Below are 65991 nucleotides of genomic sequence, written 5' to 3'. Positions count from 1 at the left end.
TGTTACGGGTTTCTTTTCCATCCACCCTAGACTTTTAAAGCCAAAGGGTTTGTAACCAGGTGTATCAGAGACTACCTCTCTCTAGTCTAGTGGTCCTCTACAGCCTCAACACATCCTGTTCTAGAACATCATTCTATGGTCTGAAGACACTGGGAGATGAAGGACACTACTTACCCATTAGACTAGTGAGATTCTTTTCAACATCATCTGTAGACATAGATATTAAGATAGAAGTCAGGGAACATTAATGTGAAGTTTTCTACTTCTCTAGAAGTTACATGGAAGAGTCAATTGTTTCCATAATGTTAGCAGAGTGATGATCTGAAGACAGTACTTACCTCGCTGCTCGTAGAGACTATCTGTAAATATGTAGAGTAGATGGAAGACAGTGAGAACATCATTAACATTTCTTTCTCTGGGACTCCTTGTCTCATATCACTTCTCTAATGTCACAAATCCTAATTGAGTTCCACACATCTAAATGAGTCCAGCGTACCTCTGAGAGACAACTTCTCCAATGAAGATATTCCACCATACCGCCACTTCTTAATTTAATTGAATAAATGTGACTGGTCCATCAGTGATCCAGAAACTACCTACTGGGCACACTACATCATTTCAGCGTAGATCATTGGGTAATATTTTGTTGAGACGTTAATCAATGCGTTTACAACCTATATTCACCCACTCAAAAAGACAGCCAAAAGTTAGTTGAATTTCCAATGTGTTATCACTATGCTTTCAACCATCTAAAAGCACAACCAAATTCCAGTGGAAAAACAATGTTGGATTTTTGGTTTTGTTGTAACCCAAATGTCTATCACTGCGGTTTCAACAAATTTAAAGCACAGCAAAGTTCAAATGGGAATACAATGTCAGATATGTTGTTTATTTTATACGACAGATTAATGTGAATATCCCTGTTCTTCATCTAATAGCAGAACCAAATGACCTGGATTGCAGTTGAGATTACATTAAAACTATATTGTGCAAGTGATCAATGCCGTTCGAGGTTCTGACAGATTATAACAGCAATTGTGAAGATCTCCACAGACCTGCAATGACCTATGCATGCTATCTTCAACATGCTGGATATCAGAGCGGCGGTAACTCACCAGCATTACGACCAGGAATACGACTTTCCCGAAGCAGATCCTTTGTTTGCTCTCCCCAGGGCAACTGAACTGATTCCAGCATCTGAACCAAAACATCTCCGGCGGAGGAGAGGCACTCCGAGTGGCCTGCTGGTTCGACTTAGGAGGCGCGCACATCCCCCACCGCTTCCAAGCATACTACTCGCTAATGTTCAGTCTTTAGTTAACAAGGTCGACGAACTCCGGGCAAGGATTTCTTTCCAGAGAGAAATCAAGGCCTGTAACATACTTTGTTTCACAGAAACATTGCTCTCTTGGGATATTCTGTCGAAATCGGTCCAGCCAGAGGGGTTCTCAGTTCAACGCGCAGACAGGAATAAATATCTCTCTGGGAAGCAGAAGGGCGGAGGTGTGTGTTTCATGATTAACGACTCATGGTGTAACTGTAGTAACATACAGGAACTTGAGTCCTTTTGTTCACCCAACCTAGAATATCTCACAATCAAATGCCGACCGTATTATCTCACAAGATAATTTTCTTTGGTTATAGTCACGTCCGTGTATATCCCCCCTCAAGCCGATACCACGATGGCCCTCAAAGAACTTCACTGGACTTTATGCAAACTGGAAACCACATATCCTGAGGCTGCATTTATTGTAGCCGGGGATTTTAACAAAGCTAATTTGAGGACTAAGCTGCCAAAGTTCTATCAACATATTGTAGTCTCCCGAGTGACGATCCTGATTCTGATCCTGGTTCGAATCCAGGCTCTGTCGTAGGCGGCCGCGACCGGGAGACCCATGGGGCGGCGCACAATTGGCCCAGGGTAGGGGAGGGAATGGCCAGGGTTGTGGGTTCGATTCCCACGGGGGGTATGACATTTTTTTTATGTATGCACTCACTACCTGTAAGTCGCTCTGGATAAGAGCGTCTAGTAAAATATCGACTGTTGTACCATTGCTATTCGAACTTACGGGATGGTTATAAGGCCCGCCCTCCTTTCGGCAAATCTGACCACGACTCCATTTTGCTCCTCCCTTCCTATAGAAACTCAAACAGAAATACCCGTGCTAAGGACTCTTCAACGGTGGTCTGACCAATCGGAATCAACGCTTCAAGATTGTTTTGATCACGCGGACTGGGATATATTCCGGGTAGCTTCCTAAAATAATTTAGACGAATACACTGAAATGGTGACTGAGTTTATCAGGAAGTGTATAGGTGATATTGTGCCCACTGTGACTATTAAAACCTACCCTAACCAGAAACCGTGGATAGATGGCAGCATTCGCGCAAATCTGAAAGCGTGAACCACCGCATTCAACCATGGCAAGGTGACTGGGAATATGGCAGAATACAAACAGTGTAGCTACTCACTCCACAAGGCAATTAAACTGGCAAAACATCAGTATAGAGACAAAGTGGAGTCGCAATTCAACGGCTCAGACACGAGACGTATGTGGCAGGGTCTACAGACAATCACGGACTACAAAAGGAAAACCAGCCACGTCGCCGACACCGACGTCTCGCTTCCAGACAAGCTAAACACCTTCTTCGCCCGCTTTGAGGATAACACAGTGCCACTGACGAGGCCCACTACCAAGGACTGTGGCCTCTCCTTCTCCGTGGCCGACGTGATTAAGACATTTAAGCATGTTAACCCCCGCAAGGCTGCCGGCCCAGACGGCATTCCTAGCCGCATCCTCAGAGCATGCGCAGCATGTCACCCTAGACCCACTTCAATTTGCTTACCGCCCCAATAGCTCCACAGACGATGCAATCGCCATCACATTGCACACTGCCCTATCCCATCTGGACAAGAGGAATACCTATGTAAGAATGCTATTCATTGACTATAGCTCAGCATTCAACACCATAGTACCCTCCAAGCTCATCATTAAGCTCGAGGCCCTGGGTCTGTACCCTGCCCTATGCAACTGGGTCCTGGACTTCCTGACGGGCCGCCCCCAGGTGTTGAAGGTAGGAAACAACATCTCCACTTCGCTGATCCTCAACACTGGGGCCCCACAAGGGTGCGTGCTCAGCCCCCTCCTGTACTCCCTGTTCATCCATGACTGCGTGGCCAAGCACACCTCCAACTCAATCATCAAGTTTGCAGACCACACAACAGTAGTAGGCTTGATTACCAACAATGACGAGACAGCCTACAGGGAGGAGGTGAGGGCTCTGGGAGTGTGGTGCCAGTAAAAAAAAACTCCCACTCAACGTCAACAAAACAAAGGAGATGATTGTGGACTTCAGGAAACAGCAGAGGGTGCACCCCCCTATCCACACCGACGGGACCGCAGTGGAGAAGGTGGAAAGCTTCAAGTTCCTTGGCGTACACATCACTGACAAACTGAAATGGTCCACCCACGCAGACAGTGTGGTAAGGAAGGCGCAACAGAGCCTCTTCAACCTCAGGAGGCTGAAGAAATTTGGCTTGGCACCTAAAACCCTCACAAACTTTTCCAGATGCACAATTGAGAGCATCCTGTCGGGCTGTATCAGCGCCTGGTACGGCAACTGCACCGCCCGCAACCGCAGGGCTCTCTAGAGGGTGATGCGGTCTGCCGAACGCATTACCGGGGGCAAACTACCCGCCCTCCAGGACACCTACAGCACCCGATGTCACAGGAAGGCCAAAAAGATCATCAAGGACATCAACCACCCGAGCCACTGCCTATTCACCCCGCTATCATCCAGAAGTCGAGGTCAGTACAGGTGCATCAAAGCTGGGACCGAGAGAATGAAAAACAGCTTCTATCTCAAGGCCATCAGACTGTTAAATAGCCATCACTAGCACATTAGAGGCTGCTGCTGCCTATTGAAATCCCTGGCCACTCAAAGAAATGGAACACTAGTCACTTTAATAATGTTTACATATCTTGCACTACTCATCTCATATGTATATACTGTATTCTATAATATTCTACTGTATCTTAGTCCATGCCGCTCTGTCATTGCTTGTCCATATATATATATATATATATTCTTAAATTAAGATTACTTAGATTTGTGTGTATTGGAAATTGTTAGATATTACTTGTTAGATATTACTGCACTGTCAGAGCTAGAAGCACAAGCATTTCGCTACACCCACAATAACATCTGCTAAACACATGAATGTCACAAATATAATTTGATTTGATTTGAAATCAGACAAATTTTAACTTTTGTGTTTCTAATAATGTTACCAAAGTGATGATCTGAAGACACTACTTACTTTTCTGTTCCAAGTGGTTCTTGACTTTCTCTGTAAATATGTAGAGTAGATGGAAGACAGTGAGAACATCATTAACATGAACACTAGAAGATGTAGTCTCTCTCTGGGACTCCTTGGTCGGGATTCAATCCAATGTGCGCTATACCGCAGGGCACTTCACAACTGACAATGCATGTTTTAAAGACATTTTCCACTGGCATTCAGGGAGATCGCATTCATGGTAAACACTGCACATGTCGACCCAAGCGTAAAATACCTTTAAAAGTATGTTATAGTATGCTGCGTTACAAATGTGCCTTGAATTGAATCCCGGCCCTTGTCTCATACCACAGTTCTAACATCAGAAGGAGCACCTAGCACCAATCAGAAGTTGAAACATTGACAACATTGCGTGATTCCCGCCACTGTTGTTTTGGTAAAAAGCTGAGGGAGGGGCTGGAGAAATAATATCACTCTCAAATTCGTAGACAGAGCTATGGATGATCATCCATGATACTGTATCAAAATTATAGTTTTAAATATGTGTTGAGGCTATATGGTGTTTGCTTACATTTCCTTTGTTTACAAACATTGAGATAAAACAAGGTTATATGTTGGGTTCTGATGGGGTACAACAGTTAAACTAAGCTCTTTAATCATTTATAAGTTATATTCTTCAAGAATCAATGGGTACATTTATTCCTTTATAAGTCAAAAAATGAATGTAGCAACTACCGATTGCCCTTTTGTGCTCAACAACAAAAAATAAACATGAAATTATTTACGTAAATCTAGCAAAGTGATGATCTGAAGACACTACTTACCATTCTCCGTCCTGAGGTCATCTGTAAACATGTAGAGTAGATGGAAGACAGTGAGAACATCATTAACATGAACACTAGAAGATGTAGTCTCTCTCTGGGACTCCTTGTCTCATATCACTTCTCTAATGTCACACTATGGGTCAAATCTAAATTGAGTTCCACACACCTAAATGAGTCTAGCGTACCTCTGTAGGTGAGACATCCTTTCTCCAATAAAGATCTCCCACACTATCACCACCTCTTAATTTCATTCAATAAATGTGACTGGTATCAGAGACTACCTAGAACATCAACATTAATGTGACTGGTCCATCAGTGATCCAGGTGTATCAGAGACTACCTCTCTCTAGTCTAGTGGTCCTCTACAGTCTCAACACATCCTGTTCTAGAACATCAACATTAATGTGACTGGTCCATCAGTGATCCAGGTGTATCAGAGACTACCTCTCTCTAGTCTAGTGGGCCTCTACACATCCTGTTCTAGAACATCAACATTAATGTGACTGGTCCATCAGTGATCCAGGTGTATCAGAGACTACCTCTCTCTAGTCTAGTGGTCCTCTACAGCCTCAACACATCCTGTTCTAGAACATCAACATTAATGTGACTGGTCCATCAGTGATCCAGGTGTATCAGAGACTACCTCTCTCTAGTCTAGTGGGCCTCTACAGTCTCAATACATCCTGTTCTAGAACATCAACATTAATGTGTGTTCACTAGAAGTTACATATATAGAAGATAATATCCAGCGTTCCTCTGTGAGACAACTTCTCATTTACATTTACATTTTAGTCATTTAGCAGACGCTCTTATCCAGAGCGACTTACATTATTGAGTGCATACATTCTTTTTTTCATACTGGCCCCCCCCCTGGGAATCAAACCCACAACCCTGGCGTTGCAAACGCCATGCTCTACCAACTGAGCTACATCCCTGCCGGCCATTCCCTCCCTTACCCTGGACGACGCTGTGCCAATTGTGCGCCACCCCATGGGTCTCCCGGTCACGGCCGGCTACGACAGAGCCTGGAATCGAACTAGGATCTCTAGTGGCACAGCTAGCACTGCGATGCAGTGCCTTAGACCACTTATCCACCCTACCACCTCTTAAGTTAATTAAATAAATGTGACTGGTCCATCAGTGATCCAGGTGTATAAGAAACGACCTACTGGGCACACTACGTCATTTCAGTGTAGATCATTGGGTAATATTTTGTTGAGACGTTAATCAATGCATTTACAACCTATATTCACCCACTTATCCACCCTAACAGCTAACGTTAGCTAGTTAAACAATGAACCGTAGTGCCAACTCATGACGTTACTACCCTTGCATGAATCTGCTGGTAGTGGTAGCTAACCAACCAGGTTCAATGTTAGCTAGCTAACATTAGGCTCTAACTAGCCAAGCAAACGGCTCTGAGATACGAATAATAACATCATACACGTAATGTTAGCTAGCGAGCCAGCCAGCTAACATTAGCTAGCTAGCTAACAGTACACATTAACTTGAAACCACGTTCTGTCAAAATTAGAAACTGTAGCTAGCTAGACTATCTTACCCGTATACATCATCATGCATGATGGACGTGTCTCCCTGTTACGGATGCCATGGTTACCCTTAGTTTGAAGATGTAATCCCGAGACAGGGGTTTTCTCCATCTCTTTAGTTATCATACTCTAATTCCACTGATTTTAAAACTCGATCCTCCAGAAAGTGGAGAGCAACACTTATGCAGCTCCACTACACAATGAAATGTTTTTAAAGCCGCGTTAGACAGGAATACCTACACATACTGACCAGCTCAAATAGACAGAAACCTTCTATATGGCAGACCAATCCGAACTCCTCTCTCGGCATGTCCAGCCCACTCATTATCTGTGGCTTAACCAACTAGGTTCGTCATTTAAATGTTGTATTCGTATTTACAGATGGCATACACGTTTGTTATTAAGGCACATGAAAGTTCACATGTTCGAGAAGGCATTTCTGCCAAAAAACGCATTTTGATACAAAATAAAAGTTTATGTTCAAATGGCTCTCCTGTGAAGTAGTGACCCGCGACATACGGCTAGTTTCCTGAAACGAGTCACCTTTGGTCTCAAGATACTAGCACTAATAAGGCATATGGACACTTCAAGTTTGTATAGACACCACTTCAAGAGTCAAGTTTGTATGGACACCACATGGAAGACAGTGAGAACATCATAAACATGAACACTAGAAGATGTAGTCTCTCTCTGGGACTCCTTGTCTCATATCACTTCTCTAATGTCACAAATCCTAATTGAGTTCCACGCGTATAAATGAGTCCAGCGTACCTCTGTGAGACAACTTCTCCAATAAAGATCTCCTACCCTATCACCACCACCTCTTAATTTCATTCAATAAACATGGCAATTATAAGGTGTAGTCTTTTTAGTGAATCTTTACGTTCGTGTGTGTAATCTGGGTTAAGGACTGGGACACTAAAACCACTACTTACCCCGCTGCAGTCTGAGTTGATCTATAATCACACCTGCAGATTAAAGTCAGTCATCAGTGTCAACATGTTAATCACCTGCAGGTTTAGTACATTATCCTGTGTCCATAGAATAGAACCACTGTGAATGTGTTGAGGTTGAAAAAAGCATTGGAAACATTTATTTCTAACAATGAAACATTCATATAATCTCTCCATTACCTTTTTTCTTGTATATCCAGTAGATAGCCAGAGCTAACCCAATCACAGTGATGGCTCCCAGACAGCATAACACAATGAAGGACATTATCCATGGACTAGTGTGATGAAACAGCTCATCTGAAACACAACAACAGGGTTTGGTACTAATACTACCACACATGTCACGGTTTCGGCCGAGGCTGCTCCTCCTCCTGGTTCGGGCAGGCTTCGGCGGTCGTCGTCCCCGGAGTACTAGCTGCCACCGATCTATGTTTCATGTTCGTTTGGTTTTGTCTTGATGTTGTACACCTGTGTCTCGTTAGTCCTCGTTAGTGTCCTATTTAGTTCTTGTTGTGTGTGTTTGTCTTTGTGTGTGATTGCTCTTCTGTTTCGTGTGGGAGCTACGTACTTCCCTCCAGTGTTTTGGAGAGGTTTTTCGCACATGTTAGTGCGCCGTTTGTTTGACGCCTGTGTGCGCCGTTATTTCGCCTTCGGGCTTATTGTGCTTATTTTCTACGTCAATATTGCACTAAAGTATTTTGGACTGAGCTTCTGCGTCCTGCGCTTGATTCATGCACCACACCCACCTTCAGCACCCCTTGACAGAATCACACACCATAATGGAATCAGCAGGATCTGCAGTTACGCCTGAGTCGCTCGAGGAGCATGTTCGCGGCCAAGATGACCAGATACGACAACTGGGGACCGCTCTACAGGACGTCATCAACACCCTGCACCGATGGGAGGCCAGCGGGGTACCCACACCTCCACCATCCCTGCCAACCCCATCGGCCGGTCCACCAGTCCCAGGTCCGGAACCCAGGGGGATTCGGCTCTCGCTCCCGAGGGCGTATGACGGAACAGCTGCCGGGTGTCAGGGGTTCCTCCTGCAGGTGGAGCTCTACCTGGCCACTGTACACCCGGTGCCCTCGGGACACGAGAGCGTTTCCGCCCTCATCTCCTGTCTCACGGGCAAGGCGTTGGAGTGGGCTAACGTCGAGTGGAGGAAGATGGACGCCAACACCATCTCCTACATCGAGTTCTCCCGCCGCTTCAAGGCCGTGTTCGACCATCCACCTGAGGGCAAAGCGGCGGGGGAGCGTCTAGTCCACCTGAGACAGGGGAGGAGGAGTGCACAGGCGTTTGCTCTAGAGTTCCGGACTCTAGCGGCGGACGCAGGGTGGAATGAACGGGCCCTCATCGACCATTTTCGATGTAGCCTACGGGAGGACGTTCAACGTGAGTTGGCCTGCAGGGATACCCATCTCACCTTCGACCAGTTGGTCGATATGTCCATCCGTCTGGACACCCTGCTGGCCACCCGTGGACGTCCCAAGGGGGGTCCGTCCATTCCGCCCTCCGGCACCTCCGAGCCGAGCCCTATGGAGCTCGGGGGTGCCGGCGCTAGAGAAAGGAGGAGGAAGAGCCCGAGGGGGCCTGTCTCCTGCACCAAGTGCGGTCGTGGAGGGCACACTGCGGCCAGGTGCTGGGGAGGGTTCTCCGGGGGAGAAGACAACAGGCCACGCACTGGGGGGGCCTCCCAGGTGAGTAGACGTCCCACTTACCCAGAGCTTTCTGTTGCGCACTTTTGTATACCTGTGTGTTTTCCACAGGTTGCACCTCATTCCCAGCATAAGGCGCTAGTAGATTCAGGCGCAGCTGGGAATTTTGTTGATCGGAAGTTTTGCTTAGATTTAGGGATCCCTCTCCTACCTGTTGACAAACCTTTTCCCGTTCATGCCTTAGATAGCCGCCCGTTGGGGTCGGGGTTGATTAGGGAGATCACAGCACCACTTAGGATGTGTGCGCAGGGGGGTCATGAAGAGACTATACAGCTGTATCTGATCGACTCTCCTGCGTACCCAGTGGTGCTGGGAATTCCCTGGTTAAGCACCCATAACCCTGCTATTTCGTGGCAACAGAGGGCTCTCGATGGGTGGTCTGCTCAGTGCGAGGGGCGATGTCTGGGTGTTTCCGTGGGGGCGACTTCGGTGGAAAGACCTAACCAAGTGCCCGCACTGCACATTCCGCCTGAATATGGGGATTTAGCTCTCGTGTTTAGTAAAACTAGGGCGACGCAGTTGCCTCCTCATAGACAGGGGGATTGTGCGATTGATCTCCAGGCAGGAGCAGCGCTCCCACGGAGCCACGTGTATCCTTTGTCTCAAGAGGAGAGAAAAGCTATGGAGACTTACATAGCCGAATCTTTGAGACAGGGATACATTCGGCCCTCCACTTCTCCCGCCTCCTCGAGTATCTTTTTTTGTGAAGAAGAAAGATGGAGGGTTGCGCCCGTGCATTGATTACCGTGGTCTCAATCAGATTACTGTGAAATACAGTTATCCACTCCCTCTGATTGCGACCATGACGGAGTCATTGCATGGAGCGCGGTTTTTCACAAAACTGGATCTCAGGAGCGTGTATAACTTGGTGCGTATTAGGGAGGGCGACGAATGGAAGACAGCGTTTAGTACCACGTCAGGTCATTTCGAATATCTCGTCATGCCATATGGGTTGATGAATGCTCCATCAGTCTTCCAATCCTTCGTAGATGACATTTTCCGGGATATGCAGGGACAAGGGGTGGTCGTGTACATTGATGACATTCTGGTGTACTCGTCTACCCGAGCCGAGCATATAACCCTGGTGCGTCGTGTATTGAGGAGGCTGTTGGAGCACAACCTATATGTCAAGGCAGAGAAATGTCTGTTTTTCCAGGAGTCGGTCTCCTTTTTGGGTTATCGGTTGTCCGCGTCAGGGGTGAGAATGGAGGTGGATCGTGTGTCCGCTGTGCGTAATTGGCAAACTCCAACCACTGTAAAAGAGGTGCAGCAGTTCTTGGGCTTTGCGAATTACTACCGGAGGTTTATCCGGGGTTTTGGACAGGTGGCAGCTCCCATCACGTCCCTTCTGAAAGGGGGTCCGGTGCGCCTGCAGTGGTCAGCTGATGCGGACAGGGCCTTTAGGAGACTGAAGGACCTGTTTACGTCGGCTCCGGTGCTGGCGCATCCGGATCCCGCATTACCCTTTCAGGTTGAGGTAGACGCGTCTGAGGCTGGTATAGGGGCCGTTCTCTCTCAACGGTCCGGCACGCCACCTAAACTCCGCCCCTGTGCTTTTTACTCAAAAAAGCTCAGCCCGGCGGAGCGTAACTATGATGTTGGGGACAGGGAGCTGTTAGCTGTAGTTCAAGCCCTTAAGGTGTGGAGGCATTGGCTTGAGGGGGCTCAACACCCTTTCCTCATTTTGACTGACCATCGGAACCTGGAGTACATCCGGGCAGCGAGGAGACTGAACCCTCGCCAGGCTCGATGGAGTATATTTCTCACCAGGTTCGTATTTAAAATCACGTACATCCCTGGGTCCCAGAATGGTAAGGCAGATGCGCTGTCCCGGCGGTATGACACGGAGGAGAGGTCCGTTGAGCCTACTCCCATACTACCGGAGTCTTGCCTTGTGGCACCGGTGGTGTGGGAGGTCGATGCCGAAATCGAGCGAGCGTTGCGTACCGACCCCAGCCCTCCACAGTGTCCTGAGGGTCGGAAGTACGTTCCACTCGAGATTCGGGATCGACTCATTTACTGGGCTCACACGTCACCCTCCTCTGGACATCCGGGTATTGGCCGGACCGTGCATTGCCTTAGCACTAAATACTGGTGGCCCACTTTGGCTAGGGATGTGAGGGTTTATGCCTCCTCCTGCTCGGTGTGCGCCCAGTGTAAGGCGCCCCGACATCTGCCCAGGGGTAAGTTACAACCCCTGCCCGTTCCACAACGACCATGGTCCCACCTCTCGGTGGATTTTGTGACAGACCTTCCCCTCTCTCAGGGGAATACCACCATCCTGGTCGTTGTGGACCGGTTCTCTAAGGCCTGTCGTCTTCTCCCTATGTTGGGTCTTCCTACTGCCCTACAGACCGCTGAGGCCCTATTTACCCACGTCTTCCGGCATTACGGGGTACCCGAGGATATAGTGTCTGATCGAGGCCCCCAGTTTACCTCCCGTGTTTGGAGAGCGTTCATGGAGCGTTTGGGGGTCTCGGTTAGCCTTACCTCAGGGTACCACCCGGAGAGTAACGGGCAGGTAGAACGTGTCAACCAGGATGTGGGTAGGTTTCTGAGGTCGTATTGCCAGGGCCGGCCGGAGGAGTGGGCACGGTACATTCCCTGGGCCGAGATGGCCCAGAACTCTCTCCGCCACTCCTCTACCAACCTAACCCCCTTCCAATGTGTGTTAGGTTACCAGCCCGTTCTGGCACCTTGGCAGCAGAGCCAGATCGAGGCCCCTGCGGTGGATGATTGGATGAGGCGCTCGGAAGAGACGTGGAACGCTGCCCACGTCCACCTGCAGCGGGCCGTCCTTCGTCACAAGGCGAGCGCCGATCTCCACCGCAGTGAGGGGCCGGTGTACGCACCCGGAGATCGAGTCTGGCTCTCTACCAGAAACCTACCCCTCCGCCTGCCCTGCCGGAAGCTGGGTCGGCGGTTTGTGGGGCCCTTTAAAGTCCTGAGAAGATTGAACGAGGTGTGTTATAGGTTACATCTACCTGTTGAGTATAAGAATATTAACCCCTCGTTCCATGTGTCTCTTCTCAGGCCGGTGGTAGCTGGTCCACTCCAGGACAATGAGATAGGGGAGACTCCTCCGCCCCCACTGGACATCGAGGGGGCTCCGTTCGGTCCATCTTGGACTCTAGACGCCGGACGGGGGGTCTCCAGTATCTCGTGGAGTGGGAGGGGTACGGCCCGGAGGAGCGGTGTTGGGTGCCGTGGAGGGACATCCTAGACCCATCTCTCCTGTCGGAGTTCCACCGGGACCATCCCGCGCGCCCTGCTCCGCGTCCTCCTGGTCGTCCCCGAGGCCGGGGTCGGCGCACGGCTGGAGCCGCGCGTCAAGGGGGGGGCACTGTCACGGTTTCGGCCGAGGCTGCTCCTCCTCCTGGTTCGGGCAGGCTTCGGCGGTCGTCGTCCCCGGAGTACTAGCTGCCACCGATCTATGTTTCATGTTCGTTTGGTTTTGTCTTGATGTTGTACACCTGTGTCTCGTTAGTCCTCGTTAGTGTCCTATTTAGTTCTCTTTGTGTGTGTTTGTCTTTGTGTGTGATTGCTCTTCTGTTTCGTGTGGGAGCTACGTACTTCCCTCCAGTGTTTTGGAGAGGTTTTTCGCACATGTTAGTGCGCCGTTTGTTTGACGCCTGTGTGCGCCGTTATTTCGCCTTCGGGCTTATTGTGCTTATTTTCTACGTCAATATTGCACTAAAGTATTTTGGACTGAGCTTCTGCGTCCTGCGCTTGATTCATGCACCACACCCACCTTCAGCACCCCTTGACAACACATCATTACACATCAACAACAGGGTTTGGTACTAATACCACCACACACATCATTACACATCAACAACAGGGTTTGGTACTAATGCTACCACACACATCATTACACATCAACAACAGGGTTTGGTACTAATACTACCACACACATCATTAGACATCAACAACAGGGTTTGGTACTAATACTACCACACACATCATTACACAACAACAACAACAGGGTTTGGTACTAATACTACCACACATCATTACACATCAACAACAGGGTTTGGTACTAATACTACCACACATCAACAACAGGGTTTGGTACTAATGCTACCACACACATCATTACACATCAACAACAGGGTTTGGTACTAATACTACCACACACATCATTAGACATCAACAACAGGGTTTGGTACTAATACTACCACACACATCATTACACAACAACAACAGGGTTTGGTACTAATACTACCACACATCATTACACATCAACAACAGGGTTTGGTACTAATACTACCACACATCAACAACAGGGTTTGGTACTAATACTACCACACACATCATTACACATAAACAACAGGGTTTGGTACTAATACTACCACACATCATTACACATCAACAACAGGGTTTGGTACTAATGCTACCACACACATCATTACACATCAACAACAGGGTGTGGTACTAATACCACCACACACATCATTACACATCAACAACCGGGTGTGGTACTAATACTACCACACATCATTACACATCAACAACCGGGTTTGGTACTAATACTACCACACATCATTACACATCAACAACAGGGTTTGGTATTAATACTACCACACATCATTACACATCAACAACAGGGTTTGGTACTAATACTACCACACACATCATTACACATCAACAACAGGGTTTGGTACTAATACTACCACACATCATTACACATCAACGACAGGGTTTGGTACTAATACTACCACACATCATTACACATCAACAACAGGGTTTGGTACTAATACTACCACACATCCTTACACATCAACAACAGGGTTTGGTACTAATGCTACCACACACATCATTACACATCAACGACAGGGTTTGGTACTAATACTACCACACACATCATTACACATCAACAACAGGGTTTGGTACTAATACTACCACACATCATTACACATCAACAACAGGGTTTGGTATTAATACTACCACACATCATTACACATCAACAACAGGGTTTGGTACTAACACTACCACACACATCATTACACATCAACAACAGGGTTTGGTACTAATACTACCACACATCATTACACATCAACAACAGGGTTTGGTACTAATACTACCACACACATCATTACACATCAACAACAGGGTTTGGTACTAATACTACCACACATCATTACACATCAACAACAGGGTGTGGTACTAATACTACCACACACATCATTACACATCAACAACAGGGTTTGGTACTAATACTACCACACAGCAGTGGAGTGTATCATAATAAACACTATCCTTTTGTATTGTTGTCTCAAAGCCTTTGGTTAAAACATATACTATACGTTAAAACATAAATGACTCCAGTGTTTCATGTTTAAATAATATTATGTTGTGTTACTCACTAGGGACGTGAACCATTGTCTCCTTCTTCTCATTGATCCGCCTCTGTTGGACTCTGCAGGTAAAGTGGTTGGTGTCAGTCTCCTGGACAATGACATGTTGTTTGACTATGTACAATCCCTTGAAGTCTCTGTGTGTCTCAGGAGGTCCAGCAGAGAGATGGACTCCTTTACTGTCCAGCCACACCAGCTCAGGCTCAGGGTGCCAGCCTTCAGATTCACACAGCAGACCCATCCCTCCCTCTCTGTGTCCCTCAATGGACACCACTGGCTTGGATCCTATAGCTACAGACACACAGATAGACTGGATGTTAACTGGTGACAGGCTGTGAACAAATAGACCCATACTGTATCCAGTAATATGAAGGAAAGAGGTGATGTCATTGTACTGTAGATAGATTATTACATTAACATGAAAATCAACCTCACCTTTAACGCGGACTTGAATAGTGAAATCATCATACCAGCTCAGTGCCTTAATAAAGCATTTGTAAGTTCCCTCATCAGTGCCTTGTACCCTGGTCAGTTTCAAAGAGGCGTTGCCCCTCCACAGATCCTCTTTAAACAGTGAAGTTCTTTCTCTATAGGAGGGAATCTGATCCTCTTGTATGATTCTGTGGTTTTGGTAACGATAGACACGCTCGTCTTTGAAGTCGAGGTTCAGCCAGTCCACTGTCATCTCCTCAGCACTGATGTTGGGTTTGATGTAACAGGGCAGAATGATGTCATCACCAGCCACAGCCAAAATGGGATCAGTTGGACCAAGGACCTCAAACCTCTCTGAAGAGAAGACAGACATTAAGGAGCATTTAGGACATTATCCATTACTAAAGAGACACAGACAGTCAAATGGAATTCATAGAAATGTGCCATTCAAAACATCCAAAGATCTAAGTAATAATGCACACACACAAACACACACAAACACACAAACAAACACAAACACACACACACACACACACACACACACACAAAAAGGAAGCACTAGTTGCTGCATGAGTCACACACACAGAGGGAATTAGCCCTGTAGATACCAGACTCAGAGGGAATTAGCACTGTAGTTACCAGACTCAGAGGGAATTAGCCCTGTAGTTACCAGACTCAGAGGGAATTAGCACTGTAGTTACCAGACACAGAGGGAATTAGCCCTGTAGTTACCAGACACAGAGGGAATTAGCACTGTAGTTACCAGACTCAGAAGGAATTAGCACTGTAGTTACCAGACTCAGAGGGAATTAGCACTGTAGTTACCAGACACAGAGGGAATTAGCACTGTAGTTACCAGACTCAGAGTGTGAACTGTGGAGGAGAAGCAGGAGGGTCACAAACAGACTGTCTGGTCCAGTCTCCATTATTCCTGAAAGAGACAATTGGTCTAACAAATAAATATAAATTATAAAGATCAGAACCAGATATCAACCAATAGACCTTCAGTAGCTTACTATGGCTCCTTTCAGTTAAAACCAATAGACCTTCAGTAGCTTACTATGGCTCCTTTCAGTTAAAACCAATAGACCTTCAGTAGCTTACTATGGCTCCTTTCAGTTAAAACCAATAGACCTTCAGTAACTTACTATGGCTCCTTTCAGTTAAAACCAATAGACCTTCAGTAGCTTACTATGGCTCCTTTCAGTTAAAACCAATAGACCTTCAGTAGCTTACTATGGATCCTTTCAGTTAAAACCAATAGACCTTCAGTAGCTTACTATGGCTCCTTTCAGTTAAAACCAATAGACCTTCAGTAGCTTACTATGGCTCCTTTCAGTTAAAACCAATAGACCTTCAGTAGCTTACTATGGCTCCTTTCAGTTAAAACCAATAGACCTTCAGTAGCTTACTATGGCTCCTTTCAGTTAAAACCAATAGACCTTCAGTAGCTTCCTATGGCTCCTTTCAGTTAAAACCAATAGACCTTCAGTAGCTTACTATGGCTTCTTTCAGTTAAAACCAATAGATTAGACTATAGTCTGACTGAATATTGGTAGTGTAAAAACTATTGGTCGCTTAATCCGGAGAAATGACGGACCATGTAAAAAACTGTTGGTCACTAAATCCGTCTAGAAGGACCATGTAAAAACAGTTGGCTGGTATGCCCTCACCCGTATGAGCTCTCTTTTAAAACACACATTGAAAAACTGCCAAAAAAGCTGAGAATTATGATTTCTTTTATAGAAATAAATCCTGCTGGCATCCCGAGTGGCGCAGCGTTCTTAGGTACTGTATTTCAGTGCAGTACATGGCCCCGTCCATCGTCCCTTTGATGTGGTGAAGTTGTCCTGTCCCCTTAGCAGAAAAACACCCCCAAAGCATAATGTTTCCACCTCCATGTTTGACGGTGGGGATGGTGTTCTTGGGGTCATAGGCAGCATTCCTCCTCCTCTAAACACGGCGAGTTGAGTTGATGCCAAAGAGCTCGATTTTGGTCTCATCTGACCACAACACTTTCACCCAGTTCTCCTCTGAATCATTCAGATGTTCATTGGCAAACTTCAGACGGCCCTGTATATGTGCATTCTTGAGCAGGGGGACCTTGTGGGCGCTGCAGGATTTCAGTCCTTCACGGCGTAGTGTGTTACCAATTGTTTTCTTGGTGACTATGGTCCCAGCTTCCTTGAGATCATTGACAAGATCCTCCCGTGTAGTTCTGGGCTGATTCCTCACCGTTCTAATGTTCATTGCAACTCCACGAGGTGAGATCTTGCATGGAGCCCCAGGCCGAGGGAGATTGACAGTTATTTTGTGTTTCTTCCATTTGCAAATAATTGCACCAACTGTTGTCACATTCTCACCAAGCTGCTTGGCGATGGTCTTGTAGCCCATTCCAGCCTTGTGTAGGTCTACAATCTTGTCCCTGACATCCTTGGAGAGCTCTTTGGTCTTGGCCATGGTGGAGAGTTTGGAATCTGATTGATTGATTGCTTCTGTGGACAGGTGTCTTTTATTACGGTAACAAACTGAGATTAGGAGCACTCCCTTTAAGAGTGTGCTCCTAATCTCAGCTCGTTACCTGTATAAAAGACACCTGGGAGCCAGAAATCTTTCTGATTGAGAGGGGGTCAAATACTTATTTCCCTCATTAAAATGCAAATCAATTTATAACATTTTTGACATGCGTTTTTCTGGATTTTTGTGTTGTTATTCTGTCTCTCACCGTTCAAATAAACCTACCATTAAAATTATAGACTGATCATTTCTTTGTCAGTGGGCAAACGTACAAAATCAGCAGGGGATCAAATACTTTTTTCCCTCACTGTACTTATAACTGATTGGTTTGGTTCTGTCCTCTATAGTGCTGTCCGGTTAGAACATGATGATGAGGTCCATCACTGTACTCCTGATAGTCACCACCTCACAGACACAGCTGTTTCCATTTGAGGATGTTTAAATGATTTTGGTAATCTGAATGACTTGGAATCTTATTGTTGTGGTTCTATAAGACAAAGATATGCACACATATAAACAGTATTAGTTAAGGGTTATAACTATACAATATTTAAGTGATAATGCCTGAGAAGCGGTGTTATCACTTTTATACAACGGGTTACCAACATATTTAAAATAATGATTTACATATTTTCATTAAAAACGTTTTTTAAATTAATTTATTCATACTATTTCATCCTCCCACAAGATATAGTCCAGTCGTTCAGTCTTTTTGTTCTGTATCTATGGACGTGACCCAGTTGTTCAGTCTTTTTGTTCAGTATCTATGGACGCGACCCAGTCGTTCAGTCTTTTTGTTCTGTATCTATGGACGCGACCCAGTTGTTCAGTCTTTTTGTTCAGTATCTATGGACGTAACCCAGTCGTTCAGTCTTTTTGTTCTGTATCTATGGACGCGACCCAGTTGTTCAGTCTTTTTGTTCAGTATCTATGGACGCGACCCAGTCGTTCAGTCTTTTTGTTCTGTATCTATGGACGCGACCCAGTCGTTCAGTCTTTTTGTTCAGTATCTATGGACGTGACCCAGTTGTTCAGTCTTTTTGTTCAGTATCTATGGACGCGACCCAGTCGTTCAGTCTTTTTGTTCTGTATCTATGGACGCGACCCAGTCGTTCAGTCTTTTTGTTCTGTATCTATGGACGCGACCCAGTCGTTCAGTCTTTTTGTTCAGTATCTATGGACATGACCCAGTTGTTCAGTCTTTTTGTTCTGCATCTATGGACGCGACCCAGTCATTCAGTCTTTTTGTTCTGTATCTATGGACGCGACCCAGTCGTTCAGTCTTTTTGTTCTGTATCTATGGACGCGACCCAGTCGTTCAGTATTTTTGTTCTGTATCTATGGACGCGACCCAGTCGTTCAGTCTTTTTGTTCTGTATCTATGGACGCGACCCAGTCGTTCGTTCTAAATGTTCCATTGCCATACTGGCTGGCAACGTTCTTATCCCTTGCTTGCTAGCTAGCCAACTATGGCTAACTTACAGTCACGTCAAAAAGTGCATCCAGAATAACAGCAAAGGAGATGCATTTGCATTTGTTTAAGCTGTTTTCTAGTGACATTTATTTTTGAGCATCTATAACAATGAGCTAATGAGGAGCGATCTCGCCTGGCATAGAAAATGTGCTCTCTCGTCAAGACACTGTTGTTCAGAGCGGCTAGCCAAGAACACAGCTACAGTAACACAATCACTTCAAACTGAAGCTGGAAAGACTGCTAATTAGCTGGGCTTCGTTGTACCTTTTTCAAAAAAGATTTGTTGTTGTATATATCCATAAAAATGATGCCAGCTGATTTATGATTTCGACTGGCTGAGAAACGCTGCCTGCCTGTCTGTCTCGTCCCGACTCCCGACACGTTCATTACTATGGGACAGCAGGAGATCGAATGTCATTATTGGAACAATGTTGCAAATGTCGGAGAGACAGACAGCAAGGTTTATACAAATCTCCGCTGTTGAAAACAAAATGTTAGTCTAAAAGAAATGTGAGATAATGTCTAGATGCTTTTTATAGTGGAGATCAAGTTTATACGTTGCCAGGCTGGGCTGATGAGACAGTGGATTGCACAGTCAGATAGAACAGAGTAAATAGACATTTTAACATCATAGATTTAGCCTGTGGCAACTTGTGGAATAGACACCGGTTGGAATGCGGTTTTAACCAATCAGCATTCAGGATTAGACCGGTTGGAATGCGGTTTTAACCAATCAGCATTCAGGATTAGACCCACCCATTGTATAAACATGTATGTACATGAATAAATGGCAAATGGCATTACACTTATAACATGGTTATAAACACAGCATCAATATAAACATTAACTTAAACATTCACCTCTTGGAGAGAGCGAGAGAAACAAATTACTTGGATTGACAAAGTGTCAAGATCTATGGCACCCTCTCTCTCCAGCCTTGTGTGAGAATCTGCCAGGCTGAGATCTTATCAGATCTGCCCTGTCACCACAGAGATGTAAAGAAACCTCTCTCTCAACGTGATCAAGACAAAGGAGATGATTGTGAACTACAGGAAAAAGAAGAGGACCGAGCACGCCCCCATTCTCATCGACGGGGCTCTAGTGGAGCAGGTTGAGAGCTTCAAGTTCCAGTTTCAAACCGGTTACTCAACCCTGCACCTTAGAGGCTGCTGCCCCATATACATAGATATGGAATCACTGGTCACTTTAATAATGGAACACTAGTCACTTTAATAATGTTTACATACTGCTTTACTCATTTCATATGTATATACTGTATTATAAACTGGGTGGTTCGAGCCCTGAATGCTGATTGGCTGACACTGTGGTATATAAGACCCTATACCACAGGTATGACAAAACATTTATTTTTACTGTTCTAATTACGTTGTAAATCAGTTTATAATAGCAATAAGGCACCTCAGTTGCTTCATGCGTCAGAACAGCCCTTAGCCTTGGTATATCGGCCATATATCACACCTCCTCTGGCCTTATTGCTTAATTTTATTCCACTGTATTTTAGTCAATGCCACTCCGACATTGCTCGTCCTAATATTTATATATTTCTTAATTCCATTACATTTACATTTCATTTACATGTAGGTCATTTAGCAGACACTCTTATCCAGAGCGACTTACAAATTGGTGCATTCACCTTATAGCCAGTGGGATAACCACTTTACAATATGTTTTATTTATTTTGTATGTATTTTTATTTTTTATTTGGGATGGGGTAATGGGGGGTAGAAGGATTACTTTATCCTATCCCAGGTATTCCTTAAAGAGGTGGGGTTTCAAGTGTCTCCGGAAGGTGGTGAGTGACTCCACTGTCCTGGCGTCGTGAGGGAGCTTGTTCCACCATTGGGGTGCCAGAGCAGCGAACAGTTTTGACTGGGCTGAGTGGGAGCTGTGCTTCCGCAGAGGTAGGGGGGGCAGCAGGCCAGATGTGGATGAAGGCAATGCCCTCGTTTGGGTGTAGGGACTGATCAGAGCCTGAAGGTACGGAGGTGCCGTTCCCCTCACAGCTCCGTAGGCAGGGCACCATGGTCTTGTAGCAGATGCGAGCTTCAAGCCAGTGGAGTGTGCGGAGGAGCAGGGTGACGTGAGAAAACTTGGGAAGGTTGAACACCAGACGGGCTGCGGCATTCTGGATGAGTTGTAGGGGTTTAATGGCACAGGCAGGGAGCCCAGCCAACAGTGAGTTGCAGTAATCCAGACGGGAGATTATTTGACTTTTAGATTTGTGTGTATTGTTGCGAATTGTTAGATACTACTGCACTGTTGGAGCTAGGAACACAAGCACTTCGCTACACCCGCAATAACATCTGCTAAATATGTGTATGTGACCAATACAATTTGATTTGACTGAAACTTATCAAAGTAACATGAAGTAATTAGAGGTAATTATCTATTACTACACAGCATGTAAAAAAAAACAATAACCCCCCCAACTTACATTTCGATGCACGCAAAACATTCAGACATGTGACAATAAAAAGTCCTCAGAAACATGCGTCCTCTCCCTTCAGACGATGATACCACTCTGACCTGAGTGGGCGGGTGCAGCGTTCAGAGGAGCATTTCCAAGCGCTCTGATTGGTTGGGAATGGCAGGTCTCTGATGACTGAGGGATAACTTAGGTAAGACTGTGAGGGGAATTTAGGTAGAGAGGAGAAGGACGGCCTTTTTTACAGGTAGGCTACCAACTGTAACAGTATACAGTTAGAAAATAGTGTTTTTTCAAAGGTTCTTTGGTAAGGTTGATGGTTCAAAAACAGACATTAACCAGTAGACCTGATTACATTACATTAGCCCATTTCAGCTCAAATCAACAGATGAGAGTAGAGTGATTATACAGTAGCCTAAATCCAATTCTAATTATTTGTGGTTTGGTAGTACTTTTTTAAAATAATCAAATTAATAACTTGGAAAATTACATAACATGGCAATTTACAGTTTGCCATTTCACAGGATGTTTAACTTTGCATGATCAACTATGATTTGCCTAACTATGCTATAAACTCTGCTTTAGGTTGTAGTTTTTTAAGCATAGCTGACAAGGAAAGCCTTAATATAACCCACTTTAAACTGTATTTACAAATATTCTTACTGTCTTTACAGCATGTCAGAAAAGAAAAGGGTGTGGAGCGTGAAAATGAATGGAGCCTTTTAGGCCTCGAAAACGAAAGTTAGCTATAGCACCGTCTAACGTTGCCTATACGCTGCAATGGGTTTCCACTAGATAGCACAGCCACAAAGTCAAAATTGGCTATAGGCCTATCGTAAAAATGTTTTAAAAAACGAAGATTTGCTTTTTGGTCTTAAGTTAAGGTTAGTGTTAGGCATAAGGTTAGCAGTGTTGTTAAGGTTAGGTTTAAAATCACATTTAAAGAAGATCAATTGTAGAATTATGCGGGGTTTATGACTTCGTGGCTGTGGTATCTAGTAACGACCGCTCCAATGGGCCGCGTCGCTCTTTCAGCGGATATGGCAGAGAGATGGAGGCGAAGCGAGAGACCTGTCCCAAAATCTGTCCACGTTAAGCAGATCCTTCATTATTAAGGAGGTGACGAGTTTTGTATGGGGGCGATGAGAGTGTGTTGAATATAAGCTAGTCTAGATAAAACATAAATTGCTATTTTGGTACATATGAGGCTTATTTGCTCTAATAGAAGTTTCGTAATGCTTAGGTTATTATGAGTTGTACTGTAAATGAGGACTTGGTGGACTGTATGTTCTTTCGGTTTTACTTAATGTGTTCTCTCCCGTGTGCTGGTAAGGGAACAGATGACAGACAGGTAGGATTCCAGTTGAGGTGGTTTAATGACGCTGAAGATAGACAGGCACGGAACAGCACCGCACCGCACAGTGTATTTATTTTTTTCTATTTTTTTTCCACCTTCATTTAACCAGGTAAGCCAGTTGAGAACAGGTTCTCATTTACAACTGCGACCTGGCCAAGATAAAGCAAAGCAGTGCAATAAAAACAACACAGAGTTACATATGGGGTAAAAAAACATAAAGTCAAAAATACAACAGAAAATATATATACAGTGTGTGCAAATGTAGCAAGTTATGGAGGTAAGGCAATAAATAGGCTATAGTGCAAAATAATTACAATATTATTAACACTGGAATGCTAGATGTGCAAGAGATTATGTGCAAATAGAGATACTGGGGTGCAAAAGAGCAAAATAAATAACAATATAGGGATGAGGTAGTTGGGTGGGCTAATTTCAGATGGGCTGTGTACAGGTGCAGTGATCGGTAAGGTGCTCTGACAACTGATGCTTAAAGTTAGTGAGGGAGATAAGAGTCTCCAGCTTCAGAGATTTTTGCAATTCGTTCCAGTCATTGGCAGCAGAGAACTGGAAGGAATGGCGGCCAAAGGAGGTGTTGGCTTTGGGAACGACCAGTGAGATATACCTGCTGGAGTGCAGACTACGGGTGGGTACTGCTATGGTGACCAATGAGCTAAGATAAGGCGGGGATTTGCCTAGCAGTGATTTATAGATGGCCTGGAGCCAGTGGGTTTGACGACGAACATGTAGTGAGGACCAGCCAACAAGAGTATGTAGTATGGATGGGCTAAGGCACTTAGTGGCAGAGGATGTGAGTGGAGCAATTTGACTGGAGCGTGGGGCGAGTTTTAGCCCGCTCCAGTAGCGTTCCAGTAGCACTCACTTCATGAGCTCAGGGCAGTAGCACTCACTTCATGAGCTCATGCCAGTAGCACTCACTTCATGAGCTCAGGGCATAACCGGCCCAACATGCATTTGTAGTCTAGTTATGTGCCGCTATCTATAGCCTCTTGCTTTAGCTACCGTTACAGAATTCGCTAAATGTTTTCATGAAGAAACTAATAAAACACACAGGTGCTAAATCAAGGTGACTGACAAAGATGAGAACCAAGAGCAAGAGAGGAAGTGTGGTGATGTAGTGTCCACAACTAAATAATCATGATGGAATCTGAAGACACTTATCCCGAAAGCGTGATGGTGTAGGCTACTTGAGGTAGGTGACGCATCAGCCTGGGTGAGGTGATACACAAATTAGACAGCGAATTGGGTAAACGTTAAGTCATCCTGAGAAGGTGACAGCATAAATTGGATGTCGCGCTTTTCATCTCTAGTAGGTGAATGGTTGTGAACGCCACCAGGGCTTCAAAGTATAGAGAAATAATAAGATCGAGTAGGTCTGCTCATCTTGTGCGGGGGAATAATTTGTTTGAGCGGCTGTGGTTCATTCAATTGTGATTAAGTTGTCATTTTGGTCAGCTTCGTTCAATCGTCTGACACTATTGTTCGTCCTGCTTGTCATTCTGTCTGACTCATTTAAGCACGAGTGGCGGCTTATCTGTGTGGATGATCGGACAACAAAAAGAAATCCTGAAAATAATAGCCTTGTCTTTGTGGAGAAAGTGTAAGGAAAGGGACTATATTTTAGGTCGTTTGAAGCTTCTAAGGTTGGTGGAGAAAGGGAAAGCCCCAATCTTGCATTAGGGAGAGAAGAATTAATAGTATGTGGATATTCATTTACTAACGTTAGGAGAGAGAGAGAAATCCTGTTGGAGGAACAGGTCACGTGTACGGGGGTGATCATATGACGTCGACACATTGAATTTCGGTCAAGCTTTTAGGGGTTAATTAAAATTGGGAAATTTAGAAGGGATATGGGATTATGCTAAAATTGACCATAGTAAAGGAATATTCCGGTAGGTTATGCAAATAGTGATGAAGGGTGTTTGAGAACAACGTTGTGTGGATGTGGTATGATGAAGAGACAAAGTATGATAATGTTATAGAACGTGTGGCGATAAAGAATCATTATAAATACGAATGCGGTGGATGATGAATAACATTGACATATGATGTATGTTATGTGGGGTAATTGATTAATGGAGAGTGGATAAAAGTGGAATAATATATAAGTGCTGGCTTGAGCGCCCAAACACGTAGACGTACGTGGGGGGTGAGAGACAGTGCATAGAGCGTGTGGGAGAAAAGGTTTCAAGCATTATAATAGTTATCTATCATTCCAGAAGCAGAGGTGATATAGTCAAGGAATTTTTGTATATCAGGGGGGAAATATAATTAATTTGGTTAAGTCGTTATATCTGTTGCAAAATCAGTGAATGTGGGTTTGACTCGTTTGCTGCTAAGGTATTTACGTTGAGCGTGTGAGATCTGTGTCCTTCAAAGCTATTTTGTGATAAATGTGGTATGTGCAAGATACTAGAAATACAGACCATTTAGAATTGGAATAACGGAGGATTTACTTGTCATTCAGATAAAGCATAGATTCTGCATTAGATTTTCAAATTACGTTTATGGGTTGCTTAGATTGATAGAACAGTCAATGTTCATTTTGTGTTATAAGACTGAACGATTTAGCAGCTGGCTGATTTCAAATTGAACGACTCCGGTATTCAACCGGAATAAGAGACGGGGAGAAAGATAGTTAGTTATTTTCCGTGGCGCGGAATTACATTGTGGTCAGTTGGCAGACACTCTTATCCAGAGCGATTTACAGGAGCGGTTAGGGTTGGGTGCCTTGCTCGGGGGCATATCGGCAGATTTTTTCGCCTGGTCGGCTCGGCGATTAAAACGGGCGACCTTTCCGTTGCTGGCACGGCGCTCTTGACCACTAGGCTACCCGCCGCCCGAATGAGTTGATCATTTGAAAGCTACTGAGAATAAAATTAAATATGGATGTGAATTAAATGTATGCTTGTAAATTATAGCCAGTGTTTGTTTTATTAATTAGAGCGTAATCAGAAAGGACAGTTACAGAAATTGAATAGCGGCTGGCAATTGCACTGGAGCTGTGGTAACAAAGGAAAATAATTTATGGCTCTGGTTCGCGGGGAAAAGAGAGACAGTCAAGCTAGTACGAATTGAGCTGTAAGTCTAAATACTTGACTGAAAAACAGTTATTTGACAAATTATAATTGTTATTACGTTATTTGATAGGTTGCTTGACACCAGTGGTGTATGCAAATAGGTGTTGAATTCTAAAACGATAATTTGTTTTCGTTATGTGAACAAGGGGATGCAAGTAGCTTTAGCTATTATGCTGAGGGAATAGCACCAATTTATAGTGGGTTCTAGATTTGTTGAATAAACAGTATTGATAGAAGGGTAGTAGAGGAAAGGCAAGGGATAAAATCTCATTTAAGGAAAGAAGAAGAGTATGAAGATATATTATGGAGAAAAATACCATTAACTGAGGGATATAAAACGTTTAGCTGAGAAAGACAACAGGAATAATTTACCTTACACCCTAATATAGACACTGGACCACACAAGAAGTAGAGATGGCAGGAACACCAGTAGCAATCATGAAGAGAAGGTTCCCAAAAAATAGTAATATTGGTAATATCTCTGACAAATGGGGAAAAAAGGACCAGGAAAATAGTAACTAAATGGCCAAAGGAGGGAACATTTGGTGTAAGAATGGATAAGATAAGGGAACAAAGAATAACAAGAAAATTAGAAGAGAGAGAGAGAGAGAGAGAGAGAGAGAGGGAGTGAACCAAAAAAGGCTGGTTCAACTACACCACCACCATACGCAGAATGGGGGCAGTATTCACAGGTTACAGGTGTAGTCTCAATAACAGGGAATATAGAGATAGAAGAGGAAGAAAAGGGGAAACAACAGGTTTCCACGCCTAAAAGAGGAGACAAATCACATTTATAAACAGTGGGGGAAAAGTATTTAGTCAGCCACCAATTGTGCAAGTTCTCCCACTTAAAAAGATGAGAGAGGCCTGTAATTTTCATCATAGGTACACGTCAACTATGACAGACAAAATGAGAAAAAAAAATCCAGAAAATCACATTGTAGGATTATCAAATGAATTTATTTGCAAATTATGGTGGAAAATAAGTATTTGGTCAATAACAAAAGTTTCTCAATACTTTGTTATATACCCTTTGTTGGCAATGACACAGGTCAAACGTTTTCTGTAAGTCTTCACAAGGTTTTCACACACTGTTGCTGGTATTTTGGCCCATTCCTCCATGCAGATCTCCTCTAGAGCAGTGATGTTTTGGGGCTGTCGCTGGGCAACACAGACTTTCAACTCCCTCCAAAGATTTTCTATGGGGCTGAGATCTGGAGACTGGCTAGGCCACTCCAGGACCTTGAAATGCTTCTTACGAAGCCACTCCTTCGTTGCCCGGGCGGTGTGTTTGGGATCATTGTCATGCTGAAAGACCCAGCCACGTTTCATCTTCAATGCCCTTGCTGATGGAAGGAGGTTTTCACTCAAAATCTCACGATACATGGCCCCATTAATTCTTTCCTTTACACGGATCAGTGGTCCTGGTCCCTTTGCAGAAAAACAGCCCCAAAGCATGATGTTTTCATCCCCATGCTTCACAGTAGGTATGGTGTTTTTTGGATGCAACTCAGCATTCTTTGTCCTCCAAACACGACGAGTTGAGTTTTTACCAAAAAGTTCTATTTTGGTTTCATCTGACCATATGACATTCTCCCAATCCTCTTCTGGATCATCCAAATGCACTCTAGCAAACTTCAGACGGGCCTGGACGCCAAACGTCTCCATTTTGGTCTTATCTGACCACAACACTTTCACCCAGTTCTCCTCTGAATCATTCAGATGTTCATTGGCAAACTTCAGACGGGCATGTATATGTGCTTTCTTGAGCAGGGGGACCTTGCGGGCGCTGCAGGATTTCAGTCCTTCACGGTGTAGTGTGTTACCAATTGTGTTCTTGGTGACTATGGTCCCAGCTGCCTTGAGATCATTGACAAGATCCTCCCGTGTAGTACTGGCTTAAGCAGGGGGACACGTCTGGCACTGCAGGATTTGAGTCCCTGGCGGCGTAGTGTGTTACTGATGGTAGGCTTTGTTACTTTGGTCCCAGCTCTCTGCAGGTCATTCACTAGGTCCCCCCGTGTGGTTCTGCGATTTTTGCTCACCGTTCTTGTGATCATTTTGACCCCACGGGGTGAGATCTTGCGTGGAGCCCCAGATCGAGGGAGATTATCAGTGGTCTTGTATGTCTTCCATTTCCTAATAATTGCTCCCACAGTTGATTTCTTCAAACCAAGCTGCTTACCTATTGCAGATTCAGTCTTCCCAGCCTGGTGCAGGTCTACAATTTTGTTTCTGGTGTCCTTTGACAGCTCTTTGGTCTTGGCCAAAGTGGAGTTTGGAGTGTGACTGTTTGAGGTTGTGGACAGGTGTCTTTTATACTGATAACAAGTTCAAACAGGTGCCATTAATACAGGTAACGAGTGGAGGACAGAGGAGCCTCTTAAAGAAGAAGTTACAGGTCTGTGAGAGCCAGAAATCTTGCTTGTTTGTAGGTGACCAAATACTTATTTTCCACCATCATTTGCAAATAAATTCATAAAAAATCCTACAATGTGATTTTCTGGATTTTTTTTTCTCAATTTGTTTGTCATAGTTGACGTGTACCTATGATGAAAATTACAGGCCTCTCTCATCTTTTTAAGTGGGAGAACTTGCACAATTGTTGGCTGACTAAATACTTTTTTCCCCCACTGTATACACATATACATATCCTTTAAAAACATATATATATTTCCCTTTATTACTTTCCAATCCAACCACCCCTTCCCTAATTGGAGTAAACTAGTGAACAACAACGCTTAGGCCTCTACTTCCATCTTATACATACTATATAAATTTTATGGACACAGTCAATTTTACAATAATTCTATTTTGTTTGTTTTTACTCCTGAACTTCCTCTACCCTCAACCTCTCCGATCATTTTCATGATGTCCATCCGGGTTTGCTTCAATATGCCATATCTTTCTAACTGTGCTCTTTCACAAAAGCTCTCAACCTATAACCTATATACTTATTATGGACACAGTATGCTTTACATTATTAGTTATCTTGTTGTTATTAGTTGTTGTTAGTTGTTATTAGTCCCGTCCTTCAACTTCCACCCATCTATCTCTTAACACCATCCATATTGGATTTCTATTTGCCATATCTTTTTCAACTGTACTGTGATGTTTTACAAAAGTTCTGAACCTTTCTATTCTCATTGTTTCTACAGATTGTAAATTGAAAAAAATTTTTTTTGCTAAAAGTATTGCTCAAAAAATTAAGGGAACACTAAAATAACACATCCTAGATCTGAATGAATGAAATAATCTTATTAAATACTTTTTTCTCTACATAGTTGAATGTGCTGACAACAAAATCACACAAAAATTATCAATGGAAATCAAATGTATCAACCCATGGAGGTCTGGATTTGGAGTCACCCTCAAAATTAAAGTGGAAAACCACACTACAGGCTGATCCAACTTTGATGTAATGTCCTTAAAACAAGTCAAAATGAGGCTCAGTAGTGTGTGTGGCCTCCACGTGCCTGTATGACCTCCCTACAACGCCTGGGCATGCTCCTGATGAGGTGGCGGATGGTCTCCTGAGGGATCTCCTCCCAGACCTGGACTAAAGCATCCGCCAACTCCTGGACAGTCTGTGATGCAACGTGGCGTTGGTGGATGGAGCAAGACATGATGTCCCAGATGTGCTCAATTGGATTCAGGTCTGGGGAACGGGCGGGCCAGTCCATAGCATCAATGCCTTCCTCTTGCAGGAACTGCTGACACACTCCAGCCAAATGAGGTCTAGCATTGTCTTGCATTAGGAGGAACCCAGGGCCAACCGCACCAGCATATGGTCTCACAAGGGGTCTGAGGATCTCATCTCGGTACCTAATGGCAGTCAGGCTACCTCTGGCGAGCACATGGAGGGCTGTGCAGCCCCCCAAAGAAATGCCACCCCACACCATGACTGACCCACCGCCAAACCGGTCATGCTGGAGGATGTTGCAGGCAGCAGAACGTTCTCCACGGCGTCTCCAGACTCTGTCACGTCTGTCACGTGCTCAGTGTGAACCTGCTTTCAACTGTGAAGAGCACAGGGCGCCAGTGGCGAATTTGCCAATCTTGGTGTTCTCTGGCAAATGCCAAACGTCCTGCACGGTGTTGGGCTGTAAGCACAACCCCCACCTGTGGACGTCGGGCCCTCATACCACCCTCATGGAGTCTGTTTCTGACCGTTTGAGAAGACACATGCACATTTGTGGCCTGCTGGAGGTCATTTTGCAGGGCTCTGGCAGTGCTCCTCCTGCTCCTCCTTGCACAAAGGCGGAGGTAGCAGTCCTGCTGCTGGTTTGTTTCCCTCCTACGGCCTCCTCCACGTCTCCTGATGTACTGGCCTGTCTCCTGGTAGCGCCTCCATGCTCTGGACACTACGCTGACAGACACAGCAAACCTTCTTGTCACAGCTCACATTGATGTGCCATCCTGGATGAGCTGTACTACCTGAGCCACTTGTGTGGGTTGTAGACTCCGTCTAATGCTACCACTAGAGTGAAAGCACCGCCAGCATTCAAAAGTGACCAAAACATTAGCCAGGAAGCATAGGAACTGAGAAGTGGTCTGTGGTCACCACCTGCAAAACCAGTCCTTTATTGGGGGTGTCTTGCTAATTGCCTATTATTTCCACCTGTTGTCTATTCCATTTGCACAACAGCATGTGAAATTTATTGTCAATCAGTGTTGCTTCCTAAGTGGACAGTTTTATTTCACAGAAGTGTGATTGACTTGGAGTTACATTGTGTTGTTTAAGTGTTCCCTTTATTTTTTTGAGCAGTGTATTATTGATCGATTGACTATGACTTTTCAGATCACCCAGTAATGCTATCTGCAGGGTTAGCTCCAGGTAAATATTGCAATCCTTTAGCCATTCCTGGACCTGTGTCCAAAAACAAGCTACAAATGGACAGTACCAAAACAAATGATCTAATGATTCTGTCTCTTCACAGCAAAATCTGCAGAGCTGGGAAGATTGTATCCCCCATATAAATAACATTATATTGGTAGCAAGAATTGTATATAATAATTTAAATGGAAAAATTATAAGTTTTGAATCCGGCGTCGTTTTGCGTATCAGTTCATAAACACTATGCCATGGAATCGGTACATCAAAAATCTCTTCCCAACTATTTTGCAATCTATATGAGACGGCTGTCAATCCTTTGGTCCTTAAATGAAACTGGTATACTTTTTTATTTATCACAGTTTTCTTTAACCAATTATGTTCTTTAATGCAAGGCCGACAGACAAGTTCCTTTCCTTTTCCCCCTTCCACTTTCCTCTTCCATTTTTGCGGTAATGCTGCAATTATTTGGTTGTAATTTTGGGTAGAGCAGACACTTCCATATGTTTTTGTTAGCTGCATGTGCATCTGCATAACTCCACCAGTCCTACCGATGATATCATTTACGAAGATTATACCTTTTTTAAACATTTTGTCCCCCCAAAAAATTTGGGATCAATTAGTGTATTTGAGTTTAACCACAATATTTGTTGCATTATTTGTTCTGTCATTTCTGGAGGATTAAATTGAAATTGCAAGCAACTTTCTATGGCTTGTTTTAGAAATAGTGATATTTGGGAGATGATTTCCTTTTCAAATAACTGAAAGTGAGAGGTTGTAATCTGAATAAAGGGAAAAAGGCCATTCTTGAACATTGGGTGTGTCACGCCCTGGCTCTGGGGACTCTTATATGTTGAGCCAGGGTGTTAGTTTCTATGTTTAGTTTTCCAGGTTTCTGTTCTAGTATGTTGTATGTTCTATGTTCATGTTCTAGTTCATGTGTTTCTATGTTGGCCGGGGTGGTTCCCAATCAGAGGCAGCTGTGGCTTGTTGTCTCTGATTGGGGACCATACTTAGGCAGCCTGTTTTGCACTTGTCATTTGTGGGATCTTGTTCCGGAGAGGTTTGTGTTTGTTAACCTTAGGACTTCACGTATCGTTTATTGTTTTGTTATTGTTATATTAAGTACTCATTAAAAGATGTACGCATATCGCGCTGCGCCTTGGTCCGCTTCTTACGACGATCGTGACAGAAGATCCCACCAAAGGAGGACCAAGCAGCGTGTCCAGGAACAGACAGCCTGGACTTGGGAGGAGATCCTGGACGGGAAGGGATCCTGGACTTGGGAAGAGATCCAGGCCGGAATGGATCGCCGTCCTTGGGAGGAGACTGTGGAGGCGCGCTACAGAGAGGAGCAGCGGCAACGCAGTGGGTACCGGCCGAGGAGGAAGCCCGAGAGACAGCCCCAAGAAATTTGGGGGGGGGCTAAAAGGGCAGGCTCTGTGTTATGCGGAGCCACGTACTGTGCCGCGAGTGTTCCGGCACAGTCCTGTACGTCCTGTGCTAGCACCACGCACGTGTCGTGCTAAGGTGGGCATGCAGCAAGGACGGAGTGTGCCGGCTCAACGCTCGTGGCCTCCAGTACCCCTCCTCGGTCCCGTATATCCTGCGCCAGTGCCACGTGCTGTAGCGCCAGTACGAGTGCACAGCCCTGTACGTCCTGTGCTGATGCCTCACACATATTGTGTGGAAGTAGGCATTCAGCCAGGACGGGTTGTGTAAGCTCTCCGCTCCAGACCTCCAGTCCGCCTCCACAGTCCGGCCCGGCCCGGCTCCCCGCACCAAGCCTATGGTGCGTGTTTCCAGTCCAGCCCGGCCCGTTCCGGCTCCCCGCACCAAGCCTATGGTGCGTGTTCCCAGCCCGGTCCGGCCTGTTCCTGCTCCCCGCACCAAGCCTGTGGTGCGCGTCGCCAGCCCGGTCCGGCCTGTTCCTGTCCCTCGCACCAAGCCTGTGGTGCGCGTCGCCAGCCCGGTCCGGCCTGTTCCTGTCCCTCGCACCAAGCCTGTGTTGCGCGTCGCCAGCCCGGCCCGGCCTGTTTCTGCTCCCCGCACCAAGCCTGTGGTGCGCGTCGCCAGCCCGGTCCGGCCTGTTCCTGCTCCCCGCACCAATTCAGTGGTGCGCGTCGCCAGCCCGGTCCGGCCTGTTCCTGCTCCCCGCACCAAGCCTGTGGTGCGCATCGTCAGCCCTGTCCGGCCTGTTCCTGCTCCCCGCACCAAGCCAGTGGTGCGCGTCGTCAGCCCGGTCCGTACCTGCTCCCCGCACCAAGCCAGTGGTGCGCGTCGCCAGCCCGGCCCGGCCTGTTCCTGCTCCCCGCACCAAGCCAGTGGTGCACGTCGTCAGTCCCGCACAGCCCGTGCCTGTTCCACCGGTGCCTGGTCAGGTACCGGTCAGCTGCTCCACACCGGAGCCTAAGCAATCCGCTCCACCGATGTCCAGTCCAGTTCCAGCCAGCGGGACCAGACCAGGGGTGCAACGGGGGGGTAGCTAGAGAGTGGTGGTCATGCCCGGAGCCGGATCCGCCTCCGAGGCGGAATGCCCACCCGGACCCTCCCCTGTTGGGTTTAGTTGGCGCGGTCGCAGTCCACGCCTTTGGGGGGGGGGTACTGTCACGCCTTGGCTCTGGGGACTCTTATATGTTGAGCCAGGGTGGTAGTTTCTATGTTTAGTTTTCCAGGTTTCTGTTCTAGTATGTTGTATGTTCTATGTTCATGTTCTAGTTCATGTGTTTCTATGTTCGCCGGGGTGGTTCCCAATCAGAGGCAGCTGTGGCTTGTTGTCTCTGATTGGGAACCATACTTAGGCAGCCTGTTTTGCACTTGTTATTTGTGGGATCTTGTTCCGGAGAGGTTTGTGTTTGTTAACCTTAGGACTTCACGTATCGTTTATTGTTTTGTTATTGTTATATTAAGTACTCATTAAAAGATGTACGCATATCGCGCTGCGCCTTGGTCCGCTTCTTACGACGATCATGACAGAAGATCCCACCAAAGGAGGACCAAGCAGTGTGTCCAGGAACAGACAGCCTGGACTTGGGAGGAGATCCTGGACGGGAAGGGATCCTGGACTTGGGAAGAGATCCAGGCCGGAATGGATCGCCGTCCTTGGGAGGAGACTGTGGAGGCGCGCTACAGAGAGGAGCAGCGGCAACGCAGTGGGTACCGGCCGAGGAGGAAGCCCGAGAGACAGCCCCAAGAAATTTGGGGGGGGGCTAAAAGGGCAGGCTCTGTGTTATGCGGAGCCACGTACTGTGCCGCGAGTGTTCCGGCACAGTCCTGTACGTCCTGTGCTAGCACCACGCACGTGTCGTGCTAAGGTGGGCATGCAGCCAGGACAGAGTGTGCCGGCTCAACGCTCGTGGCCTCCAGTACCCCTCCTCGGTCCCGTATATCCTGCGCCAGTGCCACGTGCTGTAGCGCCAGTACGAGTGCACAGCCCTGTACGTCCTGTACTGATGCCTCACACATATTGTGTGGAAGTAGGCATTCAGCCAGGACGGGTTGTGTCAGCTCTCCGCTCCAGACCTCCAGTCCGCCTCCACAGTCCGGCCCGGCCCGTTCCGGCTCCCCGCACCAAGCCTATGGTGCGTGTTCCCAGTCCAGCCCGGCCCGTTCCGGCTCCCCGCACCAAGCCTATGGTGCATGTTCCCAGTCCAGCCCGGCCTGTTCCTGCTCCCCGCACCAAGCCAATGGTGCGTGTTCCCAGCCCGGTCCGGCCTGTTCCGGCTCCCCGCACCAAGCCAGTGTTGCGCGTCGCCAGCCCGGTCCGGCCTGTTCCTGCTCCCCGCACCAAGCCTGTGGTGCGCGTCGTCAGCCCGGTCCGGCCTGTTCCTGCTCCCCGCACCAAGCCAGTGGTGCGCGTCGTCAGCCCGGTCCGGCCCGTTCCTGCTCCCCGCACCAAGCCAGTGGTGCGCGTCGTCAGCCCGGTCCGGCCCGTTCCTGCTCCCCGCACCAAGCCAGTGGTGCGCATCGCCAGCCTGGCCCGGCCTGTACCTGCTCCCCGCACCAAGCCAGTGGTGCGCGTCGTCAGTCCGGCACAGCCGTGCCTGTTCCACCGGTGCCTGGTCAGGTACCGGTCAGCTGCTCCACACCGGAGGGTGATTTTTACACAAATTGACAGGTATTTTCCTTTCCATGTTTGCAAGATCTTATCTATTTTTGCTATCTTTCTATTAACATTTATTGGAATGAGATCATTTATTTCATTTGGGATATGTATATGGGAGTATATCCACATCACCATCAGACCATTTTTATTGGTAAACTACATGGTAATATAATTTTTTTATTTTTTAGTGATCCAATACATAATATAGTACATTTATCATAATTTGGTTGTAATCCAGCGAGGTTAAAAAATGTATCTAGATCCTCTAGTTGTGGATTTAAAAGAAAACATGAATCATCAGCGTACAATGACACCTTTGTTTTTAAGCCCTGGATTTCTAATCCCTTGATATTATTGTTGGATCTGATTTTAATAGCTAACATCTCGATGGCCATAATAAATAGATATGCCGATAGTGGACAACCTTGTTTCACTCCTCTTGACAGTTTAAAACCTTCTGAGAAATAGCCATTATTTACTATTTTACACCTAGGGTTACTATACATGATTTTAACCCACTTTATACGAGATACTCCAAAATTGAAATGCTGATTAGAATGAATAATGTCCGACAATACCTTTTTAATTCTATGCGCTATACATTTTCCTCAAATTTTTTTAATGGACTGGATCTTTATATTTTCCACTTGTATCCTGTTTCAGTAATAATGAAATCAGACCTTCTTCTTAAGGTTTTACATAGGAGTAGTTAAAACATGCTAATAACGGTCCTCTGAGTATATCAAAAACATTTTGGTATACCTCGACTGTTATCCCATCCAACCCTGGAGTTTTCCCAGACTTAAAGTCTTTAATTGCATCCAGAAGTTCCTCCTCTGTAATTTCACCTTCACATGAGTCTTTCTGTATGGCTGTTAATTTGACATTATCAATAGAAAAAATCTCTACAATTAGCTTGAGTTAGAGGAGATGGAGGCGACTGAAAGAAAACATATGCTTAAAGTACTTTGTTTCCTCCTTCAAAATATAATTTGGTGAATCATGGGTGACTCCGTCATTTGTAGCCAGTTTCAGTAAATTATTTTTGGTAGCATTCCTATGTTGAAGATTAAAAAATAATTTGGTGCATTTTCCCGATATTCCATCCAGTTTGCTTTATTTTTATAATATATTACACTTGATCTTGAATAAGTTTCTCAATTTCTTTTTGTTTTTCCTCTAATTTATTCTGAGCCTCTATGTTACAGTTTGTATTGCTATCTATCTGTTCTGTTAGACATTCTATTTCCTTTGTTAGTATGGACTCTTTTGACCTAAATTGCTTTTGTTTTCGAGATGAGTACTGAATTGCATGGCCTCTAAAGGCACATTTAAAGGGGATTTGCAGTACCTATGTTATGTCGGAAAAAATCAGTTATACATTTCTCTGTCCTAGTTAAAAACAAGTTATCATCCAATAGGCTTTGATTAAATTTCCAATATCCTCGCCCACGTGGAAATTCAGTAAGAGTAATGTATATACCAATTATATGATGATCCGACCCCTATCAACACTTTTTAAACTTTCGGTGCCAACGAGAATGACATAAGAAAGAAGTCAAGACGACTAGCTTGATTGAGTCTCCGCCATGTATATCTCACTAGATCAGGATATTTAAGCCTCCATATATCTACTAGTTCTAATGTATCCATGACATTCACAATTTCCTTAAGAGCATGAGGGTGATTGTTTGTAGTGTGATTTCCTTTACGGTCCATTGAGCTATTTAAAACGGTGATATAACCTCCCACCATAATAATATAGTCTTGAATTGCTTGCAAGGTTGATAATTTATTATATATATTGTCAAAGAAGTGTGGATCATCATTATTTGATCCGTAAAGGCTCATGAGCCATATCTGTTTATGGTCCAATAACATATTTAAAATAATCCATCTACCTTGCTGTTTGGACAAATTGCACATTCGGATCGAAATTACTATTAATTAATATCATCACCCCTTTTGAGTTTCTTTGCCCATGGGAGAAGTATATTTCACCCCCCCCCCCCCCCCCCTTTTTCCACGCAACTTCATCTAGAATTGTTGAATGAGTTTCCTGTAAACAATAGATATTATATTCCTTCTCTTTGAGCCATGTAAATATTGTTCTTCTTTTGTTATTAACTGCTAAGCCATTACAATTATAACTGGCTATACTTATTTCACCACATACCATAATGAGATACAAGTTTCAAATCTATTTATCATTATATATATGTTTGTAAATTTACCAATAAAAAATACCATAATGATTGAGTGTCCATATAGCTGTACCATGATATTTGCATTGCTACTAAGTAACCCTCCAATTGTTCTCCACTAATTCCCCCGCTAAAGCCCCTCCCCATCCCAAGTTCGGCCGTCATCCCAGTGATCGGCATCCCACCCCCGCCCCGAGAGGCCAGGACCCATCCATCGAAAACATCACACAGTGTCACCCACAAAACAGATTTTCTATGGGATTAAGGTCTGGAGACTGTCTAGGCCACTTCAGGACCTTAATGTGCTTCTTCTTGAGCCACTCCTTTGTTGCCTTGGCCGTGTGTTTTGGGTCATTGTCATGCTGGAATACCCATCCACGACTCATTTTCAATGCCCTGGCTGAGGGAAGGAGGTTCTCACCCAAGATTTGACGGTACATGGCCCCGTCCATCGTCCCTTTGATGCGGTGAAGTTGTCCTGTCCCCTTAGCAGAAAACCACCCACAAAGCATAATGTTTCCACCTCCATGTTTGACGGTGGGGATGTTGTTCTTGGGGTCATAGGCAGCATTCCTCCTCCTCCAAACACGGCGAGTTGAGTTGATGCCAAAGAGCTCGATTTTGGTCTCATCTGACCACAACACTTTCACCCAGTTCTCCTCTGAATCATTCAGATGTTCATTGGCAAACTTCAGACGGCCCTGTATATGTGCTTTCTTGAGCAGGGGGACCTTGCGGGCGCTGCAGGATTTCAGTCCTTCACGGCGTAGTGTGTTACCAATTGTTTTCTTGGTGACTATGGTCCTTGAGATCATTGACAAGATCATCCCGTGTAGTTCTGGGCTGATTCCTCACCGTTCTCATGATCATTGCAACTCCACGAGGTGAGATCTTGCATGGAGCCCCAGGCCGAGGGAGATTGACAGTTCTTTTGGGTTTCTTCAATTTGCGAATAATCACACCAACTGTTGTCACCTTCTCACCAAGCTGCTTGGCGATGGTCTTGTAGCCCATTCCAGCCTTGTGTAGGTCTACAATCTTGTCCCTGACATCCTTGGAGAGCTCTTTGGTCTTGGCCATGGTGGAGAGTTTGGAATCTGATTGATTGATTGCTTCTGTGGACAGGTGTCTTTTATACAGGTAACACACTGAGATTAGGAGCACTCCCTTTAAGTGTGCTCCTAATCTCAGCTCGTTACCTGTATAAAAGACACCTGGGAGCCAGAAATCTTTCTGATTGAGAGGGGGTCAAATACTTATTTCCCTCATTAAAATGCGAATCAATTTATAACATTTTTGACATGCGTTTTTCTGGATTATTTTGTTGTTATTCTGTCTCTCACTGTTCAAATAAACCTACCATTAAAATTATAGACTGATCATTTCTTTGTCAGTGGGCAAACGTACACAATCAGCAGGGGATCAAATACTTTTTTCCCTCACTGTAGTTTCAAAATCTTTCCCATTAACTTTGTTTGATTACAATGTAGTACACTGCAATGTAGTAGATCTCAAACAAGCACTGTTTCTCCCATTCAGGCCTCCCTGTCTATCCGGCTACAGAGGGTCCTGCAGACCAGCTTCCCTGCAGTGGCAGTCCCAGAACTGGATCAGGAGATGAGTATGGAGAGGGGGATGGAGGAGGAGACTGGGGTGGAGGAGAGTGAGGAGGAGACGGAGACAGAGCAGGAGGAGAGGGGGGTAGAGGTGTTGAAGGTACTCAGCCTCAGGGCTCTGCTAGAGACTCTGGGCACCCAGCCTGAGGAAGAGGAGACGAAGGGGCTCAACCACACTACACACTGGTGAGAGAACCTTTAGTGATGATGATGAAGATGATTATAACGATGATCATGCTGAAGATGATGTTGAGGATAATGGTTCAGTGGAATAACAGCAGATAGCTTTGGAGGCTGGCCAAAGCACTACTCTACTGTATATGACCGCCTCGTTGTTTGCTTTACCCAGGATTCCTAGGGGCGCGTGGCGGCAGCCTCAGGACCTCCACGATGCCGTGGGCCTGGGGTTCCAGTGGGGCGGTTCCCATAGCAACAGGACCCTGCTCCGCTGTCTGGGGATGGACACCAGGAACATGGTAACGGCCTCTTTTCAGTTTAATTTCCATGAGAGCAACATAACTAAATAAAACATGATTAGAAGATATCTGTCTTTGAGAACTACAACATCAACAATGTAGTAAGTGATGTGTCTTGGGCCTGATGGGGTGTGTGCTCTGCCTCCCTCCCGCCCTCAGCCCCTCCCGCCCTCAGCCCCTCCCTCCCACCCTCAGCCCCGCCCTCAGCCCCTCCCTCCCACCCTCAGCCCCTCCCTCCCCATATTTCCATATTGTACATAATTACTGTAAATGTGTCTAATATCCCTTTTACTATGTAGAAGTGCTCTGTTGTTGCTTTATCTATAGGGTACATACTGTATGCGGGTTATCTGTCAATTCTTCATCTCTTAATATAATATTATTCTGTCTGTATATTCTGTTTATTGGTGTAAAAGCAGGACCATTTCACCTGTTTGAATTCCTGCTACATGTAAAGGTATTGGTGATTTCTGATTGTCTCTCCTCCACAGTTGTTCACTGGCCAGAGAAAGCAGCCTGTCATAGTTCCTGTGTTTGCAGCCAGCCTGGTGAGTGGATTTATGGAGATACCATTCTGTGTCCCAAATGGCACCCTATTCCCTATACAGTGCACTACTTTTGACCAGGGCCCATATGGACACAGTCCATGGTGGCCCTAGTTCCATTTCTGTCCCTGGAACCTCCCCCTAAGCCTGGGTACCAGTCCGTTTGCTCCATCATGCCTCTCCTGGCCACTCCTTTTCATGCCAAACATGCCAAGGAGTTGACATGATAGCACAAACAGATCTGGGACCAGGCTACCTCCCTTTAGCCTTGTATGCTGATAGCCCCTTAATGTTCACAGATCTGAGACTACTGGGTAGGTGTAAAGCAATAAGATGATGACTTGGCAGTCGGCCATATTGCTTTCTCCCTGTCCAAACCTTTCATCATGTGACATGTATTCCAAATGCCTTGTGCCAGGTATTGCCAGGTGTTCCATGGTGACCTCTTTCTTTCACCACCTCTCCCTTTCCCCTTCACCTTTTATTCCCTATTGCTCTCCCCCCACCCCCGTCTCTCTCTCTCTCTCTCTCTCTCTCTCTCTCTCTCTCTCTCTCTCTCTCTCTCTCTCTCTCTCTCTCTCTCTCTCTCTCCCATCACCCCCCCCTCTCTCTCTCACCATCTCCCCCTGTCCCTCTCTCCTCTCTTTCAGGGAATGTTAGAGCCCACCAAAGAGCCGGTGAGAGCAGCCTCAGCTGCGGAGCAGACTGCTGCCACAGCACAAGCACTTCCTGGGTCACAGGAAACAACCACCACCTCCTCAATACAGGTACAGAAACAGGTGTAGGATGTAGTTGCCCTAGACGCTGATATGGGTTCAGTTTAGCATTTTCCCTCCTAATAGTTATGGTTAGAATTGGGGGGGCAGATCCTAGATCTGTACCTAGGGGAAACGTCACCCCAGAGCTACAGGCAGACCATGGCTGTGTGTGAACATGTGACCAGCTGTTAAACTCTCCTCCGTCTTTGTTTCTGCAATCCTTCACCCATTTCTTAAAGCTCATTGGAGGAGGAGGTCTGAGAGGAGGGACCTTGGAACCTCTCTTCCAATGAACTTTGAGAGAGAGGTAAGAATAGTTATTTTCCTTGAATTGAGGACAGAAGAAGCTAGGATGTGACCGTTGGTAACGTCTCCAGACAGCCTGTGGCTCACACAGTACACACACACACAGCAAAAATGTTCAATGGATGATAGTGAGTCAATTCCTCCCTCGATAATGAAGTTACCCCAAACACTGACCTAGGATCAGATATCCTAACCTTAGCATTAGGAGGATAATGACAATATCTGACCCTGGACTAACTTACTACCAACTCCCAATTCCTCTGTGCTGTCCTCTATCCATCACTAAGACCTGGCCGTATTCACAAAGAGTCTCAGTCTCAGAGTAGGAGCGCTGATCTAGGATCAGTTTAGTCTTTTAGCTCATAATGAATAAGATTTCATGAACCAGGGGGACCTGATCCCAGATCAGCATCCCTTTCTCTGATGTTATTTTGTGAGTATGGGCCTTCAAGAGACTGTGTTGAACGCTGAGCCTCACTGCAGTGTGTTCCTTCCGCCAGCAGGGGGCCCCCCAGCCTTGGTCCCAGTTTGACTGGAGCAGCAGTGGCCTTGGCATCAACCCTCTGGATGGTACGTCCCCCCGCTGAGCCCCCTACCTCCAGGGCCAGAGATGAGGCTGCTGTCCACTCTACGCTGCTTTACACACACTACTCCTCCGTCTCAGCTTCTACCTTTCTCTCCACCTCCGTCTCAGCTTCTACCTTCCTCTCCTCCTCCGTCTCAGCTTCTACCTTCCTCTCCTCCTCCGTCTCAGCTTCTACCTTTCTCTCCTCCTCCGTCTCAGCTTCTACCTTCCTCTCCTCCTCCGTCTCAGCTTCTACCTTTCTCTCCACCTCCGTCTCAGCTTCTACCTTCCTCTCCTCCTCCGTCTCAGCTTCTACCTTCCTCTCCTCCTCCGTCTCAGCTTCTACCTTCCTCTCCTCCTCCGTCTCAGCTTCTACCTTCCTCTCCTCCTCCGTCTCAGCTTCTACCTTCCTCTCCTCCTCCGTCTCAGCTTCTACCTTCCTCTCCTCCTCCGTCTCAGCTTCTACCTTTCTCTCCTCCTCCGTCTCAGCTTCTACCTTTCTCTCCACCTCCGTCTCAGCTTCTACCTTCCTCTCCTCCTCCGTCTCAGCTTCTACCTTTCTCTCCACTCACCCTGCTACTACTCTGAGACACTTTGTGAATACGGGCCCTGACAACTGTTTCTCTCTCTCTTTGTGAATACGGGCCCTGACACCTGTTTCTCTCTCTCTTTGTGAATACGGGCCTTGACTCCTGTTTCTCTCTCTCTTTGTGAATACGGGCCCTGACTCCTGTTTCTCTCTCTCTCTTTGTGAATACGGGCCCTGACACCTGTTTCTCTCTCTCTTTGTGAATACAGACCCTGACTCCTGTTTCTCTCTCTCTTTGTGAATACGGGACCTGACACCTGTTTCTCTCTCTTTGTGAATACGGGCCCTGACTTCTGTTTCTCTCTCTCTTTGTGAATACGGGCCCTGACTCCTGTTTCTCTCTCTCTTTGTGAATACGGGCCCTGACACCTGTTTCTCTCTCTCTTTGTGAATACGGGCCCTGACTCCTGTTTCTCTCTCTCTCTTTGTGAATACGGGCCCTGACTCCTGTTTCTCTCTCTTTGTGAATACAGGCCCTGACACCTGTTTCTCTCTTTGGTTCCGTTGTCCACACTAGCATACCACTTATAATAAAGCAATGTGTTGGGCATGCATTCTACGTAAGTGGTATGTAAGTGTGGACTTTGGAACATAGTCTCTATCACTCTCTCCCTCCTCTCTCCCTCTCTCCCCCTCTCTCTCCCTCTCTCCCTCTCTCCCTCCTCTTCCTCTCTCTTCCTCTCTCTCCTCTCACTCTCTCCCCCTCTCTCCCTCTCTGTCTCCTCTCCCTCTCTCCCCCTCTCTCCTCTCCCTTTCTCCCTCTCTCTCCCTCTCTCCCTCTCTCTCCCTCTCTCTCCCTCTCTCTCCCTCTCTCTCCCTCTCTCTCCCTCTCTGTCTCCTCTCCCTCTCTCCCTCCTCTCCCTCTCTGTCTCCTCTCCCCCTCTCTCCCTCTCTGTCTCCTCTCACTCTCTCCCCCTCCCTCTCTCCCCCTCTCTCTCCCTCTCTCTCCCTCCTCTCCCTCCTCTCCCTCTCCCTCTCTCCTCTGCTCCTCTCTTCACATTGATGTCTCCCTCTAGATGGTACAACCCTTTCCCTTTACCAATGGTATCTTATACTGTGGAATCCCAAGGTGCTCTCTCTATACGTCTAACTTACCGGCTACCTCATCTGCCCTGTATAGAGTGATGCTGATGAGGTTTCTCACTTGTTGTTACCCATCATCATTGATCCAAACACTGTTTCTTATTGCTCTGGGCGACAGTTCTTTCAGTATTAGTGGGGGGAATCAGGCAAAGACAAGTCAAGCCATATAGATGAATGTGTTGCCATAGCCTAAAGTGAATCCCCCCAGTACGTGCATTTTGACCCAGTGAGGAGGTCGTAGTAGAAATAAGCTCTTGCGAAAAAGCCTCAAATCCAGACCTGTTTTATACTAACATTCCACTCCTTGTACTTTGTCATACGCCAAAAATGATGTTTGACATGACATGGAGTGGAATATTAGCACAAACAGACTGGTACCCAGGCTAGAGAAAGCCAGGATCCTCTTACTGGTACCCAGGTTAGAGAAAGCCAGGATCATCTTACTAGTTCCCAGGTTAGAGAAAGCCAGGATCCTCTTACTGTTACCCAGGTTAGAGAAAGCCAGGATAATCTTACTAGTTCCCAGGTTAGAGAAAGCCAGGATCATCTTACTAGTTCCCAGGTTAGAGAAAGCCAGGATCCTCTTACTGGTACCCAGGTTAGAGAAAGCCAGGATCCTCTTACTGGTACCCAGGCTAGAGAAAGCCAGGATCCTCTTACTGGTACCCAGGCTAGAGAAAGCCAGGATCCTCTTACTGTTTTCTGTTTAAGCTGCTATTCTGTGTTCTCTTATATTCTTCTGTATCTTTACTTTTCATTTTCTTTATAAAATAAAGAGGACGTATATATTCAGTAAATTGAAACTGATCTTTACAATCACTGTGATATACAATGCATTCGGATAGTATTCACACCCCTTGACTTTTTCCACATTTTGTTACGCTACAGACTTGTTCTAAAATTGATTAAATTGTTTTTTTCCCCTCATCAATTTACACAAAATACCCCATAATGACAAAGCAAAAAATAGATTTTTAGAAATTTTAGCAAATTGATAAAAAATTGCAAATGGAAATATTTTTTAAAGTATTTATTTACATTTACATAAGTATTCAGATCCTTTACTCAGTACCTTGTTGAAGCACCTTTGGCAGCGATTACAGCCTCGAGTCTTCTTGTGCATGACGCTACAAGCTTGGCACATCTGTATTTGGGGAGTTTCTCCCATTGTTCTCTGCAGATCCTCAAGCGCTGTCAGGTTGGATGGGGAGCGTTGTCTTGGCTGTGTGCTTAGGGTTGTTGTCCTGTTGGAAGGTGAACCTTCACCCCAGTCTGAGGTCCTGAGCACTCTGGAGTAGGTTTTCATCAACTATCTCTTTACTTTGCTCCGTTCATCTTTCCCCCGATCCTGACAAGTCTCCCAGTCCCAGCTGCTGAAAAACATCCCCACAGCATGATGCTGCCACCATCATGCTTCACCGTAGGGATGGTGCCAGGTTTCTTTCAGACGTGACGCTTGGCATTCAGGCCAAAGAATTCAATCTTGGTTTCATCAGACTAGAGAATCTTGTTTCTCATGGTCTGAGAGTCTGTAGGTTTGCCTTTAGGTTTGCCTTTTAGCAAACTCTAAGCGGGCTGTCGTGGCTTTAACTGAGGAGTGGCTTCCGTCTGGCCACTCTACCATGAAGGCCTGATTGGTGGAGTGCTGCAGAGATGGTTGTCCTTCTGGAAGGTTCTCCCATCTCCACAGAGGAACTCTAGAGCTCTGTCAGAGTGACCATTGGGTTCTTGGTCACCTCCCTGACCAAGGCCCTTCTCCCCCGATTGCTCAGTTTGGCAGGGCGGCCAGCTCTAGGAAGAGTCTTGGTGGTTGGTACCCTTCCCCAGATCTGTGCCTCGACACAATCCTGTCTCAATCCTGTCTCGGAGCTCTACAGACAATTCCTTCGACCTCATGGCTTGGTCTTTGCTCTGACATGCACTGTCAACTGTGGGACCTTATATAGACAGGTGTGTGCCTTTCCAAATCATGTCCAATCAAATGAATTTACCACAGGTGGACTCCAATCAAGTTGTAGAAACATCTCAAGGATGATCAATGGAAACAGGATGCACCTGAGCTCAATTTTGAGCCTCATAGCAAAGGGTCTGAATACTTATGTAAATAAGGTATTTCTGTTTTTTATTTGTAATAAATTAGCTAACATTTCTAAAAACCTGTTTTCACGTTGTCATTATGGGGTATTTTGTGTAAATTGATGAGGATTATTTTCTCTCATTTAATCCATTTTAGAATAAGGCTGTAACAAAATGTGGAAAAAGTCAAGGGCTCTGAATACTTTCCGAATGCACTGTATAAACACTATCTGCAAAAAAAATACGTTTTGATTTAGCTTGTATGTGTTTTTATTATTTATTTTTAGATTCCCCCAACCAATGAGATGCTTTAAGGTTCTTTGAGTGTGGTTGCAATAAACACTGTTGTAAATACGTGAATAAACCTCTTTCTAATATATTACACCTATCTGAGCTGTCCTGCCTCTTGGTTTTCTCTGGCTTTTCTATCACTGCACTGACTACTTTCCTCCATAGACATGGATTGATGTGCCACTTCCTGGTTTAACATGGGCAGTGCCATTGAGGTCTTTCACCATTATGAAGCAGTCAACTGGGTGTGAATATCTATAGGATAAATAAGGATCACAGAATTCCGTCCAGGTCAGCAGGAAGGATCTGCCAATGAATTCTATTCCTGAGCAAACATTCCATACCTGGATGTGGCAGTAAATCACCCACCTTGACCTTAATGCCTGTTCAGACAACACACCTCCAGGAGGCAGTATGCAAACCCTTTCAGTTTGTTTACAGGCTGTCAATTAACTAATTTAAGTAAAATTGAGAAAGCCCTCAATAGCGCTGCCCATGCTGTCACAGAAGCAATTATGGCAAAGATGTAAGGAAGAGCCCTCTATCCAACTCTATGCTGCTTTCCTCTGTTCTGTAGACTCGTGTTCTAGAGCTATACTGCCACCCACTGTGCTGAAGAACCAATTGCATGATGGTTTCTTCACCACTTGCTAGTTGTTTGTACACCTCCGTTTCTCAACCTTGATTTGGACCAGAGACGGCCGTGTTATGGTCGTCTTTTTTTGTTTTTGAACTCTAAACAAAGTCCAGAATGTGAGCGCTGCTTGTATTAGCATCCGCTAACTAACTGCCAGAAGCTCGTAGACCGATGAGGGAGTGGGAACCACAGGTGTACAGGATGTAACAGTCTGGGGTGAAGTTTCCCCTACAGATCTAGGATCAGCTTCCCCGCCCCAACCTCAACCATTAGTGGGGAAAATGCAACCAGGGGCATCTTCACCCTACTCCTATGTTTCCCACTTCACCTCCCTCCCTCTTGTCCCTGTAGAGAGCAGAGGTCCCTCAGGGCTGGATCTTGATATCTGTGGGCCACTCACGCATGCAAAAACATACATAATTGGCACTGAAAAATAGGTGTTTGATGAATATTTTAGTCCGTTTTTGTTGACGAAATGAACATTGATATACACACACTTGCGCACACACACTCACACACACATCACACATATACACACATACATGCACACACACTAAACAAGTGTACATTGGTATCTATGAACATGGAAGTTACATTGGTGGGCAGTAATTACATGGTTACTACAGTGTAGGTACAATGTGTGTGTACATACGTATTGTGTGTGTGTGTGTGTGTGTGAAGGGGTGGATCCAGAGCTAGCCAGTGACCCCAGCAGACGTCTAGCAGACACCCTGAACCACCTCATGTCTACCATGGAGATCACCACTACCTCCACCAGGTCAGACTGACACTCACACACACACACACCCTTAGAGATCAATAATTGATAATCAAGCATAATTGATTGGATTTATATAGTGCTTTGCCAGGTCTGAAAGAGTTTTGCATGGAAAGGGGGGAAACTCACCTGCAATCAAATGTCGCCTCTGTGTGTCCCATCTTTAATGTATTGTGTGTGTGTGTGTGTTACCTGTGTGTGTGTGTTACCTGTGTGTGTGTGTTACCTGTGTGTGTGTGTGTGTTACCTGTGTGTGTGTGTGTGTGTGTTACCTGTGTGTGTGTGTGTGTTACCTGTGTGTGTGTGTGTTACCTGTGTGTGTGTGTGTGTTACCTGTGTGTGTGTGTGTGTGTGTGTGTGTGTGTTACCTGTGTGTGTGTGTGTGTGTGTGTGTGTGTTACCTGTGTGTGTGTGTGTGTTACCTGTGTGTGTGTGTGTGTGTGTGTGTGTGTTACCTGTGTGTGTGTGTGTGTGTGTTACCTGTGTGTGTGTGTGTGTGTGTGTGTTACCTGTGTGTGTGTGTGTGTGTCAGGAAACCCCATAAGGATGAAGAGGAACAGCTGAGTGAGGGGGCAGCCAGGGTGATCTGTGGGCTGGCTGACCTGTCCTTCATGAAGGCTAAGGTCCTAATGTTCCCTATCACTCTCACTGCTGGCTCTGGCACAGTGCTAGAGTGATGCACACATGGATGGACACAGACAAACACGGATGCTCACACACAAACACACACACACACACACAAAAGACTGCTCCGCTTCAGCGCTAGATTGAACATTAATGTATGAAAAGTCAATATGTTGATAATCAGGAATATGGTGAAATAGTTTGGCACAGCATGTTAGTCTTTTGTTCTGAATGTATTCATGTATTTATGTTGTGACACACTGGTTGAGGTCTAAGACTGAACCACACTTACCTGCGAAGTCCAGTCATCTGCCTCCTTCTTCCAGTGGTCTTAGATCAATTTCCTGTTTTTCTTTTCAAGATGGCGATTTTATCTTAATGTATTTATTCTTAATGTGTGTTTAGTTATTTTTGGTTCATGGAAATTCCTCATAAATCCAATGAATGTATTGTATATTATTTACATAACAGATTGATCTATTATAACAATATTTATATGATATATGTTTGTGTTGTTGATCCAGAGTGTGACTTCGTCTTAAAAGGCACCATATTGTCTATACAGTACATTCAGAAAGTATTCAGACCCCTTGACCTTTTCCACATTTTGTTAAGTTACATCCTTACTCTAAAATGGATTAAATCATTTTTTTCCCTCATCAATCTACACACAATACCCCGTAATGACAAAGCAAAAATAGGTTTTTAGAAATGTTTGCAAATGTATTACAAATAAACTGAAATATCACATTTACATAAGTATTCAGACCCTTTACTCAGTACTTTGTTGAAGCACCTTTGGCAATGATTACAGCCTCAAGTCTTCTTGGGTATGACGCTACAAGCTTGGCACACCTGTATTTGGGGAGTTTCTCCCATTCTTCTCTGCAGATCCTCTCAAGCTCTGTCAGGTTGGATGGGGAACGTTGCTGCACAGCTATTTTCAGGTCTCTCCAGAGATGTTCGATCTGGTTCAAGTCCAGGCTCTGGCTGGGCCACTCAAGGACATTCAGAGACTTGTCCCGAAGCCACTCCTGCGTTGTCTTGGCTGTGTGCTTAAGGTCGTTGTCCTGTTGGAAGGTGAACCTTCGCCCCAGTCTGAGGTCCCGAGCGCTCTGGAGCAGGTTTTCATCAAGGATCTCTCTGTACTTTGCTCCGTTCATCTTTCCCTCGATCCTGACTAGGCTCCCAGTCCTTGCCACTGAAAAACATCCCCACAGCATGATGCTGCCACCACCATGCTTCACCATAGGGATGGTGCCAGGTTTCCTCCAGACGTAACACTTGGCATTCAGGCCAGAGTGCAATCTTGGTTTCATCAGACCAGAGAATCTTGTTCCTCATGGTCTGAGAGTCCTTTGGTGCCTTTTGGAAAACTCCAAGCGGGCTGTCGTGGCTTTTACTGAGGAGTGGCTTCCGTCTGGCCACTCTACCATAAAAGCCTGATTGATGGAGTGCTGCAGAGATGGTTGTCCTTCTGGAAGGTTTTCCCATCTCCACAGAGGAACTCTGGAGCTCTGTAGGAGTGACCATTGGGTTCTTTTTTTTTCCAGAAAATCACATTGTAGGATTTTTTATGAATTTATTTGCAAATTATGGTGGAAAATAAGTCAATATTTGGTCAATAACAAAAGTTTCTCAATACTTTGTTATATACCCTTTGTTGGCAATGACACAGGTCAAATGTTTTCTGTAAGTCTTCACAAGGTTTTCACACACTGTTGCTGGTATTTTGGCCCATTCGTCCATGCAGATCTCCTCTAGAGCAGTGATGTTTTGGGGCTGTCGCTGGGCAACACAGACTTTCAACTCCCTCCAAAGATTTTCTAAGGGGTTGAGATCTGGAGACTGGCTAGGCCACTCCAGGACCTTGAAATGCTTCTTACGAAGCCACTCCTTCGTTGCCCGGGCGGTGTGTTTGGGATCATTGTCATGCTGAAAGACCCAGCCACGTTTCATCTTCAATGCCCTTGCTGATGGAAGGAGGTTTTCACTCAAAATCTCACGATACATGGCCCCATTCATTCTTTCCTTTACACGGATCAGTCGTCCTGGTCCCTTTGCAGAAAAACAGCCCCAAAGTATGATGTTTCCACCCCCATGCTTCACAGTAGGTATGGTGTTCTTTGGATGCAACTCAGCATTCTTTGTCCTCCAAACACAACGAGTTGAGTTTTTACCAAAAAGTTCTATTTTGGTTTCATCTGACCATATGACATTCTCCCAATACTCTTCTGGATCATCCAAATGCACTCTAGCAAACTTCAGACGGGCCTGGACATGTACTGGCTTAAGCAGGGGGACACGTCTGGCACTGCAGGATTTGAGTCCCTGGCGGCGTAGTGTGTTACTGATGGTAGGCTTTGTTACTTTGGTCCCAGCTCTCTGCAGGTCATTCACTAGGTCCCCCCGTGTGGTTCTGGGATTTTTGCTCACCGTTCATTGTGATCATTTTGACCCCACGGGGTGAGATCTTGCGTGGAGCCCCAGATCGAGGGAGATTATCAGTGGTCTTGTATGTCTTCCATTTCCTAATAATTGCTCCCACAGTTGATTTCTTCAAACCAAGCTGCTTACCTATTGCAGATTCAGTCTTCCCAGCCTGGTGCAGGTCTACAATTTTGTTTCTGGTGTCCTTTGACAGCTCTTTGGTCTTAGCCATAGTGGAGTTTGGAGTGTGACTGTTTGAGGTTGTGGACAGGTGTCTTTTATACTGATAACAAGTTCAAACAGGTGCCATTAATACAGGTAACGAGTGGAGGACAGAGGAGCCTCTTAAAGAAGAAGTTACAGGTCTGTGAGAGCCAGAAATCTTGCTTGTTTGTAGGTGACCAAATACTTATTTTCCACCATAATTTGCAAATAAATTCATAAAAAATCCTACAATGTGATTTTCTGGAAAAAAAATGCTCAATTTGTCTGTCATAGTTGACGTGTACCTATGATGAAAATTACAGGGCTCTCTCATATTTTTAAGTGGGAGAACATGCACAATTGGTGGCTGACTAAATACTTATTCTCTGCAGATTTAAGTGGGACCATTGATTGTTGAAGAATTGAACGTATAAATCCCTCATGAGCTTAGTTCAAATGTCTTACCCCATCAGAACCCAAATGATCAGCTTGTTTCACTACATTGCTTATAAACAATGTAATTGGTAAGTAACGCTGTATAGCTTCAAAACATGGTTAAAACTATCATTTTGATCTTGTGGATGGTCAGTCCTTGTATCCATCCTTGCTCCATCTTTGAGTTTGAGTTGTTTAATTTCTCCAGCTCCATCCCTCAGCTGTTTACCGAAGAAAGTGGTGGGCGGCCGTTTAGTTGTTTGAATCCCAGATTGCCCCTTTAAGGCTCACAGGTAAAGAGCAATATTTATTTATTTTATTTCTAATTTTCTGTTTTGTGTGTTTTATTTTGGGGTTTGTGACGTCCTGTATACATTTTCAAGGATGCCTTTGCACATTCTAAATATATGAAATGAATGTGACCTATTGTTCACTGGTGCTTAATAATAAGATGTGTAATAATATGAATATAATTAATAATAAGATGTGTAATAATATCTTGGCAGGTTTGTTGTGGTGCCATATTCTTTCAATTTTTTAATAATGGATTTAATGGTGCTCCGTGGGATGTTCAAAGTGTCGGATATTCTTTTATAACCCAACCCTGATCTGTACATCTCCACAACTTTGTCCCTGACTGGTTTGGAGAGCTCCTTGGTCTTCATGGTGCCGCTTGCTTGGTGGTGCTCCTTGCTTAGTGGTGTTGCAGACTCTGGGGCCTTTCAGAACAGGTGTATATATACTGAGATCATGTGACAGATCATGTGACACTTAAATTGCACACAGGTGGACTTTATTTAACTAATTATGTGACTTCTGAAGGTAAATGTTTGCACACGATCTTATTTAGGGGCTTCATAGCAAAGGGGGTGAATACATATGCACGCACCACTTTTCCGTTATTTATTTTTTCGAATTTTGTTAAACAAGTCATTTTTGTTTCATTACATGAAATCCAAATAAAAATCAATTTAAATTACAGGTTGTAATGCAACAAAATAGGAAAAACGCCATGGGGGATGAATACTTTTGCAAGGCACTGTATACTACAGTGTATTTGTAGGCATCCACCCTATAGTAATACTATATATACTACAGTGTATTTGTAGGCATCCACCCTATAGTCCTACTATATACTGTTAAAAAGAAAAATGGTACAATCGCCTCACAGGTCCTCAACTGTCAGCTTCATTAAATAGTACCCGCAAAACACCAGTCTCAACGTCAACAGTGAAGAGGCGACTCCGGGATGCTGACCTTCTATGCAGAGTTGCAAAGAAAAAGTCCAATGACTGTGTTCTTTTGCCCATCTTAATCTTTTCTTTTTATTGGCCAGTCTGAGATATGGCTTTTTCTTTGCAACTCTGAAGGTCAGCATCCCGGAGTCGCCTCTTCACTGTTGAAGTTGAGACTGGTGTTTTACGGGTATTATTTAATGAAGCTGCCAGTTGAGGACCTGTGAGGCGTCTGTTTCTCAAACTAGACACTCTAATGTATTTGTCTTCTTGCTCAGTTGTGCACCAGAGCCTCCCATGGACACTGAAGCTCCATATTGCTTTCAAATACCCATGAATAAAATAATAGAAACCCCAAAAACCATACTCTATAATTCATAATGCAATATTCATACTTATAATCAATAAGTCAATATTTCCTGATTCTAATTAGGCAAAACAGAAACATTTATAATGAGACTGAAAGTCAGGAAATGTTTCTCCAACATTCCGGCCTGTAACTGTTCTTGTGGGATCAAAACAATTACAACTTCAAAACATAGAGGGAGACAGATGTTCAGTAGTCTATTCAATAGTCCATTAGCAAAAATAACTATACGTCCACCTCAACCAACCACCCTCCTTTCATTTTTGCCTTAAGTAACCATCTGTCTTATGGAACCATATCAAACGTTACTTATACTAATTTCAGTGTCCTGGATTTTCTTTTACTATGTTACATCTAGTCCAGTAATGTAACCTAACATAAAGTAATACATCATACTATATAAATGGAGTGGCATGGATTTGAGTAAACTATAATATGTTTTACTCTGAGACGAGGTTGGGTTCCCAGTGTCTAGGGGCAACTTTACCCAACGACCATCCAAAGAGCAAGAGGTCTCAACCCCAGAGGGGGGAAAAAAACTTTTTGAGAGAACTAATCAATGCTTCCACTCTCTGAGACAACTAGAATATTGAATTATTACGACAGGGTTCCCAGACCAGTGGGGCACAGCTTCTCTCGCTGTGTCACATGATCTGGACATCAGCCAGGCTAGGAATCCAAAGCCAAATCTCACCCCCAGAGTTCACAGCCACGTTATCTGATTCTGAGCTCACTGTGAAACAGTTGTGTGCAGCTATGCAGTTGAACAGGTTATTGTTCCAAGGAATAGAATGAAAAATAACGTCGTTTGATCACGTCACAATAGTTTAATCACAGAACACTAGTACATGTATCAGACAAGGCTGCAGTGCCTCAATAGCACTGATTGAACCAGGTAAATGTATCGGCTAGTTTGCTTTTGAAATGTGTTCTACTATGTTATCCCATTGTTATTGTGGAAGTGATGCTACGGTATTGCTTTCCTGGTTTCAAGTTATGTTAGTCATTGTCTTTATGATGAATGTAATTGTCTTCTTCAGGAATGAAGGTGACTCAACTACTGTCTGTGTGGGACTCTTCTACACACAGCAGCCTCTGGTACTGTAGCATACACATCCATATGTCACTGCCTTCACTACCTGTGTGTGATTCATATGATCTCATTGTGTCTTTAGTCACTATTGTGGTCTTTAAGTATGTATTCCAAGGAACGTCAGTATATAAATGATATGAGAGCCAGCGATACGCCATTCCATCTGGTTTGCGCTTAGTGGGACTATCATTTTGTTTTTCAAAAGGGCAATGACCCAACACACCTTAGTTGTCTGTTTACTTTAACTCGTTCTGGAAGTGGTCTTCTGAGGATGGCTAATCAGCCGTGTGGATGATCCCCTGTGGGGTGATGAGAGCAGTGTAGTAGACGAGGGTTTGAAGAGAGTAACAGGATGGTCCCACTTAAATTCACCTTCTTAGATACAGTACTTAGAACAGCTACTCAGCCGTAACGTTGATTGTTAGTGGAGGCAACTTTGTCGTCTTCACCTCGTTGATTTTCAGGGTCGGGACCAATATGGACAAAAGCTGCAGCTTGGGGTCCGTCTAGTCTGATCTGATCATTCTTATCTCAGTCTTTTATGCACTCTGGTAAAGAGGGGCGTTTCCGTCATACTGACACGCTCTCTGAGCTCCCTCGGGCGTGGCTAGATACGAGGCAAAAGTATTATTATCACTATGATTTTGTTAGAAAGCTAAAATGACATTCCTATCTTCATGAAAACATTGTCTTCCTCCTTGATATTTTCTACATTTTACATTACATTTTAGTCATTTAGCAGACGCTCTTATCCAGAGCGACTTACAGTTAGTGAATGCATACATGTTATTTTTTTCATACTGGCTGCCAGTGGGAAACGAACCCACATCCCTGCCGGCCAAACCCTCCCCTACCTTGGACGACGCTGGACCAATTGTGCGCCGCCCATGGGTCTCCTGTGCGCGATGGGACAAGGACATCCCTGCCGGCCAAGTTTAACCATCTTAATTAGCACGTTCAACTAAACCCGAAGACTGAGGCCTTAGTAGAGTTAGTATGTGCTAAACACTTACAAACAGCAGTTTCAGAGGGAAGAAGAATTGCTTTCAACAGGTTATCAACAAGTTTGGAGTGAGCAATAGTCTTGCCGGAGGAGGTGAGGAAGCCACGTTGTTTCCACAGAGTTCCAAAATCATGTACCACACCAAATGCATATCTACTGTCTGTGTTAATGGTGACTGACTGGCCTTTAGCCAATATACAAGCTCTGGTGACGGCAAACAACTCTGTAGCTTGAGCAGAAAGGTGTGATGGTAATGTAGCACTCCACAGTGTGGTTGCTGCAGTGGTAACCGCAGAAGCAACAAGTGGTTCCCCTTTCTCAGATCTCTGGGCGGAGCCATCCACAAATATTTCCAGATCAGCATTCTGCAAAGGAACATCAGTCAAATCTCACCTTGGTTTAGACGCAAGCTCAACCATAGCTGTACAGTCATGTGGCTCCCAGTCCTCCTCGGTTGGCAACAATGCTGCTGGATTGAGCACAGTGCACCTTTTCAGGGTCACATGAGACATGGTTAGAAGCACATTCTGATAGTGGAGCAACCTCACTGGAGACAGATGAGCAGTCTTTGCCTGTGAGATGAGAGCATGAACAGCATGTGGCACATGCACAGTTAGTTGACACATTGCAACAATGTCAGCACATGCAAGTACAGCTTCAGCAGCCGCCCTCAAAAAACACACCAAACCTCTCGCCACACTATCCAAACACATGCTACACATGCTAACACACGCACTCTACACACACACACATTTGAATATTGTTATTTTGCTGTATTATTGATTTTGTATATTATAAATATGTTACGGTAGAGTAGTGTGTAATAAGGTGTTGTTATGTATTGTTTTATTGTATGTAAATTGTGGTTGGACCCCAGGAAGAGTAGCTGCTGCCTTGGCAGCCGCTAATGGGGATCCGTAATAAACCCCAGGAAGAGTAGCTGCTGCCTTGGCAGGAATTAATGGGGATCCATAATAAACCCCAGGAAGAGTAGCTGCTGCCTTGGCAGGAACTAATGGGGATCCGTAATAAACCCCAGGAAGAGTAGCTGCTGCCTTGGCAACCACTAATGGGGATCCGTAATAAACCCCAGGAAGAGTAGCTGCTGCCTTGGCAACCACTAATGGGGATCCACAATAAACCCCAGGAAGAGTAGCTGCTGCCTTGGCAGGAACTAATGGGGATCCATAATAAACCCCAGGAAGAGTAGCTGCTGCCTTGGCAGCCGCTAATGGGGATCCGTAATAAACCCCAGGAAGAGTAGCTGCTGCCTTGGCAGGAATTAATGGGGATCCATAATAAACCCCAGGAAGAGTAGCTGCTGCCTTGGCAGGAACTAATGGGGATCCGTAATAAACCCCAGGAAGAGTAGCTGCTGCCTTGGCAACCACTAATGGGGATCCGTAATAAACCCCAGGAAGAGTAGCTGCTGCCTTGGCAACCACTAATGGGGATCCACAATAAACCCCAGGAAGAGTAGCTGCTGCCTTGGCAGGAACTAATGGGGATCCATAATAAACCCCAGGAAGAGTAGCTGCTGCCTTGGCAGGAACTAATGGGGATCCATAATAAACCCCAGGAAGAGTAGCTGCTGCCTTGGCAGGAACTAATGGGGATCCATAATAAACCCCAGGAAGAGTAGCTGCTACCTTGGCAGGAACTAATGGGGATCCATAATAAACCCCAGGAAGAGTAGCTGCTGCCTTGGCAACCGCTAATGGGGATCCATAATAAACCCCAGGAAGAGTAGCTGCTGCCTTGGCAACCGCTAATGGGGATCCATAATAAACCCCAGGAAGAGTAGCTGCTGCCTTGGCAGGAACTAATGGGGATCCGTAATAAACCCCAGGAAGAGTAGCTGCTGCCTTGGCAGGAACTAGTGGGGATCCGTAATAAACCCCAGGAAGAGTAGCTGCTGCCTTGGCAGGAACTAATGGGGATCCATAATAAACCCCAGGAAGAGTAGCTGCTGCCTTGGCAGGAACTAATGGGGATCCGTAATAAACCCCAGGAAGAGTAGCTGCTGCCTTGGCAACCACTAATGGGCATCCATAATAAACCCCAGGAAGAGTAGCTGCTGCATTGGCAGGAACTAATGGGGATCCATAATAAACCCCAGGAAGAGTAGCTGCTGCCTTGGCAACCGCTAATGGGGATCCTTAATAAACCCCAGGAAGAGTAGCTGCTGCCTTGGCAACCGCTAATGGGGATCCATAATAAACCCCAGGAAGAGTAGCTGCTGCCTTGGCAACCACTAATGGGGATCCATAATAAACCCCAGGAAGAGTAGCTGCTGCCTTGGCAGGAACTAATGGGGATCCATAATAAACCCCAGGAAGAGTAGCTGCTGCCTTGGCAACCACTAATGGGGATCCATAATAAATATCGCTTAGAATAATAACCCACTGGTCTCTGTTTCCCCCCATGGTCCTGAGTCAACACAGAAGACATAAACCCATTCTTCTCACACACAAACAGATTGAAAGGCTTAGAATGGTCAGGCAGACCCAAACATGGGGAAGTAGTCATGAGCATGTTTCAGTTTCATCAGGGCAGTCAGTCTTTCAGGGGTCCATTTCATCTTGTGACCATAGATGAGATCTGATAGAGGCTGGACAACCTCGGCATAGTCGAGCAGCTACGCCCTACAGTACCCTGCCATCCCAGTCAGTGACATCGTGCTGTTTGGTAACAGGCTGTGAGACAGAGAGAATAGCTTGCACTCTCTCTGGACCCAGCCGCCTGCCATTGGGGGTGATATCATGACCCAAATACTTTACAGTGGGAGACAAGTTACAACTTATTTTTTGATACTTTGTGGCTGTTCTCTGCCAGAAAGATCAAAAGAGTTCGAGTATCAGTTTCACACGCCTCTAGTTTCAGAGCACAATAACAAGTTATCAACGTACTGTATTAGAGTGCTTCCCTCCAGGGGAATGAAACCCTCCAAATGTTGTGCTAATGCAGCTGAAGAAATTGCGGGGGACTCAGTGTACCCCATTGGGGCCACAGTCCACGTAAATCTCTTACCGAGGAATGTGACTGGTGTGACAGGAATGCTAAAAAACGCATTAGCCAAATCACAACAGTAAACCAATTAGCTGTGGCTGGAACTACAGATATCAATGTAGTTGGATTGGGGCGGCAGGTAGCTTAGTGGTTAAGAGCGTTGTGCCAGTAACCGAAAGGTCGCTGGTACTAATCCCTGAGCCGACTAGGTGAAAAATCTGTCAATGTGCCCTTGAGCAAGGCACTTAACCCTAATTGCTCCTGTAAGTTGCTCTGGGGGGGGGGGGTTAGAAGGATTACTTTATCCTATCCCAGGTATTCCTTAAAGAGGTGGGGTTTCAAATGTCTCCGGAAGGTGGTGAGTGACTCCGCTGTCCTGGCGTCATGAGGGAGCTTGTTCCACCATTGGGGTGCCAGAGCAGCGAACAGTTTTGACTGGGCTGAGCGGGAGCTATGCTTCCGCAGAGGAAGGGGAGCCAGCAGGCCAGAGGTGGATGAACGCAATGCCCTCGTTTGGGTGTAGGGACTGATCAGAGCCTGAAGGTACAGAGGTGCCGTTCCCCACACTGCTCCATAGGCAAGCACCATGGTCTTGTAGCGGATGCGAGCTTCAACTGGAAGCCAGTGGAGTGTGCGGAGGAGGGGGGTGACGTGAGAGAACTTGGGAAGGTTGAACACCAGACGGGCTGCGGCATTCTGGATGAGTTGTAGGGGTTTAATGGCACAGGCAGGGAGGCCAGCCAACAGCGAGTTGCAGTAGTCCAGACGGGAGATGACAAGTGCCTGGATTAGGACCTGTGCCGCTTCCTGTGTAAGGCAGGGTCGTACTCTCCGAATGTTGTAGAGCATGAACCTGCAGGAGCGGGTCACCGCCTTGATGTTGGCGGAGAACGACAGGGTGTTGTCCAGGGTCACGCCTAGGCTCTTCGCACTCTGGGAGGAGGACACAGCGGAGTTGTCAACCGTGATGGCGAGATCATGGAACGGGCAGTCCTTCCCCGGGAGGAAGAGCAGCTCCGTCTTGCCAGGGTTCAGCTTGAGGTGGTGATCCGTCATCCATACTGATATGTCTGCCAGACATGCAGAGATGCGATTCGCCACCTGGTTATCAGAAGGGGGAAAGGAGAAGATTAGTTGTGTATCGTCAGCGTAGCAATGATATGAAAGGCCATGTGAGGATATGACAGAGCCAAGTGACTTGGTGTATAGGGAGAAAAGGAGAGGGCCTAGAACTGAGCCCTGGGGGACACCAGTGGTGAGAGCACGTGGTGCGGAGACAGCTTCTCGCCACGCCACTTGGTAGGAGCGACCGGTCAGGTAGGACGCAATCCAGGAGTGAGCCGCGCCGGAGATGCCCAGCTCGGAGAGGGTGGAGAGGAGGATCTGATGGTTCACAGTATCAAAGGCAGCAGACAGGTCTAGAAGGACAAGAGCAGAGGAGAGAGAGTTAGCTTTAGCAGTGCGGAGAGTCTCCGTGACACAGAGAAGAGCAGTCTCAGTTGAATGACCAGTCCTGAAACCTGATTGGTTTGGATCAAGAAGGTCATTCTGAGAGAGATAGCAAGAGAGTTGGCTAAAGACGGCACGCTCAATAGTTTTGGAAAGAAAAGAAAGAAGGGATACTGGTCTGTAGTTGTTGACATCAGTGGGGTCGAGTGTTGGTTTTTTGAGAAGGGGAGCAACTCTCGCTCTCTTGAAGACGGAAGGGACATGGCCAGCGGTCAAGGATGAGTTGATCAGCGAGGTGAGGTAGGGGAGAAGGTCACCGGAGATGGTCTGGAGAAGGGAGGAGGGGATGGGGTCAAGCGGGCAGGTTGTTGGGCGGCCTGCAGTCACAAGTCGCAGGATTTTATCTGGAGAGAGAGGGGAGAAAGAAGTCAAAGCATAGGGTAGGGCAGTGTGAGCAGGACCAGCAGTGTCATTAGACTTAACAAACGAGGATCGGATGTCGTCAACCTTCTTTTCAAAGTGGTTGACGAAGTCATCCACAGAGAGAGAGGAGGGGGGGGGGGGGGGGGGGGGGAGGATTCAGGAGGGAGGAAAATGTGGCAAAGAGCTTCCTAGGGTTAGAGGCAGATGCTTGGAATTTAGAGTGGTAGAAGGTGGCCTTAGCAGCAGAAACAGATGAAGAAAATGTAGAGAGGAGGGAGTGAAAAGATGCCAGGTCGGCAGGGAGTTTAGTTTTTTTCCATTTCCGCTCCGCTTCCCGAAGCTCTGTTCTGTGAGCTCGCAATGAGTCATCAAGCCACGGAGCTGGAGGGGAGGACCGAGCCGGCCGGGAGGATAGGGGACACAGAGAGTCAAAGGATGCAGAAAGGGAGGAGAGGAGGGTTGAGGAGGCAGAATCAGGAGATTGGAGGGAGAAGGATTGAGCAGAGGGAAGAGATGATAGGATGGAAGAGGAGAGAGTAGTGGGAGAGAGAGAGCGAAGGTTGCGGCGGCGCATTACCATCTGTGTAGGGGCAGAGTGAGTAGTGTGGGAGGAGAGCGAGAGAGAAAAGGAAACAAAGTAGTGGTCGGAGACATGGAGGGGAGTTGCAGTGAGATTAGTAGAGGAGCAGCATCTAGTGAAGATGAGGTCAAGCGTATTGCCTGCCTTGTGAGTAGGGGGGGACGGTGAGAGGGTGAGGTCAAAAGAGGAGAGGAGTGGAAAGAAGGAGGCAGAGAGAAATGAGTCAAATGTGGACATAGGGAGGTTGAAATCCCCCAAAACTGTGAGGGGTGAGCCATCCTCAGGGAAGGAACTTATCAAGGCGTCAAGCTCATTGATGAACTCTCCAAGGGAACCTGGAGGGCGATAGATGACAAGGATATTAAGCTTAAATGGGCTAGTGACTGTGACAGCATGGAATTCAAATGAGGAGATAGACAGATGGGTTAGGGGAAAAATTGAGAATGTCCACTTGGGAGAGATACCACCACCCCTCTGACCAGATGCTCTCGGGGTATGCGAGAACACATGGTCAGACGAGGAGAGAGCAGTAGGAGTAGCAGTGTTTTCAGTGGTGATCCATGTTTCCGTCAGCGCCAGGAAGTCGAGGGACTGGAGGTTGGCATAGGCTGGGATGAAGTCAGCTTTGTTGGCAGCAGAACGGCAGTTCCAGAGGCTGCCTGCGACCTGGAACTCCACGTGGGTGGTGCGTGCAGGGACCACCAGGTTAGAGAGGCAGCAGCCACGCGGTGTGGTGCGTTTGTGTAGCCTGTGCAGAGAGGAGAGAACAGGGATAGGCAGAGGCATAGTTGACAGGCTGTAGCAAATGGCTACAAAAATGCAGAGGAGATCGGAATGAAATGAGCTAAGCATCTGGGAGCGGAGAGAGCAGGGCCTTCCTCACCAAAAACTTCTACCTCAGAAACTAAAATTGTTTCACTGAACCACCCGAACAAAAACTCTCCCAACTTCCACCTTTAGAAATCAGAATTGTTGTGAACCACAGCGGTTCAATGTTTAAAGGAATAGACTCAACCCACTTTATTCAACTATGAAACCATAGCTAACTAGCAAGCTAGCATCCAATAACAATAACACACCGTATAGCACCAACACTTGGTCACAACAAACCACCAATAGTGTGATAACACACTAAACAGATCATTCGTGTCTGTGTCAAGTTCCTTTCATGACGCAGCAATGATTAGACGTTGGCTAGCTAGGACAAGTATATTGTATTTAGCTACTACCGTACAGTTGGCTGGTCGTGTTGGGTAGCTAGCAATGGCCACTGTGTTGACTTTGTTTGAAGAACGGCTAGCTAGCTAGCTTCGTGCTACACCCGGCACACAATGGCTATTGTGTTGACTCTGACTCTGTTCGAAAAAACGGCTAGGTAGCTCGCTTCGTGCTACAGCCGGCACTGCCAAGACACAGTAACTACCCACAACAACCCACGATGCCTAGCTATTGCAAGGTGACTCTGGACACAGGACTAACGCTCCATGCTCTAACAGTGAAGCATGTACAGGAGCAATACCAGCAATAGCTTCTATACTGAATGGATACTGTGCTCTGGAGGGGCACCTGGTATCTTTAGGAGTAACCACAAGTGGCTCAACTCCCTTCATCATACTTCTCCCTTTCCCATAGGCAATTAGGGACCCCTCTCAAGAGGGCTGAATCCTCACTCTAAAGCATGATGTTGGTGACAAATGAGGGTTGGTCCAATCCATGCACACCCCTATCAACTGGTGTGCTCCCGAGTGGCGCAGTGGTCTAAGGCACTGCATCGCAGTGCTAGCTGTGCCACTAGAGATCCTGGTTCGAATCCAGGCTCTGTCGTAGCCGGCCACGACCGGGAGACCCATGTGGCGGCGCACAATTGGCCCAGGGTAGGGGAGGGAATGGCCGGCAGGGATGTAGCTCAGTTGGTAGAGCATGGCGTTTGCAACGCCAGGGTTGTGGGTTCGACTCCCACAGGGGGTATGAAAGGTATAAGTCGCTCTGGATAAGAGCATCTGCTAAATGACTAAAATGTAAAATGTGTGTCCGAGTTGAACGGGTAACAACCTGGGTCCAAAAAAAAAAAAAAAAAAACCTGGGTGCATAGGTTGACCCATCTGGACGCATTTCCCAATCAACAGCATTATACCAGCCCCTTCATCCAAACCCCAGTATCCGCCCACTCAACTCTGTATGATTTTGCCAAGGACACATGTGGTGTCTATCTTCAAACATGTAGAGCTCCCTCTGTTCTCCCTCTGTTCTCCCTCTGTGCTCCCTCTGTGCTCCCTCTGTGCTCCCTGTGTGCTCCCTCTGTGCTCCCTCTGTGCTCCCTCTGTGCTCCCTGTGTGCTCCCTCTGTGCTCCCTGTGTGCTCCCTCTGCCCTGGGGTTAAATTAACCCCTAAGACACAGAAGTCGCTGCTACAGTACAGACCCTCACACTGTACTGATTCTGGCGCTACACTTTCTAATAGCCATTTGTTCTCATATCTCAGGTCTCTTGTCAATGGTGAGAAACGGGACGTGCAATGTAAGCCTGCTTCAGACATGAAACAGATGAGGTAGAATTGTCAGACCAACCAATGGTGGACGCAAGGGTGTGGCTCTTTAAGAACAACTGCTCTGGTTGGTCTGACAATTCTACCTCATCTGTCCCTGTCTCTTCATCATGTCAATATTCTTCCTCCTGTTCTTGTCCTGGATTGTACAGGGTTGTCTGTGCAGGTGGGCCCATCTGCCATTGCACAGATTGGCCTCTGCCTTGCGGGCCCCCTTGTGGTCCCCACTGTGGCGGAGGGACCCCCTTATTTTTTATTTTCTTCCTTCTGAGCACATTGTTGTCGCTCAGCATGTTTGCAATGTTATAATATATATAATATAATATGCCATTTAGCAGACGCTTTTATACAAAGCGACTTACAGTCATGTGTGCATACATTGTTACGTATGTGTGGTCCCGGGGATCGAACCCACTACCCTGGCGTTACAAGCGCCATGCTCTACCAATTGAGCTACAGAGGACCATGTTGTACCACAGTGGCCAGGCGTTCAGTTTCCCAACTGATACAGGTGGTTCTCACCGCTTTCTCCAGGTCTGGTGTCAGGCCCCTCACCAGGGTGTCCTTCAACAGATCTCCATACGCCAGTTCATTTGGTCTGATGCCGTTGTGCAGCCTGAAACAGGTTTCCAGTCTCCTTCGATACGCTTCCAGGCTCTCATCCTTCTTCATGGTGCATTCTCTGATGGTCGTCCAGTCAGTCTTGGTGGGGTACAGTGCTCCTATTCTTCCCAACACGGCCACCAGTTGGTCCTGATATAGGCCATTCTCAGCCCAGAGCTGGTTGGAATCAATGTCCCCTTCTACATCAGCCCACCTAAGCCGCAGTTTCTTCTTACAGATAAGGGCTATCTCAGCTGCAGATGACTGGTACTGTTCTGCCAGAACCCTTATTTCTGCTGCAAACTTTACCGCATCTTTGCTGGGGTCAGGCAGATCCTCAACAATATTTTTAATTTCATTGTCTCCATGTCCTCTGGATATACACGATTGGTTGCCAGGCAGCCAAATCAGCGTGGCCTGCAGCTGGTTGTGGCTGAGGGTTCTGTTGATACATATCTGGTGCTGGATCATATGGTGAAGGTGTCAATATCTGGTGCTGGATCATATGATGAGGGTGTCCATATCTGGTGCTGGATCATATGGTGAGGGTGTCCATATCTGGTGCTGGATATTATGGTGAGGGTGTCCATATCTGGTGCTGGATCATGTGGTGAGGGTGTCCATATCTGGTGCTGGATATTATGGTGAAGGTGTCCATATCTGGTGCTGGATCATATGGTGAAGGTGTCAATATCTGGTGCTGGATCATATGGTGAGGGTGTCCATATCTGGTGCTGGATCATATGGTGAAGGTGTCAATATCTGGTGCTGGATCATATGGTGAGGGTGTCCATATCTGGTGCTGGATCATATGGTGAGGGTGTCCATATCTGGTGCTGGATATTATGGTGAGGGTGTCCATATCTGGTGCTGGATCATATGGTGAGGGTGTCCATATCTGGTGCTGGATCATATGGTGAGGGTGTCCATATCTGGTGCTGGATATTATGGTGAGGGTGTCCATATCTGGCGCTGGATCATATGGTGAGGGTGTCCATATCTGGTGCTGGATCATATGGTGAGGGTGTCCATATCTGGTGCTGGATCATATGGTGAGGGTGTCGGCATGTCTATCTTCCTTCTCAGATGGCTCTTGAGCGGAGGGGAAAAGAGTAGGGGAGCTGCTGCTCCGTTCTAAGAGGACATCCTCCTCCAGGGGTCATCCTCCTCCACCGGGCTGGCTGGGGGTGGTTGTTGTGAGGAGAGGTTGTTGCTCTTTCCACCCGCTGCTCTGGCTCCTCCAGCAGCACCCTTTCTGGTTGGTTTTGGGGTTGACATTCCACCCAGCATGGCCAGTCAAGAGAGCAGTTTGTCAACCGCTGCTGCTAGGGGAGATTCATACGGAAGGGGAGGCACAGCAGTGAACTGTGGAGTTGGGGGAGGAAGGTGGACAGCCGCAGCCACAGGCCCAGGCAGCGCTGGGTAGAGATTAGGAGGAGTAGAACAGGGAGGGGGGAAATCTCTCTCATTGTCCTTCCTGTTCTTTCTCACTGTCTCATCTTGGTCTGTTTTCCCTTCTTCCTCAGTCTGTACTACCATATTCTGACGGGGCTTTCCTCAAAATGGGTCCAGTGTCTTTGTACTGATGGGGCTTTCATCAAAATGGGTCCTGTCCCTGTGTACTGACGGGGCTTTCCTCAAAATGGGTCCTGTGTCGTTGTACTGATGGGGCTTTCCTCAAAATGGGTCCTGTCCCTGTGTACTGACAGGGCTTTACTCTAAATGGGTCCTGTCCCTTTGTACTGATGGGGCTTTCCTCTAAATGGGTCCTGTCCCTGTGTACTGACGGGGCTTTACTCTAAATGGGTCCTGTCTCTGTGTACTGACGGGGTTTTCCTTAAAATGGTTCCTGTCTCTGGGTACTGACGGGGCTTTCCTCTAAATGGGTCCTGTCTCTGCCTTTCTGCCTCTCTCTCCCACTTTCTGAACTCAACCCAGTCTATCTTATCCTTTTGACCTTTTTTGGTCCCTTCATACTCTGTCAGTCTTTCCCTGACTTCATCTAACATCATCACACTCAGTGTCCCTATCAAAAAACAAGCCTCCTTCCCTATGCCACAATTGCACCTGGTGCAGAATGTCCCTTCCCCACTTATCTGCCATAACCTTCAGGGCCCCCGTTGGGGGATCTGGAATGCCATGTCCTTTGCTCCCGTGTGCTCCCATGGTTCCTGCTCCTTCATTCACACACTCACAGAAAACACAAACACAGGACACACAGGGGAATGAGACAGACAAGAGAAAAACCGGTTAGTGCTGTTTTTAGATTTCAGACCCTGTCTATATGAACAGGGTAACCCATACCATTATCAGAATATTGCCTAATTAGTGGTCCCACAACAGGGTGTTGTATCCACACTGGGATATCGCCTACTGCGACTACTGTGGTATAGACTCTTACGTCTATCCAAATGTGCAGAACTACCTACAGAGTCTTCTATCTAATTGCGTAACACAGTCCCAGAAATCTATATTATCTAACCTCCACCTCAGGTGAAGTGCCAGGAATAACAAAACACTCACAATAACACCTAAATATAGTAACCCAGGGCATTCCGCCTGTTTACCTCATTTATCAAAACATTTCAACAAAACATTACACGTTATAATTTGAACTTCACCAAGCCAGATGACCTTGCAGGGCATCACCTGCGCTCTAGTCCCTTGTTCAATGAGCCTCACCAAGCCGAGTTTTCCCACAGGATTACTCGCTCTCTAGTCCCTCGCTCCACATTAACCTCACCAGCCCTACTGTAATCAACCCAGTAGCACGGATCTGGACTTTAGGTTGCCCGCAACTAGCTAATTAACAATTATGTCCAAAGATACCTCACTTAAGAACACTCTTATCAACTCAATTCAGTCCTGCTAGTTACCTCAGCTGTGGCCCTCGTAAGGAAGACTTCGCTCTGAGCATACCCTCAACAGGGGCTTCTTAACCTATTGGTAGATTGTCCAAGCTCACCTCTCTCAGTACTTGGTTCAGGATCTGGCATCCACCCGCTCCCACTTCCTCTCAGATCTAAGGCAGGTCCAGCTGCTCTTTCATGAGTGTGGTTTCCCTGGGATCCCATTTTCTGATCCCCTGTGCACAGTTTAC

General features: G+C 46.1%; 2 protein-coding genes across 2 annotated transcripts; one reads left to right on the top strand and one right to left on the bottom strand.

The window, feature by feature from the left end:
- Nucleotides 1–5978: 5978 nt before the first annotated feature.
- Nucleotides 5979–21676, bottom strand: LOC311118514 (butyrophilin subfamily 2 member A1-like). Its single transcript, XM_084193310.1, has 6 exons — nucleotides 21584–21676; nucleotides 15994–16068; nucleotides 15141–15491; nucleotides 14715–14996; nucleotides 7808–7924; nucleotides 5979–7642 (listed from the first exon to the last, which is right to left on the bottom strand). The coding sequence occupies exons 2-6, from the start codon at nucleotides 16061–16063 to the stop codon at nucleotides 7602–7604; spliced, it is 861 nt and encodes a 286-aa protein (XP_084049436.1). The 5' UTR covers nucleotides 16064–16068; nucleotides 21584–21676; the 3' UTR covers nucleotides 5979–7601.
- LOC311118515 (aftiphilin-like) lies at nucleotides 16729–48269 on the top strand (the record flags this gene model as incomplete). Its single annotated transcript, XM_084193311.1, has 8 exons — nucleotides 16729–16740; nucleotides 38712–38974; nucleotides 39138–39264; nucleotides 39756–39812; nucleotides 40460–40576; nucleotides 41374–41443; nucleotides 46796–46892; nucleotides 47425–48269. The coding sequence occupies 8 exons, from the start codon at nucleotides 16729–16731 to the stop codon at nucleotides 47567–47569; spliced, it is 888 nt and encodes a 295-aa protein (XP_084049437.1). The 3' UTR covers nucleotides 47570–48269.
- Nucleotides 48270–65991: the final 17722 nt, after the last annotated feature.

Source organism: Coregonus lavaretus (assembly GCF_964263955.1).
Source record: "Coregonus lavaretus genome assembly, contig: HAP1_SCAFFOLD_231, whole genome shotgun sequence".
Classification (NCBI taxonomy): Eukaryota; Metazoa; Chordata; class Actinopteri; order Salmoniformes; family Salmonidae; genus Coregonus; species Coregonus lavaretus.
This window is presented reverse-complemented; position numbering and strand designations above follow the sequence as displayed.

Coding starts and splice junctions, on each gene's coding strand:
- LOC311118514 (XM_084193310.1), bottom strand. CDS start 16,063: ATGGAGACTGGACCAGACAGTCTGTTTGTGACCCTCCTGCTTCTCCTC. Junction 14,997..15,140: donor TATTCAAGTCCGCGTTAAAG/GTGAGGTTGATT, acceptor GTGTGTCTGTAG/CTATAGGATCCAAGCCAGTG. Junction 7,925..14,714: donor GACAATGGTTCACGTCCCTA/GTGAGTAACACA, acceptor GTTGTGTTTCAG/ATGAGCTGTTTCATCACACT.